The sequence below is a fragment of the Excalfactoria chinensis genome, chromosome 5 (assembly GCF_039878825.1).
Source record: "Excalfactoria chinensis isolate bCotChi1 chromosome 5, bCotChi1.hap2, whole genome shotgun sequence".
Lineage (NCBI taxonomy): Eukaryota > Metazoa > Chordata > Aves > Galliformes > Phasianidae > Excalfactoria > Excalfactoria chinensis.
The window spans coordinates 20,583,265-20,648,887 of NC_092829.1; the positions used below are offsets into that span (position 1 = coordinate 20,583,265).

The following is a 65,623-nucleotide window of genomic DNA, read 5'->3' on the forward strand; positions in this document are numbered from 1 at the left end:
TGTTCATTCTGTTTTACTTCTGGGAAGTGGGTTAAAGTTGAGCTATTGCAGATACTTGGGCCCAAGCCCATCTCTGCGTGTGACAGATGCATCGCTAGTAAATCTCTAATTGCCTGTGGCAAACTGCATCAGGGGTTTTCAGCCTCTTCCACCCACTTGTCAATGTGACTAACAGTTTAATTATCATGCTGCTCACACAGCGCGTGAGCATTCTTCAGCTCCCCTCCTGCTCTGCCAGCGGAGCTGCTGTGCTCCTGCTGTGGGAGGGGAACATTTTACACCGCCACTCGTTTCTCGCAAATTGGTCAGAGATCTGAGAAACAACCCAAGTGTGCAACACCTGTGCTGCCTCCTAACCGGCAAGATCCGTGTGCTTAGCTGTGGAGCAGCTGCTCAGGGACTTCTGACTCAGACTGGTGTGCCAACTGGTTGGCAGGGTCTGTGGGGATTCCTGCCCGTGTGTTTCATAAGGTCCCACTGCGGAGGGATCCTGAGAAAGCAGCGAGGCCTCTCTTAACCTGCTGCACTTATGAAGTTGTCTCAGCGCTTCAGCTGCGCCCTCTGCTGTGCTTTGTCTTGCTGCAGTCTGTCATAGCTCTGCCGGTATGGAACAAAGTCTCTTTGTTCGACTTCCTTAAATCAAACAAAGTTTGGTGGGAAGGAGGGAGCGTAGATCTGAACTGGGCACGTTTCTTAGAGCTGAAAAAAAGCCGAGCATGCAAAGTCCATCGCACTTCAGGTTGTTCCGTCCGCTTCCTTTCCCACACCTGAAACATTTGTATCAGGCCCATCCCCTTGTTCTTTTTGTTTCTACCCCCAGACAATCACCTGTGCTGCTGTGGTGGCTCTGGGAGGCGGCCTGCCTTCCTTGGAGATAGAGAAAAGAACACTCACTGACATTCCCGGGACCTTCCCTTAAGCTGGGAACTGCTGAGCCCAAGGTTTTGCCACAACACAGAATCCCTGTGCATTTGTCCAGTGTTTGCTTCTCAAACTGCTCTGCTCTGAGCTGGAAGCTGTTGGCACTGCGAGAAGCCAGGAGCTCTGTCTCAGCTGCAGCTGAAGTGACAAACTGTCTGCAAAACGGTGGCCGTTGATTACTCCTTATGTTGCAAGTGGTTTGCCTTGTTTTATTTCAGTTTCTTACAATAAAGCATTGAATAACTTCCTCAAAAAAGGCAGGGATAGAGCTACTCTTGCATTGCTCAGCCTCACGTCTGTGGTTTCCTCTCGCTTATTCCTTTTCATAACCGATATGCCTGAATTACTTCTCCCTGAGCTTAAAATCTGATGACACGATGTGATCCTTCCGTAAGTGCACCAGGCAGTCCAGTTGCCTATAAGCACATGCTCTGTTCTCCTGGCTCTCTGGGGCACACTGTCCCCATACCTGCCACACCAATGAGGCATGCAGGAGAAAGGCTGCCTCGGAGTTTTCCTGCTATATCACACTGCAGCTTCAGTTTGGTTTGCTGCAGAGCTGTACCTCGAGGTGTTTGTTCCACCCATACCAGTTGCTCATTCTGCTATACGTGTATTTAACTGGAGTCTCATTGTGTTGTTGTCTTAATTGTAATTAACCACGGGGATGACTCTTCATTTCTTCCTTCTCAGTGTGGGCTGTACTTTCCTTCTGTTAGTAATGCAAACAGTGCACTGCCTTGTCTGCTGAAGCCCCTTAATGACATCCTTGATCTAAGGCTCACATTCACTGCACTTTAGTTTAAACAGCAGTGTACAACCCGAGTCCAAATTCATCCCTGTGCAACATTTAGCAAGAGTCAGAATGGCACATTCCCTCCAGGCCACGTGTCTTTATCTCTTTAATCTCAATTCCATGAGCCTTTGGAGCACTGTTTTTTACCGATTCCTCTATGAGTTTGTCCATATTGCATTTGGAAAGGTACTCTCCTTGCAGCGGAAGGATGGGATCAGGTTGAAGGTTGCCGATGTTTTCTTACAGCAGAGCAGTTACTGCCGTTCTGCCTCTAATGTTCTCTATGAAGTCTGCAGTTTTTCATCTCAGACAGAGAAATGCCACAGATCAGGAGTAGCACCATAAGGGGTTGGTGTTATGTGAGGTGTGAGTCCATCACAGCTGACCCCACCTGCAGGGCAGCTGTGTGGGCTTGGCACACAGTTGCAGTTTATGGCCATGTTCTCCCAGGAACAGTTCTTTTACCTAAACCTGTGCTACGTGTGGTACATGGAAGGGAAAAGCAGCGATGGAATCTGTCTGATGAGAAACAACGCCCTCCTTGGGGACACGGCTCGGGTACTTCACAGAGCGTCTATCAACACGTATCTCGAAAGCTCCCCGAGAAAACAGCCCTGAAGTCTCGGCTTCGATGCAGACGGACGGACCGCTCCACCCGGGAGCCGTTCCATGGGCCGCACGGGCCCAGAGCTGCGCAGTTACTCCCCGCGCGGAACGGGCCCGGCCTGGAGCGCCGCCGGCCCGCGGGACAGAGGCCCGCCCCGGTTCGGCAGCCCCCGCCGGAAGGCCGCAGCCGTCCCGCCGCCACGCTCGCCTCGCGGCTCCGGCTCGGGCCGGCGGGGGCGGGAGCGCGAAGGTCGGCGGGCGGCAGGAAGCGGTTCCGGGTCGGCGGCGGGAGCCAACATGGAGCCCGTCGGACGCGCGGGGCCTCGCTGAGGGAGCGGCCGAGCCGGGCCGCGCGGCGCCGCGCCGCCATGTCGCTGGGCGAGTACGAGCGGCACTGCGACTCCATCAGCTCCGACTTCGGCAACGAGTCCTCGGGCCGGGGCGGCTCCCGCGGCGGCGGCGGCCTGCCCGGCGAGCAGGAGGAGCTGCACTACATCCCCATCCGCATCCTGGGCCGCGGCGCCTTCGGAGAGGCCACCCTGTACCGCCGCACCGAGGTAGGCCGGGCCGGGAGCCCCTCCGCGGCCGCGTCCTCCTCTCCCCGCCGGGCCTTGCGCGGCTCCGCGCCCGGACTCCGAGGGGCCGCCGCTCTTGTACGACACCGTGCGGGTGGGGGATCGATGTGCGACTTTCCCTTTGTTGAACCGGAGCGCGTTCGGTCCGCTGAGACGAAGCAAACCTCGCGTCGTTCCCCGGAAGCCTTGCCGTTCCTTTCCCGAGTGCCCCCGGCTAGAAGAAGGGTTGCGGGGTGCTGTGCCCAGTGACACACGGCACAGCTCGGAGCTCGTTGTTGCAAAGAACCTTTGTCTGAAATCTGTAAAGGCAGGAAAGCCGGTCTGCCGTTCCTGACAGCTTTAATTTCCTGCCGTAAAGGCACGTCGCTCCATTCAGAGTAGCGTGTGTTTAATTAAAAGGTGTTGTTGTGTTTCAGGATGACTCACTGGTGGTGTGGAAGGAGGTGGACCTGACCCGTCTGTCAGAGAAAGAGCGTCGTGATGCTTTGAATGAAATCGTTATCCTTGCTCTGTTGCAGCATGAGAACATCATTGCGTACTACAATCACTTCATGGATAACACCACGTTGCTGATTGAGCTGGAGTACTGTAATGGTGAGATCCCTCCTCCCTCTTACCAAAGCAGGATGCTGCATTGCTGAGTTACCGTCCTACACAGTCTGTGGGGAGCAGTGCTGGGGTGTCCTTTGGGGGCAGAGGAACAGGGATGGATTCTGCTGCCTCCTGAAGAAGAGACTGAAAATCCCTCTGGTTGATTTGTGTCCCTGTAGTCAGTGCAGACAGTTCACTGGGCAGTTTCTTGAGTGCTGAGAGCAGCTGGTGCAATGGGAGAAGTGGGTTACTGGTAGTATGCGCTTCTAACCTGCCTGCTTTTGTTCTTGCAGGAGGACAATAGGAAAAGAGTATGAGGATATTTGGGCCTCTCTGCCAGTACAGTGTGGGGCTGCTTTCAGTCACGTAATCACCAAATGAAGGAGTCTGTTTATGAGTAGATCAGATGGTGGCATTTGCAGCTTGCAGGGTAAACAGCCTTGGCTGGGATGGAGAGGAAGGAGGATTTGAGTTGGGTGTCTGAGTTGCAGCTGCTAGAGGTACTATGTGGCTGGTATTGCTAGAACAGGAGACCGACTGGAGCTGCAGGCTGCTTCTTACGTGGTGGGTGGCAGAGCTCACCTGGTTAGCCGTCCTCTGTGTGTTTAGGGGTTATCAGCTTTGGGGTTCTTTGGTGGTAGAGACTTACTGTGGCATCATCTTTGACAAACAGCTTTTCCCAGGACTGGCTGAGGAAGACAGCAAACCTGCACAGAATGTTTCTGCCAAACATCCTTGCTGGCACATCGGCTAAAGCCGGTTTTGCCTCTTCAAATTCACTGCTTTTCATTCTGCTTGGTGGAGTTCAGTGCAAGAGTAGGGAAACAAGAGTTCCTTGAAGCACAGTTAGCTTTGGGAGTACTCTGTGAGCATTTATCAGCCCCAAATGTCTGCGTGCTTGGAGCCATTACAAATTAATCAGAGGATTATGGAGAGACAGTGGGTTGTACTGAGGTCTGTAGTGTATGTCGGTGATTCTGAACTGCTTGCTTTGCTCTCATACAGTACTAAAGAGATGAGTACATGGCCTGCTCCTTCTTGGAGTACAGCTGGAATAGTTGCTGTGGGACACTTCTCAGAATCCCAAAATATAGCTGAGACCAAAAGCAGAGCTTAGATATCCAAAGTCTCTGCTGTTTAATTAGCACAATATTGGCCCCATTGTACAAGTGAGGAAACTAAGCTGTGCAAAGTTCTGTCTGTGTTCAGCGGTACCATAAGATTTGGAGTTATTGTGAAGATAACATCATTGAATGCACCTGAAACGCATCTGGGAAGAAATTTTCTATGAAAAGAGAGAAAATAGAAGAGAGAGTAGAGTCAAGAAGTTAAAGAGGATCAGATGGAACCACACAAAAAGTAATTTGGTTCTGTTTTGGTACGTGTGCATATTGTTCTTGGTCATCAGAATCAACTGTTTATCTCCCCGTGAAGGATTCTGGTGATGCAGTACTTGGTGAGCTGCGCTTTGGCTCAGAAAAGCTGCCATGAAAAGATGGGAAATATATCAGAAACGGGGAACAGAAAGTGCTAAAAAGCTCTGTAGTCTGAATTGCAGGGAAGGAGGTTCGTGAGAAGTGGCAGTTTAACTTTGGTTAAGTTGTGAACGTGAAGAGCCACTCGTGGATCATTGACATACATGAACATAAGGCTGGAAAAGGAAGCGTGGTGAGAGTGATCATGGCGTGACAGAATGAGAAGAAATTAAGCAAAGAGGGTCCTGACTGGAATAGCAGAAACACCTCCTTGGTTTCTTCTGGGAGTCTGGTCTCTTCAGGGAGGCAGAGCAGCCTTTTTTTTTGGTTGGGAGGGCATCTACAACAGGACAGACTTGGAGAACAAGCAGCGGGAAGCTGTCTTGCACTCCACCCATGGGTATAGAAGGGGGCCTGGTGTTCTGTTACGATTAGGATTTAATATACAATAACTGGGAAACAGAATAGCAGCAGGAGATTTGGTATTTACTGGTAAGGTGCTAATCTGGCAGAGTCTCACTGCCCTCAGCACTCCACGTGATTTCTTTTAGCGCTCCGTTCAGCCCGTGGGTTGCTTTGAAGAGGCTGCGTTTGCTGCTTTCAGGCTCCTGTTGGTTGTGCTACCGTTGTCAGCAGTTTGTGAACCTTTCATCAATGTATTTGACAGCTCAGATGGAGAGGCAGCTCAGATTAAGCGGGGAAAGGCAGTAGCTGGTATTGGCAGAGACTTCTGTGTCTTACAGCACCGGTGTTTCGTTGTTTGTTTTTAAATGTATATATGTATATATTCTGCTGGAAACACGAGACTTAATCTCACATGATTCGGCGTACAGGTTAAATATTTGCATACGCCAAGAAGCCAGAGAAGTTCTTAGATGGAAGAACTTAATTTTGTGCGTGCCTGACCGGTGTAAGTGGAGAGCATGGAGAGGGAGCTGCACGATACACTGGGGCTTTTATGGGATTTGAGCATTCCCAGGAGTAAGGTAGCAGAGTAACTGCTGTCATTAACTAAGATGATCCTCTGTCTTTCTCACTTATTGTTACAGGAGGGAATCTGTACGATAAGATTCTGCGTCAGAAGGACAAGTTATTTGAAGAGGAGGTAATTTGGACTGGTTTTGGGGAGCAGTGGGGCTGGCTTTGTGTTCTGGAGCTTTGCCTGGTGATCTGAGTGTTTGTGCTACCTTTTTTTTCTCCTCCGTATCACTGATGGGATTTTTCTTTGTAAATCTGGCGGCTGACACCCATCCTTTCCCATTGAATGCTGCAGACATTTGTGCACAGTCAGAAACTTGTTATTCTCATTTCTGGCTATGTCTAGACGACATAAGCTTCCTAGTGAGGAATAATGAAAGAGAGCACTCAGTTGACTTTTGTCGTGCCATCATCTTGGCTAAAAGTTCACTTTAAAATCTCTCTTCATACTTTACCTCTTAACCATTTTCTAAGTTCTGTTCTGAGTAATTACTCTGAAGCAATCTCACTGTGGACTTTTTTAATACATATTCAGCTGTTTCTAGCTCATGCTGAGATGATGGATATACTTCTTTCTCTTATACGACGCATTTTAAGGCCTCCTGACTCATGGTGAATATTAAATGATCTCAGTTAAATTCTAGAGAGCTCCGTTGTAGATCTTTCCTATCTTGTCATTAACTGTCTTTGCTAATTCTTTTAACTCATTGAATCCTGTGTTGCCTGTCAGGACAGGCGCTGTGAATGGCACTAGGAAATTCAGAGATTTCTAAAACAGGAATTCCTGAAGGTAACGATGTGCTTTTGTATTGCTGAGAGAGGAATGAGTGTGGTTAAGCCTCCTTGCTGTGACAGGGATATCAAGTTATTTTAATTCTATTTCATGGGTCCTTTTTGGGTTTTTGTTTAGGCCTCACGTAAGACTTCTATTCCTACCTTTACAGATGGTGCTTTGGTATCTCTTCCAAATTGTATCAGCTGTGAGCTGCATTCATCGAGCAGGGATTCTTCACAGGTACGTGCTGTGTGGCACGCAGCTGAGGTAACAAGTGCCACTTGTGGATGTGAGTGCGCAGCTCCTTTGAGTACCCTTTGCTTTTGTGTTTAAAGGAAACCATGAGATCCTCTGTTCAAGGCAAAGCCAATCTACCTAGATGTTAAATATCACTCTGTAAGGGTTTTTTTTATTGGACTAGGAATGGTATTCTAATAAACGTGACGGAAATTTTGTGTCAGAATGTGGAGTAGCTCTCTTGGCTGCACCTTTGAGAACAGAGTTAATTCGTGTAGCAAAGGAGTACATCGGTCCTCTACTGCCACAGCACATAGATGGTGTTTGCTAAAGTGGATAGGAAGAACAGTTACTACTGGCCGAGGGCACTTTACACCTGCTGGACGAGCAATAGCTTCAGATCAATATGCACATCCTTACCCATCTAATTCCTGGAGGCTGACAGCGATAGAGACTCTGTGTTGGCTTTTTGCTGTAAGGTCACTGAGATGAGGATTTGTCCCAGACTTGGCTGAATACCACGTTGTTCATCTGTTATTTAAGAAAGTTAGCAGGTAGTGGTAATTTAGACATTGACTCTAAGATTTTAATGAGAAGCTAAGTTATCTTTTCTGATGCTTATTGTCTGTTTAGGAGGGGTAGATTTCATTGCCTATGTGTGTGTAAGAGTGCCCAATGTGTGGGCAGAGTGAGGAGGTGGTGACATTCCGTAGAGTATAGTGTACACAGACAGTGGTTTCCAGCAAGGTTGGATTGCGTGCTGCACAACGTCCTTCTATAACAAGTAGGGCTGTGTGAGGGTGCTCATATCTTTGAGACAGCATCCTGGCTGCTGCCAGTCTGAATCTCTGGTTAATCAGCAAGTCTTGGTAATGAACAGTTAGTGCCTTATGCTCAACAAAGCAGCGCCTAAGTTTTTTGACCTAAATGATGTTGTGTCTGTGCTGCTTTGCAGTAATTTCCAGCTTTCTGGTGCCCAACTTTGCAGCTGGGGAACGTGTGGCCCAACGCCCATCCATAACAATGAATTGAACAGTTATTGAAATGTTTGCAGTGATTTCCTTCTGCTGCAGACATTGTCAGAGTGACCCAGGACTTTGTGATGCCCCGAGGGGACGAAAGCAAAGTGCTGCTTTACTTGATATTGTCCTGATCTACACTGGGAAGCTAGGTAGGGCAAGGAATGTTACAAAGGTGTAAAGTGGAAGGATGTTATGCTTACATTCTGGAGTAGCATCTGCTTTGCACCCTCTGTTTATATTTGCATGCATACATATTCAAGTATTTTTTTAGTGAGCTCAGAGACTTGGTTTGGATCCACTCATAAAAACAGGGAAAATAGGCTGAGAAGAGACTGAGAGGAGTAAGAGCGAACCATCTTTGCTCCGTGGCTTTTGCAAAGGTGTTTGGAGCCCCAGCTTTTTAGACTGTGATGTGGTTCTGTGGGCATATGATAAAATACGGCTAACTGCTGTTACAGCCCTGGTACCTGGGCTCAGATTGCCTTTGGAGAGCTGTTTGTGTGAGTGTTTGCTCTTAGAGTAGCAGTTACCTTATGGGGAGGGGGAACACGGTAGCGTGTGGGAGACTGTGAAATCTGGAAGTATATTTCAGCCATATTTCTTTTTCTCCTTCTAGAGATATAAAGACATTAAATATCTTTCTAACCAAAGCAAACCTGATTAAACTGGGAGACTATGGGTTGGCAAAGAAGCTGAACTCTGAGTATTCTATGGCTGAGACTGTGAGTATATGTTTTCTTTTGTGCAGAACTGAGGGTTGGAGTTTGTTGTTTCTTGTTTGTTTTTCCATGTAATCTCTGCATGCCTTGCAGAAGATCAGGAATGCTTAACTTATTTTCTGTGTTTTTCCTTCCTCTTTCCACCTAACTCTGATCACTGTGTATTTGCTGATGTGTTGAAGCCTCCAATTATCCTTGTTCCCAGGTTATCTTTTTGAGGTTTAAACTAAAGATAGGTGACACTGTGGGCATAGAATTGCACCAGAGCCAGCATAACTACATTAGAGAGCACTGTTCGTTCTCTAGTACCTATCCGCTTCCGAAGGTGAATCTATGTAACATGAAGGTATTGCTATCTGAGGGCACAGTGAGCACGGTCACATCATTTCTAACTCACTCCCTATGGACTAATTAAAGCCAGTTCAGCAGGTTAAGTTAACCTGGTCATGCTGCTGTGCTAGCAGGACTATTTTGGCTCAGCTGGGTCTGAGATAGCTTGGATCTATTTCCCTGACATTGCACTGTGCCATGGATAGGCCTCTTGTCTCTTTAATATTTAGACTCTGAACTGAATTACAAAGAAGCAAGAGAGGTGCTTCTAATGGTAGATGTTTATTGGTCATGCTGTTGGTGGGTGGGAAAGCTTGTAGAAAAAAGTAATTCTTCCAGAAGGCTGTCAGGTTTGGCTTTGTTCCAGACCCTTCCAGAAAGCAGTTCCACAGCCGTGGTTATGAAATAGGATAAGCTGTATTGCAGGCACCTGAATAGCTCGACTTAGATTTCCCAGCTCTGTTCATTTCTGTGATTGCGCACTAGAGTTGGAAAGGGAAACATTGTCTGGATGTCTCCTATCTGCTAAAGGCCTTTATTGCAGTGTAGGATACAAGCCAACCTGCACATCCCCTTACTAGGCCTTATTATTAGATTTATGTAAGCTATTGGTGCTCTGTTAAGATGTGCAGCTAAATGCTTGCCAACTTCCCTCCAAAATATGAGCGTATTGTGTAGTTGTAAGTGGGACCTCAAGGCTGCTGTATAAAGTCCTTGCTATGCTGGGCTGTAGCAAAACCATTTGTTTTGTCTCATTTTTCATGGCTTACTGACTTTCAGAGAACCTGCAGTGTGTGCTATGAATTTTCCCTCTATTATTGTTGCCCGTGTTGGGTATATTCATCCGTACAACAGCTTTTTTTTCCTCCATCCTGTTTCTGACTTTTGAAAATCTTCTAGTTAAATATTTCCAACCATCTTTCTTTTGTATTTTCTGGCTGTGCTCCAGGCCAGCTGTTCAGTTTGTGGTCTAATGGCTTGACTAGTGGCGGTCTGCAAGTTGTCCCTTGTAAAATGAGTGCAAACCTTGTTATTGTTGGTATTTTTCGTTATCAGATTTGTAACAGGCAAATTATGAACTTGTAAAATAGGTACATCTTGCTTACTAAATGTTTGTCTCTTAATTTGTTACCCTTCCTCCCAATTACCAAGGAAGACATAGAAAAATATGCCTTACATTATCCTTTCCTTGAAAAAGATGCAGTGTCCTAGTTCTTTTTGTGGTATTCCATCTAGCTGAGGTTCTAAGCCTTCCTGTGGTTAGGGCTTGTGCAGCTCTGTAGCCGTCATACCGTGTAAAAAGAAATGGAAGGTAGAATGGAAATGGTCCACCAAATACCTAACAAGCACTTTCAGAATCTACCAGAGTCTAATGAAAGACAGCCTTTGTAGTCCTCGGAGTTTTGTGAGAAAGCTGAAAGGGCAGCTATAAATATTTCCCCTTTTCTTAAATCTCATCTTTTTGTATTATTTCAATGTCTGGTTGCTTGCTAGGAAATGAGCTCAGTTCAGGGAAGCTTAATTCTTACACCTTTTAACCTGCTCTTTGTGTATCTCCTTTTTGTAACTTTGAGCTTTACCGCTATTTCTGTTACAGCTGCAAAGGCATCTCTATTTAAAGTGCTGGGTTCTTAGATTTGAGGCAGGGGGCTTAAATACTGTTCAGGAAAGCCCACTTCTGAAGTGTAAGCCTTTCAGGTAGGATCAGTGCCAGCTTTCTACGTACTGACCCCAAAGTAAACCCTCCTTAATCAGAGACAAAGTAGCCTTTGTCTGGTAGGACCTTGTCATCAGAGTGGCTCCATAGGTGCAGGCTGACATTTCTGTTAGAAGCTTTGCTAGGTCCCTTTTCCATTAATCTCTTGTCAGGGTTTCTGTATAGCTGGTCAGTATGTGAAGCCTAATTACCCCTAAATGCAGTATGTTTAAGAGAGGGGCAAGTCCTTATTGTGTTGCTATGACTGTTGTTGAGAACCGTGTACTACATCAGAAGGTGAGCAGAGGTGTCTAGGATCACGTTAGAAATGCAGGGACAAGCTTGTGGGTGAGGGAGGAAGAAGTGTGCTGCTTGTTCCCATCCCTCCAGCACATGTTGGGGGGGATGTGTAATCTGTATCACTGACGCTGTGTCAGAGCTTTGTTGAATCCTGATGCTCACAAACCTGTGTAAACAGGTGAGATGCAGAGCTTCAGAACAGAGAACTGCTGGTTGTTTCTGATTTTGAAATGTTCTTTTTTTCCTAGCTGGTAGGAACTCCTTACTACATGTCTCCAGAACTCTGCCAGGGTGTGAAATACAACTTCAAATCAGATATTTGGGCTGTGGGCTGTGTCATCTTTGAGCTTCTTACTTTGAAGAGGACCTTTGATGCTACTGTAAGTCTGCAAACCAGGATGGACTGAATTACCGTATTTTTATCACTCTGAGGTACACTCTTGGCTCGTAGCTTTCTTAATTCGTGTTTTTCTTTCACTGCTGTTTGAATCTGCTAATTAAGAAACTAGTGGCCCGGGTGTGCTGATAACAGTCAGAGGAATTGCTTACAAGATTTTCCCATGGGTACTTCCATGGCCTTTGCCAAACCCATTCCTCTATAGCCCTGGGTTTACCAGATGCTGACTGCAGACTGTGTTCTGGTTGTAGGTAAAATGTTCTTTCCTCTGCAAGAGGGAAGTTTGTGATTGTGGTACTTGGGTTTGTTTGTTGTTTTTTTAGCATTACCAGCTGTGAGCAACATTGTGTAGGGACAAAACCTGGCCTTTGGATTTTGCAGGATTTAGTCCTGTTGCCTTTTCCCAAAGATTGGGTGCAAGAGAGGAGTTGTCAAGCTGGCATGGAAATGGTAAAAGGGAGCGTTGCTGGCTGGAACATGCAGTTTCACTGCGTGTGAGATGAGATGGGAAAAGCTGCAAGCTGGAATGGCACAAGATTCTGTAACCCTTAAAAGAATCATGTGAAAATACTGTAATTTCCTGGCTATAGAGTTCACATTAGCTATGCTGCTGTGTGGTGCTTTATTCTGTGTAGGAGCGTGCATACAGAGAGGAGCATGTTCTCCTCTGACTGTTAGAGAATTTGATGACAAGGCAGATGTCACCGAGTCCTAACTATGGGAGGTACCAGCACTGCAGTACTTACTATCAGGTTTCTGGAGCAACTGGAGGCCAGGATGTGTCCTGATGGGAGAATAATGAAGAGAATAATGGAGACCATCACCACCTCTCCCTTTGGCACAGTACACCGTTCAGTTCCCTTACAGCTGGTTTTTGTTTTGTGCCTAGAATCCCCTGAACCTGTGTGTGAAGATTGTTCAGGGAAATCGCGCCATGGAAGTTGATTCCTCTGTCTACTCCTGGGAGCTAATCCAGATGGTGAATTCCTGCCTAGATCAGGTTGGTGAAATACTGAATTTTCAGACGTCCCTGCCCAGCTGTGCAGTTCAGATGCAAAGGGGAATGACGTGCCTGTTTCAGCATGAGGGCAGTAGATGCAAGGTAATCTCTATGAGGCATCACTAAGGCTGGGCTTCTTCCAGTTGTCTCAGGATGCCTTTCAGTTCTGCAGACTCTGGAGGGATGCTGGGTTTGCTGTGATGACAACTATTTTACAGACTCGCAGAAGGAATTATTTTCTCATGCAGTGTTACGGAGGTGGAAGCCTCATCTCCGCACAGTCTGCCTTTCTGACCATGACTGTTGATTTCTACAGGAAATAATTTTTTTGGAAGCAAGGATAGTGTGAATATATTCAGAGTGGGTAGGTCTGTACTGCGTATCCCAAGCATTTATCCCAATTCATTCCAAATATTAATTCCTTTCTCTTTTGGAGGGAGGCAGGGAAGAAGATCCATGCAACCTCGTACCAGTATATCACTGTAGATGATGGGTGTTTCCCAAAGAATGACTTACTGCTCACTTCTTTCAGGATCCAGAGAAGAGACCCACTGCAGATGAGCTGCTTGAACAACCCCTTCTCAGCAAACGGAGGAGGTAATTGGATAGATGGTCTTGCCTGAAAATCTGATCAAGCCAGGTGGTAGAAAGAGCAGGAGGATTTGTGCAGACTACTGGCATTTATAATTGTGAAGCAAAGTCCTTAAGTTAATTTGTCCTGATGTGAGGCTATTTTTGAAGTATACTTCATCATCTTTAGGAGAGAAGCGGTTTTTGCTTTCTTGTTTCTGGTCAGTTGCTCTGCCTGTTGAGGCACGGGTACGGTGAGAAAGATATCTGCATTTCTGGTCTCAGGAGCTGGTATATTGAGAACCTGGAGGCATCTGTCAGTCCTTGGAGGAATGCTAGTATCTGCTTTTCAGATCTCTGAATGAAGTGTTATATTTAGACCCTCGCAGGATCATTGAAAAATGCCTTTCATAATACATATCTCACACAGTGTAGACACATTTTTTTTCCTCTACCTCTTTTTTCCTGAGAGAGTTGTACTGAAAATAGTCTATTTTAACTTAGTTTGGCCCCCAGCCTGCACACACTGTCTTTTTTTAAAGATAGAACAGTATTTTGGACTCTCCGGATCCCACTTTGGTTGCACTGGGGGCAGTAAGTTAAGTCCATTATTATTTATATTGTTTTAATTGGCGATCAATGATGTTTGAGTTTTGTCTTGCTATATGCACCACCATAAATCCCAAACCCTGATAAAATACAGCCCATCAAGGTAATCTTAGTGCAATATGGGTGTTGGTTGGCCAAGTTTTGAAATGTATCTAGTTTGTTCTCAGCACTTCTGGAAGTTTGTTAGCTCTGTGGCACATTACTTCTCCCCTCCTTTGTGCATTGCAGTGAGCTGGTAAACAGCCGCCATGTTTCCTCCAAGAGGGAGCAGCAGTTTATAGGAAAGGAAATCAGTGTATGTGTGTGCTGCTTATCAGTAAATTACTTTGGGAGATGTGGTGTTGTTTCCTAAAATACTTTTTGTCCTTTGGCAGAGAGATGGAAGAGAAAGTCACACTGCTCAATGGGCCAAATAAGCGACCAAGGTAATTATTTTGGCACATGTTTGGAAAGGAAGTCTGGGTAGAACAGCTCACCAGAGAGGAACTTTGCTGAGAGTGTTAGTCTATGACAGCCATTCCTTAAATGCTAGGAATTAGACATGTTTGATACTGAGTTGTCATCCCACATTTTACTCTGCCTTTTACATGCGTGTGTATGGCTGGAACCTTACCTCAGCAGGTCTTTATACAGCAGCATAATCTATCCTGCTCAGGATGTAGTCTTTGCAACCTAAATATCTGAGGCTGTAATGTAGATTTCTGCTTAGGCAGATTTACGTGAGCGGGAGAAATATGACTGTCTGAATGCTGAATTTGAAATGGTTACTTTTCGTAGAAGTGGCTTTATGCAAAAGTTCTGCTTAGTGAAGCAGGTAGCAATACATGCCACACGTATACAGTTTCTGTGACTTGTGTATCTGTTCAGTTACCACGTTTCTTCCTGATAAACTCGAGCACTTTATGTGAGGTTGTTCCAGTTCATGAGTTGTTCACAGACTGTTTGATAATGACCTTCCATTTCACATTCTGCTAGAGAAGTGGTTTGCAGGGAAGAGTTGTATCTCCCCCAAATGGAATGCCTGTAATTCAAATAAAGTGGAGATAGGGGGAATTTAGAAGCTTTTGAGCAAGATTTTGTGACTTCTTTACAAATGAGAACTACTCTGTGGCAATTCATTGAAAGCCCAGCGGTTCTGTTGTTTTTAATGACATCAAATTGGATTGTAGGCTTTCTTTAACGCTTGCTGGAGGCTGTTTTCATTTCTGCTCAGAGATGTATTTGATCCCGAGCCATTCTTTAACAGTTGAGGCCTCACAATGACAGAATGAAGAGAGCAGTTTGTGAAAATACAGACTGTGAATGGTTGTGAAGGACTGCAGCTTGGGCTTGGGGAGACCAGTAGAGGGAGAGCAGTAGGAAAATGCATGATGACAGTGATGTCAAAATGATTAAAAGCATGTGTGTTCTGGGGGGGTCCTTGTGCAGGTCGAGTACCGTGAATGAGGCTCCCATTGCAGTGGTGACTTCACGCACTAGCGAGGTGTATGTCTGGGGGGGCGGGAAGTCCACCCCCCAGAAGCTGGATGCCATCAAAAGTGGCTGCAGTGCACGCCAGGTGTGTGCTGGTAACACTCACTTTGCTGTGGTGACAGTGGAGAAGGAGCTCTACACTTGGGTGGTAAGTGAGAGAAACTGCAGGAAGGGCGGGTGGTGGGAAGGGAAAGTCAGAATCCACCACCAACCAGTTATGAGCGTGTTAAAGCTGGATGGGAAGCAGCCTGGAAATAGGCAAATTTGATTGCAGTGGATGCTGCGGGAGGCCATCTGCTTTGGCACTGACTCAAGTCTCCCAGGACTAGTGTGCTTTTGGGTGAAGTTTTCCATCGTGCTGGGAGGTGAACTGGAGGTTAATTGTGCATCTCAAGATTGTAGGTGGTAGATGTGTAGGCCCAGACATTGAGTCAAATGTCTCTTCTTCCCCTTTCTGGTGACCAGAAGCGCAGTGTAGGATTTGTGGCATACTGTTGTCTTTGATGTCACTTGCTGGATGTTCCTGCCAAAATCCCCATTGAAATATTTGAGTTAGCTATTAGTAATTTAGTTTCAGCTACAATGCAACTCAGAGTTGTTGGGGCTTTTTTTGTTTCATTTCCCCCCCCCTTTTTTTTTTCCTATAGACTATTTGGTGACATTTATGTAATGGTTTTTGTTTTGCAGCCATTAGGGTTTAGAAATGCTGATTAAAAAGCTGAAGGATGAATTGTACTGAAGTGGATTCTGTAGCTTGGCAGGTGAAAAAAGAGCAGGGATTCCTCACCAGTGCTTAAATCCACCAGCTGGTGGCCTGAGACCACATCAGTCATTTGTGCACAACTTTTGAACTGTGCTGATGTTTAAAGTGTTGCCACTTAGGTAGCAATCTCTTTCCTAGAGTATTTATTGCTTTCTCTTGTCCTGTGCAGTCTTCTGTTGTTCCTTGGAGCCACTGTAATTCTTGGCACCGTATCAGGAGTTGCAAATACGTAACCTCACCAGATGTGTTTGGCTTTTTTTCTTGCAGAATATGCAGGGTGGTACCAAGTTGCATGGGCAGCTGGGGCATGGGGATAGAGCATCCTACCGGCAGCCAAAGCATGTGGAGAAGCTTCAGGGAAAAGCCATTCGCCAGGTGTCCTGCGGAGATGATTTCACAGTGTGCATCACAGGTGAGACATGGAAGGGTACTACCATCCCCTCACTTTGCTATGCTCTGGACTTGTTTGCCTTCACAGAAGGTCAGCAGAGTGGCATTATGCAAAAAGGAGAAAGTTCTGCGTGTTCCCTAACTTTCAGTTTTGTGGACCAACCGTTCAGTAGTGGAGATGGTGAAAGTCAGCCTACATGGGAAGATGCTGACTCCCAGGAAATCTGGGTGATTATTGTTTTTCCTAGGGATGCATCTCTTTGTTGATGAAAGTAATGGCTGTGCAGAACTCTTGTGGCTGTGCAGCATCCATACTCTTAACGGTGCATATGTTGTTTCTCACACATCCCTCGTGTTAAAGGCAGAAGAACCTGAATCCAAGGATCTAAATGTGTTTGAAACATTTTTGTTGGATTGTGTGAGGAAAGGGTGCCTCAGTTATGACAGAAGCTTGGAAAAGTACAGGTTTGGCAGGGATGAGCTCCGATGCTCGGCAGTGGAGGACTTAATTTGGGAGTGACAGGGTCAGTTTGTGGGTTTCTATTACAAAATGTGATAGGCTCAACCTAAGATTTTTTTTACACTGGTGGCCTGAAAAAGCTGCATGTTGTGCTGCGGATCATCCATCTTAGTGTAATCAAGAAAGAACTTCATAGCCTCCTGATGACATTATTCTGCACAAAAAATGGCGAGTGATTAGAGAAAAAAGTTGCTTTAGCCATGTCCTAAGAGATGAATGTGCAGCCTAATCAAATCTGTGTGCTAACCAAGCTTCCGTTGCCTCCTTCAGATGAGGGCCAGTTGTATGCATTTGGCTCGGACTATTATGGATGCATTGGCATTGACAAGGCTTATGGCTCTGAAGTACTTGAGCCCCTGCAGCTGGATTTCTTTCTTACCAACCCTGTGGAGCAGGTCTCATGTGGAGATAACCACGTGGCAGTGCTGACCAGGAACAGAGAAGTTTACACGTGGGGCTGTGGAGAGTATGGTAGGTAGTCTCCCTGGAATCTAAAGGCACTGGGGCATTGCTCCAGATGGCGACATGGTGCACATGTTGGGTGAAGGCTGTTTGGCATATGCTGTGGGACATTGTGTCTTCCGGGCTTTCTTTCCTTGTGAGAATGGGAAATGGGACTGAGTCCTTGAGACCTCTCTCTGAGAAGCTCTAGGGCACCACCTGGCTTTCTTATGAATAGGGCAGTCATTCTGTGAATGAGATTTGGTTACTTTGAAGATTGGCAGGCAATCTGTGTAGGGAAGTGGGTTTCTAGTTCTATGAGGAGACTTGGGACTAGGGAGAGACCACAGAATTTCTTAGGGGTGGGCACCTGTGAGGCCCTTTCTGACTGTACTGTTTTCACTGTACAGGGCGCCTGGGTTTGGATTCAGAAGAAGATCACTATACACCTCAGAAGGTAGGACTGTGACCACTTCTTCCCAAAATCCGCGTGGGCCTAACTCCAGATTTGTTGCTGTTTGGAAATGTTAGCTGCCTGAGGCTCGAGCAGGGTTTTTGTTTGGTTTCTGTCTGTTTGTTAAGGTATCATAGAGTTTGCAAGGGTTTTATTTTCATTTACTCACTTCGTTTTGCTTCATTTATCCCTAGAGATCATGGCAAAGGGATGTGCTACTTCCAGACTAGCCAGCATCATGACTTAGAGCTGATCTCCAAGCTGAAACTGGAAATGCTGAACTTAGTATTATAGAAATCATAGGAAATACCAAATTGCATGCCTCAGGTCTGTACAGGAAACTTGCAACACTGCAAACAAATGGGAGTCTTTGAATTTCACTTAATGTGTTAAAGATGAGTTTGAAGTAGAACCCTCTTGAAATGTGGTGCAAGGGATAATTAAAGTAAAATAACCCACTGAGGGTTAGAAACCAGCGAGGGTGTGCCTGGTAGCCAAATTTCTGCACAGTATCATACCCACATAACACAGACTCAGCCTTGCTTGGCTGCCTGATGCTGCAGCTTGTAGATCTCAGCTGACTGGGATGTGTGTCCACCACATTCTGGTTCCTCTGCTGGATCAGAAGTGTCTGCACACAAGATCTAGAATGTTTTGAATTTCTGCACTGCTACCAGAATCTCAGTATGCTACAGACTTTATGGTATTCTTGCATTGTATTCAAATCAACTGAATTAGGTGCTGTTAGTGCCCAGGCTAGCTGAACCGCTGTTTTTTAATCCAGTATGTTTTTCCTATGCTGGCTTCTATGTTGCATTGGTTGGGATTTTGATTTTCTCAGGGTATGTTTCTTCCACATAGGTGGATGTTCCAAAGACTTTGAACATCGTATCTGTTCACTGTGGCTGTGATGGGACCTTCCTGCTCACCCAGACAGGCAAAGTGTTGGCGTGTGGACTCAATGAGTTTAACAAGCTGGGCCTGAATCAGTGCACATCAGGGATAATTAACCACGATGTAAGTACATTTGGGTCCCTGACCTCAGCTTCCAACAGCCAGTAGCACATGCTGGAATCATAGAGTCATAGAATCACAATGTTGGAAAGGACCTACTAGATCATCTAGTCCAACCATCCTCCCATTATTGTTGCTACCACAAGCTGCTAAACCAGATCTTGTAGCTCCTCATCCAGATGCCTCTTGAACACTGCCAGGGACAGAGACTCCACCACTTCCCTGGGCAGCCATTCCAGTGCCTGACCACTCTGAGAGAAAAAAGTTCTTTCTTATGTCCAGTCTGAACCTCTTCTGGTACAACTTGTGGCCATTTCCTTGGGTCCTGTTTGTTGACTGGGAAAAGGCCAAGCCCCTCCTCATCACAACCTCCCTTTAGGAAGTTGTAGAGTGTAATGAGGTGTCTCCCATGAGCCTCCTCTTCTCCAGGCTAAACAAGCCCATCTCCCTGAGCCGCTTCTCATCAGACTTGTGCTCCAGACCTCTCACCAGTTTCATTGCCTTTCTCTGGACATGTTCCAGGGCCTCAATGCCTTTCTTGTAGTGAGGAGCCCAAAACTAAAGAGAGGTCCTGCAACAAGTTTGTTAGATTTATGCTTGTTTGTTAGTTCCAGACTGAAACAGTGGATACTGGTGTTGTGGGGAGGGGCAAATTATTCCTCAGCTTCCTGTCTGCCCAGTGGTCTTGTAAGATCTGAGGTAGTGAAGCACAGTGAACTGCTCCAGTGTAACTGGAAGCTGACAGGAGATTTCCATACCTGTGCTGGGGAACTGTCTAGGTTAACGTGGTCTGCCAAGACCTGCTTGAGTAGGTCTTAGCTGATAAATGTGTGATTCTTCACTCTGTGCTTACCCACGTGTCTTTTCTCAGACATACTGTGAGGTACCCTATGCTACTTCCCTGACTTTGGCCAAGCAGCTCTCCTTCTACAAGATCCGTACCATTTCTCCAGGGAAAACGCACACAGCTTCCATTGATGGTGAGCCACATGTGTTAAGAGACAAATACTACTACTTGCTTCATTCCTTTACATCAGCTTTGCCCTTTCAGCCTGGCTTCCCTTGGTGAAGTGGCGCTATCAGTGCAATGATTGTCAGCCCCTTGACCTTGAAAGTTATGTTCTTGGTATCAGGGCTCACGCGTGCTCCAGGAACCAAGATTTCCCATTCCTCAACTGAGAAACAGCAGCATCAGCTGCCAGAGTCATCTTTATTTTTTCTTGGGTTTTTTTGTTTTTGTTTGAAAAAGAGGTTTTTGAAAAAATTATGGGGAATCCACTATCCTCTGGGACAGTGAAGGAATCATTTGTGACTGATGTCACTTGAGCAAAGCCTAACTCAGCCAGAGGAACTGGGGTGGTGTTTCCAGGCTGAAGCTTTTCCTCTCGAGGCAAGCACTGTTTTCTCCCAGTCTGGCTGGCTTCTCAGCAGAGTCCTTGCTGGTTACGGGCTGGTGCTGCTAGTTGTCTGCATGCATGGCTGCTTCCAGAGTTGGGCCCTCGCTGTGACTGTCTCCTCGTTCCTCCTCTCAGAGCGAGGCCGCCTGCTGACCTTCGGCTCCAACAAGTGCGGACAGCTTGGTGTTGGGGACTATAAGAAGCACCTGGGAATTAACCTGCTGGCAGGCCCCCTGGGGGGTAAGCAGGTGATCAGGGTTTCATGTGGAGATGAATTCACCATAGCTGCTACTGACGGTGAGTGGGTCTCTACGAGGTTGCGGTGGGTTCTTTTGAACTAGATCTGCAGGGTAGTTAACTGGCTCCCACTGTGCATTTCTTAGAGCCCTCCCACAGCACTGCTCTGAGATTTAAAAATAAACAAATAAATAAAGTCATCCTAGGCTGGGATTCTGCCCCAGCTGCACTGTTGGTGTAGCAACAAGCATTTTCTGCCCCTTGGGCTGCAGTGCTGGCTTGCAGGATGCCTAGTAGGTTTATTGCTTTGTCCTCCCATTGGCAAAATGGAGCTGGCTGATCAAATACTTCAGGACAGCAGTCACAGAAGAGAGGCTGTGATCCCTATAACAATTACTGGCTGACAGGGAGCAAGCAAATTGAGTCTCTTGAATTTCTCTTTTCCTCAGACAACCATATCTTTGCCTGGGGTAATGGTGGGAATGGGCGTCTGGCAATGACACCGACTGAGAGAGCACATGGTTCTGATATTTGTACCTCATGGCCTCGGCCAATATTTGGATCTTTACATCATGTTCCAGACCTGTCGTGCCGTGGCTGGCATACCATCATTGTTGTTGGTAAGTGAAGTTTAGGATTGAATGTTGAGATCTTGATTATGATGATGTATTACTTGCTGGGAACAAGGCTGTAAATCCTGTCTGGGAGCAGGCCGAGTGGCTCTGGGGAATGTGGGAAGCTGCTCTGAGCTCTAGGCTTTGCAGCACTGCCATTGTGCGCTGTTTGCGGGAGTTCCTTTGCTTTATATCTTTCTAATCAAAACGATGTTTTTTCTCCTTTCAGAAAAGGTGTTGAATTCTAAAACTATCCGCTCAAACAGCAGTGGCCTCTCCATTGGTACTGGTGAGTAACTTGCCTGAGGAGCTGTTCTAAGTTTGGCTGTTCGTTTGACTGTGCAGTTTGGTTCTGCAGCACAGTTTCTCTGGGTTTGAAAAGCTTTGCACAAGAACTCAAAGGGAAGAAATGCAGTTGGCTGCAGTACCTGGGAGGGAATGCACCAGGCTGGAGGGATGCAGAGAACTGAAACAGAGGGGAAGCACAGATGCAGCAAGGCCTTTGGAGTTGAGAATCTTCATTTTGACAAGAAAGAGCTGAGAAGAATTTTCTGAAGGGGGCTGGTGGGGGAAAGGGGAGTTATGAGGCAGCAGCTGGAGAGATGAAGTCCAGTTTCTTGGACCTGTGGGAGAGGCCACAATGCTGCAGAAGACTACTGTGCTGTTGTGGGAAGGCCTGCAGGGAGTGTTAGGAGATAAGCAGCTGTCAAGGAAGTTGCCACCAGCATGTGCTTTCACCACCGTGGGTACACAGCCCCAGTTTTTCTGCTCCAGACGGGGTTTGGTGACAGGAATAGCAGAGGTGGGAAAGCGTGAACTTGTCGTTTTGTGTGCTAGTGACTCAGAGCTGCACCACCGGAGGAGGAGAGGAAGAGGAAAATGAGCGGGAAGCGGAAACTCCTGATCCCAGTGGAGGCTTTCGGGGAACCATGGAAGCAGATCGTGGCATGGGGGGCTGGATCAGTACCACAGAAGCCAAGGGAGGTGACAGTGCTGACATCAGCTCCTGCCCTGGCTGGCTGAGGAAGGTAATGTGGTATTTTAGAAATGCCCTAAAATGGGGCTTAAGGCTGAAGAAAGGCAAGCGGTTCTACTTCTGCCTCTAAGGGATGCTTGGGAAGGTTCTCAGATCTGTGGTGTGCAGGGGGGCCTGTTAGGTCTAGCTGTCTTTTTTTTTGTTTTTTTTACCACAAGAGGGTGCTGATGCACTGATAGAGGAGATTAGGTCAGCTTTGGGATGGCAGACACCTAACAGTACTGCTTTGGTGTTTCCAGGAGCTAGAGAATGCTGAATTCATCCCCATGCCTGACAGCCCTTTTCCTATGAGCATGGCATCCTCAGAGCCTGAGAAGGAGACTCTGCCTTACCAGGAACTTCAAGGACTCAAAGTGGCCCCCGAGGAACCTACTGGGTTCAACAAGCCCAAAACAGAGCCCTGGGTAATGTTATTCAGGTCTTTCATAGTGAATGCTCAGCCAGAAGCTCTTGGGACCATAAATGGTGATGTTTGAATTATGAGGAGAGCTGGGAAGAGTGTTGGACTGCCTTCATTCATCTGGATGAGGAAAAGAGGGTTGTTGAGAAGAGAGAATGCTGCAAAGAGAACATTTTATACAGGAATCTAAAATGTGAAGCTGGGACTTGGCCAAATAGAAAATAATGAGATCAGTTATATGGAAAAATGTGGTTAATTTAATAGAAAGGGGGAAAAAAAAAGGAGAAACCTGGAGCCCAGGAGCCTAGCAGAAAGAAGGAACTTAGAAAGCAGAAATTGCTGTGATATGTAGGAAGTGGGACTGATGTAGGAAATTGCTGTTAGACTGCCTCATTCCAGGAGTTTTCTGCCCCTAGAGGAGGTGCAGGTCCCAGGCTTAGTGAAGTGGGTTAGACCAGATTAATTTTGGCAAGGACAGGATCAGCTTTCCCAAAGGATATTAGTGACTTTTGTACAGAAGACATAACTATTAGTAGCTTGGTGACCTGGCTGTTACAAGTATGGGAGGTCAGCAACTCAAATGAGGTGACACTTCCTCTTCTTGTGGCATACAGAACTGGCCTAGAGGTTCCTTCCCTTCCATCCAAACTCAGCTTGACCTCTCTTTCTTTCTCTGCAGCCTCCTTGCCTGAGTCCAGACTTGCCATGCAGTGAAGGTAAGGCTGTGCCTCCTGTTGTGGGCTGCATGTGCAGTGCTCTTCAAGCAGAGGTGGAGCACCTCCGAAGCCTGGTCTTACAGTGTCTGGATGACCAGAAGAAACTGCAGCAGGAAACCCTTCGTCTGAGAGCCCAGCTCCAGAGGTTCTGCAGTGGAACAGGGGGAACACAGCAGGTGAGGACCCATCACCTGAGTGCATATCCATGCTCAGGAATTAGTACCCTGATCCTAGTCCTATGCAGGCGGCAGAGAAGGAAGCAGCTTTTAACAGCCCCCTCCATAAGAGCAGAAGTGTGTTGCCTGATTCTTGGTTGAGCTGCTGATTCAGGCTCTGCTAGTAACAATGGGAAAGAAGCCAAGAAGCCGGTTTCCACTGGGGACAGCCCAGATCTTGAGGGACCTGGGATTTCCCTTTATTTCTCCTGGTTAGAAGAGATCAGCAATCAGATATTGTGGAGGGTCCCAAATGGATGTGGAGAATAGGAATCATGCCTTGTGCAGCTTCTAGCTTCTTTGCAGCTAGTCCTAGAGCTGTTAAGAGGGTTGCTGTGTGTTTTGGCAGGTGGAGGTTCATTCCAAAGGAACCCAGACAGCCAAAGAGGAGATGGAAGTGGATCCAAAACCTGACTTGGATTCAGATTCTTGGTGTCTCCTGGGAACGGACTCGTGCCGCTCCAGCCTCTAGTCTCCTGAGCCCACTGGGATCCATCTAACTTCACAGCACACTAACTGAATGCAGAGAGCGGCTTTCCTGGCTTCAGGTCACTCACAGACAAGGAGCGAGGCCGGAGGCTCCAGAGCAGCATTCATGTACGTTTGATATGAACTAGGAGTGATTTTGAGAGGGGAAGGGCCTCTGAGCTCCAGGCCAGCTCAGTGATTGAAGCAGCAGCAGCTCCTTTTTGTACCTTATCTGTCAGTTCTGCACATGAAGCAGTATGGCCCCATTATGGTGACAGCTCCGGTAGCAGCTTGTGGCCCTTTCATCGTTTCACTGCTTCCTGGGAGCTGCCTTTGGGACCCCAGTATTCATCGCTGCATCTCTAAGAGGAAGAGATGTGTTTTGTACTGAAGCTGGCTGAACCCTAACACTCACCACCTTCACTTCAGAGGGGTGAAGGGCTAGGATCCTGTCCCTGCCACACAGTAAGGCCCAGCCAGTGAGGCTGCTCCCTCTGCTCAGGGGCTGAGGGAGCAGAGAACATCTCATTCTGGAGGCAGTGGAGATTTTCCTGTTAAGAGAGAGAATGGCAGACAGCATGTCCCCGGTCCTGAGGCGCAGCTTCTGGCCATATGGCTGTGTCCAGTGGCCTGTACAGAGAGTTTAAAGGCCTTATTCTGGGTGCCTAGAGCACTCCAACTTCCAGGCAGTGCACAGAGATAAGTGAATCGGGTGCAGTTTCTGACAGCTGTAGCAGGGACTGATTGAGATGGGATCTCTGGTACTTGGTTTTAGACCACCTGCTTCCCAACCAGATGCTGAGCGTCTGGTCCTCAGACTAAGTCATGCGTTTCTTGCTCCAGCTGTCAATTTGGTTTGGGTGCCAGAGCTTCTGGTTTCCTGGCATAAGCCTGTAGCTGCTCCCTGCTTGGCTTCTGTTCTGCTTAGCCCCTGGTGTGGGTGTGGGAAGAATCGGTATTTTTCCACTCAATGTTGTGATGAAGCTGGAATGCATTTTCCTACCCAGAATAGGTCATTAATGCTGCGGTCACAGGATGCAGCCTTCCCCCATGACCACGAATGATCAAGTCTCTGTCTGGAATTCACCTTCTTTCTAGAAGCGAGAGGTTTTCCCAAAGTAAATTGGAGATGGGAAGAGGCACGGTCTGATGCTCAGGGTTTCCTCATTTCCCATTAAATAATGAAGTAAATTTTATTTCCCACAAAATTTTGAGCAAACTGGTTTTGAACTAAGCTTTAGGGAGTGGTAGGATGACTGGGAGAAGCCAGCCTCCCCCCACCTTATGTGAAGCCTCCAAGGGATCCTGAGTCCCTCTCACCTTTGCTGTGAGAGTGGAGTTAGGATTTCAGTAAACAGTCCCCATCAAAGACATGTCACTAGAATTGGCTTAGGTCAAATGGAGTTGGTTATCCTATCACCTCTTTTAGATGTCTTTCTTTGAGAGACTGTCCTTTGGGTGCCAGCATTCCCCTTTGTGTCTAGAGGTGGATGCCAAACTGTTCTCCTCGCGGTTCATTCTTCTTAAATACTTACTGGTTCCTCTTGCATTTTGGAGCTGAACTGAGTGCAGTCCCTACAGTGCAGTGTCCGGGAAAAGGATAGTACCCACGTGCCTGTCCATCCCTAATGAAGGAAGGGCAGGAGGACAGCCCTCCTGGGAGGTGGCATCGAGTGCTTTGGTATGGCCACGTTTCTTGGTTGCCCTTGTGATTCTGCCCTCCTTTCCCCTCGTGTGTGTTGGAGCCAGTCCTCAGGTTAGGGGCCCGGCTTGAGGATTGTTGTTGCATTTGGAAATGATCAAGTTGGTCATGTTGCAGCAGTGCCTTTGAGGAGCAAAGAGTTGAGCCTGAGCCATGTCCAACCAACAAGCACCAAGCTGATGGGAGTCGCTCTTCTGCAGTGCACTGCTATCCTCATTTCTCAATGCTCTGCAGTTGGGAAGCTAGGTGCACAGACTGGATTCCCCTTGGATCTAGTGGAGAATTAGGGTCCTGACATAGAGTGCCCTGTGCTCCACAATCTCAAATGTGCCTTAGAGGATTCACGCTATCCAGGTTGTGCCTGTTACAGACCACAGATTTCACACCAGCCAGCTATGCAACCAAAAAAGCAGTTTAAAGCCAGCAGCACCTTAGTCATGGGCTGAAATTGGAAGGGCAAGTGGGCAGAAGTGCCTCTGAGCAGTTTCAAATCCTTTTGACTTCTCCCCTTCTTGCAGTGCTAGCTTCGTATGTGTCAGTCTCCTGCTAGTATTGCTACTGAGTTGTTATAGTGGAACACAACTTTTGCCTGCTCTGACACTCTGGCTGAAAACTAGTTTGTCGTTGTCTTTTTTTGAAAGGTTAAAGGGTGGAGTGGTTTGGAGTTTCTGTTTAAATAAATGTTTAAACTCATTTGCTTGTGTTCTGACTTCTTTTTGCAGAAGAGTAGGGGGAAACACGCATACATCATCAGAGGCATCATGTTGTTCGATAGGTTTTTTTCTTCTATGTTCTGGAAAGGGGACCCGAGGGCTTTACAGGTTCCTTGCTGTGGGAAAAAGTGTCATGTTTTCTGATTCTTAGGAGGAAAAAAAAGAAAAAAGGCCCTTTTATTGCTGTATCTCCTAGTGACGTCAGGGGCCCTTTGTGTGTGTGGTTTTTCAACAGTTTTAATGCCAAGTGGGAAATGAGTAACAGGAAGAGAAAGGTTCACAGGGAAGAAGCACCTGTTTCTCTTGAACAGCTTTTACTTAGCATTAAGGTCTATGGAGGTGAAAACCTGACCAGTATCAGCTCAGCAAACTGCTCCTGCACGATGTACTTAATGCCTGTCACCTCTAAGCATTTTATTGGGGATTTCTGTAAATTGTGAAATGCCTGAAGGCAGAGCTGGGGCAGAAACTTCACGTTCAGTCGAGAATCAGAAAGTGAAAATGCAGCATGTCTCTGAGAGTGGGATCGTACCATGGTAGAGGAAGCTGAGCCAGATGGAGTAACATAGCTTGGGTAACCCCAACTGTGACAGCAAAAAAGCAGGGTAAATCTCTGTTGTCTTACTTTTACCTGAGAAATTAGCTCAGCAAAACAGGGTGAAGCGCTTAAGGCCAGCTCTGAAACAAACATAATGAAGGAAGTCTGGTGATTTATTTTCAATAGCTACTTTTGCTTAATCTACAGTTTCAATTCCAGCATTAGTTTCTTGCCTGTTACTTAAGGAAAGTCCCCAGTTGATTTACTTTACAGTATCAAAAGCTATCTTATCTGCCCCAGTGACCATTTGTTGACTTTTAGGATCCACTAAGCAATAAGAAAAAACATACTGCGAGGAAAATGGAATCAATACTGCAAGCCAGGCAGTGGTACTGAATTTCTTAACTACTCTTTAATGCAGTAGCATTTTCAATAATTCAAGACTGTGGGAATACAGCTTTCAGTTTGTTCCTTTCTTACCCCTTTTCTTGTCACCTCTTGCTATCCTCTATGTTATTAAGTTCTATGTCCCTATGTTATTAAGTTCTGAAGTTAAAGCACTGGTCCTATTTTCCAGTCAGTTTGGATACAGTGAGGTCTTTTCCCTTGTTTTGAGTCTGTTTTTCTCTCTTCTCTGGGTTTGCACATTCTTATATGTACCTGGCTGACAGTGCAGTACTGACCCTTTCTGGGACCTTCGTGTTTTTCTAGGGTGTGCCACGGGATTGGGATCTCTGCCCACTGTCTATAGGTCAGAAGCACTCCAACTTCTGTCAGGAGTCTGGTCCACCCATTGCAAGTCGGGGTGTTTCTTCAGATTCAGGTTTTTACTAATCCAGTTCAGTCTGGTTGCTTTTTATCTGTTCTTGTTGTTTTTTTTCCCCTCGGGCTCCTGTGAGGAGCTGGCGCTGCATCGCTGAAGGATTTGCAAAAGGAGCTGCTGGAACTTTTTTTGTTCCTTGTTTGCTTCCTGTTGCAACTTTCTCATACAAAGTAGTCGTTCTTACTTTGAGAACAAAAAACACTCTGTGACCATTTAAAACAACTTTTTACAAAACAGCAATAGTCTAATATTAGACTAGTCTGAAAATCAGAATCTGAAAAAAAGACAAATATGCAGCAACTGGAGCAATTTGGAGCAGATGCCTTTCTGTAAGTCTGTAGGACATCTATTCCCCCCAAAGACCCTTTAACTGTGTGACAAACGAAGCCCCCCAGCATAAGGCCAAAATAACCAACAACTCCCTTGCACCTTGCCCAGGAAGGGGCATATTTTTGTTACCATCACCTACAATTGCAGCATACCAAATGAAAACAAAATAGATGACTTAAAGAAGGGTTAAAGCCCTGTTTCAGAGGTCCCTATTACCTTGACCTGCAAGTAAACTCCATCTTTTTGATACTAAATCTAGTTGTTGATTTACCTGTTACGCTGCCCGTTGTGAAGTTCCTTAGTGTACTGCTTGGTTATTTTATTACTGTATTGGTTTCTAGCTGTAGCTGTTCTTGAATGTTTTAGGTGGAAAGTAATTAGAAGCTATGTTAGGAATCAAGGGGAGGTGGCTGTGGAAATTCCTTCTCGGCTCCTGAAAGTCATGCACTGAAGTACAGAACTATTGCTGGCTGTTATTTGCACTTTTTATCACGAGCCTGAAGATGGAAATGAAGAACTGTGACACAGCATTTGTTTCTGACTCCTGCAGTGCAGCCCGCTCCGTGATCTTCTCAAAGTCCATCCTGAAACAACGTAGGTTCCTTGCCTCTGCTAACCTAGTTGGAAGATTTTTCCATGACCTCACCCTGATTAGAAAACTAATTTCCAGTCTAAGCTTATTCATGGCCTATTTTTTGATCTTGTGTGGCATTATTCTTTAATTGAATGTTTTTTCTTTTCCTCTCTCCCAAGTCTGAGTACCCAGTTATTGTACATAGTAAGTAATCACTTTGACATGGTTGTTCTGCTGCCTGAAGGGCCTGGCCAGTACAGAGCATCTCTGCTGTCCTACGTGTGTGAACTGACAAACAGACCTGCGCAGTACGTGCTGCTACTGCTAGTTCTTCTACCCCCCGTGAATTTCTAAGCTGAGGTTCATGTGTTGAGGAAGTATTTAACAATATAGCTTCCAATTCTCCTAATTAAATAACATCATCATTTTTTATGCACGGATTTCTAAATGGTAGTATGTTACACTCTTCTGCTGGTAGGAAATGGTCCCAGGATTGTCATTAATGTTCCAGAAAATCATCTGAGTATAACCCTTGGGCTGATGCAGAACAAGTGCAGAATAAGCCTGCCTTTGCAGCTTTCAGTATTTAACTGAAAGCACAGCAACAAGTGAGAAAAAAGCAAGATAAACAATCAAGAAGTAGCTCTGGATCCTATTGTCAATCATAGACAGAGGAGGGTGAGCAGCAGTCTGTATGCTGCTTTCCAAAAGCCCTAAATGCTAGGATAGTACGCCTCCCAGCTCTTGTGGGTAATTAAAATAGAAGGACTATGGCAGCCAGAGCCACTGTCATGTATTAAACTTTCAGAAGTGAATACCTGCATTTAGAGAGCAACACAGTATACAAAAGGCAAATGCTTTCTTTGGCCCAACTGTTTGTCTCATGCACAGCACTCCTTTTTGCCAGCTGAGCTAAAGGAGAGCAGTTATCTCCTCATCAGAGAAACTATTTTCAATTAAAAAAGGTTAGGTCTCTGCAGCCTACGAGAAAAGAACAATTCTTAAGGACCTTTCTGATGGCTGGTTTGCTCCTTTGCTTCATGCTGTCAGCCTGTAGTAACAACCTTCCTTCCCTGCTCAGCAGACTGAACAGTGACGTCCTTACAGTGTAGACTGGGTCTTCCTGTTAAGCTCACCTGCTGGGAGACGGCAGCCCCTCAGAAGGGCATCACAATCCAGCACACAGATTTAAGCACAGAAACTTTTATATTCTGCTTATATGTCCTGAACTGTTTGCTTACTGTAAATCTTGCTCAACACTCACAGCCAGTGTTGAGAACAAAGAAAGCTGCCTTATCAGCGTTTCCTCTGTGGGGGGAACGAGGGTCTATTCTTGATGTTTTTGCATTTGGGAATGTGTGTCTCAGCTACTTGGGGTGCAAAGCGGCGCCTGCAGTAGGGGCAGGCGGTGTAGTCTGGATTTTCAATGGGAGGGAGTGGAGGCAGGTCAGACACCTTCCCTCCCTTGGACAGTACTTGTTGCACCTGTCGGGCGTGGCGCAGGGTCTGGATGAAAGCCTCGTGGTTCTGCCTCCAGTTGTTCCTTCTGGTTGGCTTATTCTGCAGAAGGGAAATGCAGCCAGAGCTGCAGGCACCGCTGTCAGCCTCCATCCTCAGCCTTGCTCTCAGGGTCCAATTCTAGACACCTCTCCCTGAGCACTCTCTGTTGATGTAAAACCCCCCAGGGAAGCTGAATCCCACCAAGCACCAAGGAGGGTTTGATGGAGTTACTGATACAAACATCACTGCTCAGAAAGGACCTTGAGAATGAACAGAGAAGCAGGCAGTAGTACCAAGGAAATCATTGAATGGCTCAGGTTAGAAGGGACCTTAAAGATAATTGAGCTCTAACTCCCATGCCATGTGCAAGGCTGCCAACCACTAGACTGAGAGAGATGCTGCAGCTCCTCTGAAGGAACAGATGTGCATGTTTCCACTGCCCTCAGATTGCTAATCCATTTTACTACCTACTTTTTCAGTCAGTTCCCCACAGCCCTCCACTGTCACGGTTCTTTACCACAGCACACCCAGTCTGCCCTGATGAGCATCCTGACTACAGCAAGGAGCGAGTTCTCTCCAGGTGTACCCCCATGACGCATTACAAAGACAAGTCAGTCAGAAATGACACCTCCTCATCCCCAACCCAATCAGATTTTACGTGGATCCACCTATTCATTTTAGCACATGCCTTCCAGAGGCAGTGGCTGGGTTGTGTTCCTCAGCCCTGTGTACTCATGAGGGTGCTCATGTCTAAGAACTAGATCCCAGGGAGAGAGGAAAGTGAGCAGTGTGTGTGAACTAGGAAGGCTAAGGGACTGCAAGTTACCTGAGGTCTCTCTGAGCCTTCCACTGCTGAAACTCTTCCAGGTCTGTGCCCCTGGCTCTGGCCTTCCTGGAGTCAAATGTTTTCCTCTTGGAGCCTTGGCTCTTGCTGCAGATACTCATGTGTTTCTTGAGCCTGGTGCAGAGAAACTTGCGGCCACAGAAGGTGCACTGTCCAAGCTCCCCCTGCTCTGTGGAGCTGACAGCCTGCATGGAAGGTATCTCTGCAGGCAGACGGTCACCACAGTCTGAGAGAGCAGAGGAAGAAGGGCCATGTTTTAAGGCCAGCTCTGAGGACGAGGCTAAACCCTGCACTGGTACGCCATCTCGAATTTTGTTGTTGCTGGCCACCAACCGTTCCTTCTTCAGTTTCCCCATAGCCAGCTCTTGGGGAGGGAGAGTGGTGTCAGTCTTTGGGACAGTGGCCTCTGCAGTCTGCACCCCACTAAAGTCCCCATCACCCATCCTGATGGGGAATCTTATATTTTCCTCTCCAGGGTGCCTCATGGCCTTTCGCCTGCGAGTCCTCTCCACTGCTCTGGCTCTTCTCTCCTCTGCCTCCATCAGCTCCTTCTCTCTTTGAATCCTCCTAAGCTCCTCCTTTGTTCTCCTCAGCTTCTCTCTGAGGAGAGCCTCTTTCTTTCGGATTTCCTCTTCTAGGATCTGTCCATCTGCCTCCAGTTTTAGGATATAAGCCAGATCTCTCCTGTATAGAGAGGAATCTGATAGTTTAGTCTCTGCTGTCCAAGGAGGGGGCACTGCAGCTAGCTGAGGCTTCCCTGGCAGATGCCTTCCTTTGCTCTTTGAGCTAGTCCTACTATTTAGAGCTTCCTCCATGTGTGGGGAACTCCCGAACTGTCCTGTGTTTACTGCAGGAAGGCTCCCAGTATTGTGGTGAAAAATTGGTTTCAGAGGACAGGAACGATCCACCCCTTCTTTCCGTTTGGCTACTGATTTAGAGGGCAGAGTCTTAACCTGGCTGGCAAGATACTTGTTTTGCATCCCAGCTGAGCTAGAGGCTCCATGCTGAGAGCTGTGCTTATTGCTTTCGGCAGAAAGAGAACATGAATAGCTTCGGCTCTTTCGGGCACAGGGATTCTTCAGGCTTTCCTCTTTGTCTGATAGGAAGTCATGCTGACAACTGTCCTTTAGGTGTTCCGGAGGGGACTGATGTACTGAGACTTCAGAATCAATACTGCCTGTCACTGGGAGTTTAGTAGCTGCTACCACAGAATCCACATACGGAAACGAAGCCAGCTGCAGCTCAGCCATTCAGTGCCTGGGAAAGAGCCTGAGGTTAGAAGCAAAATCACTATAGACCAGATTTCATAGAATCATAGAATCCTTAGAGTTGGGAGGGACCTTCAAAGGTCATCTAGTCCAGATCCCCTGCAACAAACAGGGACATGCACAGCTACATCAGGTTGCCCAGGGCCTGATCCAGCCCCTTCTTGAAAATCTCCAGGAATGGGTCATCAACCACATCTCTGGGCAACCTGTCCCAGTGCCTCACCCCTCGCTGTAAAATATTATTTCCTGATATCCAACCTAAGAGTTCCCAACCTAAGGGTACCCTTTTAGCTTGAAGCCATCTCCCCTTGCTTAGTCACCACAGACCCTGCTAAAGAGTCCGTCCCCTTCTTTCCTGCCCTTTAGATACTGACAGTTCGCCTCAGATCCTTCCCTTCTCCAGGCTGAGCAGCCCTAGCTCTTTCAGTCTGTAAAACGCCCTCCCAGCAGCCTACACCTGTAAGTTCGAATACTGGCACAGCTTTCCTAACTTCTCTGGGTTCTTTCTGAGCTCTGTCTCCTCACTGTAGCAGCAGAAACGAACCTCATCGCTAAGAAAGCGACTATACCCTCAGGCAGCGCTTCCCGAGGCCCGCCCCTGCAACCTGGGCACCGCCCGCCAGAAGGCGGCCCATTCAGCTCCCTCGGCCCCGCATGCCGGCGCCGGCTGCCCACGCAGAGCCTCCCTGAGGGGAACACAGCTCCAAGGCCCCCGAACCGCCGCCCCCACGGATCGCACACGGAACTGGAGGCCCTGCGGGCCCGGCACGGCGGTGCGGGAGGCGCCCCCACCGTTACCTGCAGAGTCGCCCGCGGCGCTCCCGCCGAGCTGCTTCGCCTCTCGCCTCGCTCATCTGCGTTGCGGCCCCGGGAGCGGCCGTGCCGAGCTGAGGGCACGGACCCTGTGCCCGGCCCCGCCTGCAGGCCCAGCGGAGCAGCGCCGAGCTCCCGCCGCCCCGCTCTGTGTTGACGGCTGTTGCCTGGAGACCGGCGCGCGGGTGCCACTTCCTGTGCCGCTCTCTCCGGTGAGCCCCGTCTCTATGGATCCTCAGCCGCGCATCGGTCGCGCTCTGTGGAAGAGGCGCTCGAGGGGTGGGGGGACGCTCTGCTCCTCGGAAGACTTCTTCTCTATGGCTGAATGGAGGCCGCGGGGCAGCGGCAGGTAGGTGCCGTGTATTATTAGTCACCAAGCGGTCAGGAACGCCCCGCCCTCCCTGCGGAGCTCGCTCCTCATTGGTCGTTGAGTGGCAGCGAAGTCCCGCCCCCAGCCGCGCTGCGCGTGCGCCTTGGGGTCGGGGGTTGGCGGCCGTGTCCGTTGGAGGCAGCGGTGGCCATGGCGGGCAGCGAGGGCTTGGTGTCCGTGGATTACGAGGTGTCGGGCAGGGTGCAGGGCGTCTTCTTCCGCAAGTACACCCAGGTGCGCTGCGGAGTGCCGGGATGGGGCATTCCTGGGTCGGTCCGGGCCAGCCGGTGCGGTGCGGGGTTTGCAGGCGTCGCGCTGCCCGCAGCTGTAGCGGTCCGGCTCACTCTTTGCGTTGTCTCCTCAGAGCGAGGCCAAGCGGCTGGGGCTGGTCGGCTGGGTGCAGAACACGAGCCGCGGCACCGTGCAGGGACAGGCGCAGGGCCCGGCCGACAGGGTGCGGGAGCTGCAGGAGTGGCTGCGGAAGGTCGGGAGCCCGCAGTCCCGCATCAGCCGGGCCGAGTTCACCAACGAGAAGGAGATCGCGGCGCTGGAGCACACCGACTTCCTCATCCGAAAGTGACCCTGACCGGAACGCGGCCGACATGGGGCGCGGGCTGCCCTCGCCCGACATCCATCCTCACCTCCCGGCCCTCGGGCAGCCGACATCCAGCTCTAGAGAGCTTTCCGTCCTTACGTTTCTAACTCATCCAGCTCTAGAGAGCTTTCCGTCCTTACGTTTCTAACTCATCGCTTCGCCGTGCTGTCGCGTAGCGCTGACAGACCCGTGTCACTTGGACAGGCGGGGTCCGCACCGATGTGCTGCCCGAGGGCGGGGCGGGCTGTGAGCGGCGGCGCTGAGCGCTGCGTGCGGCTGCTGTAACGCCCGTGTAAGCTGTAAGTAGTGCTGCAAGGGAGATGGTTGTGACCTCGGTGTCTCCGGAGCACTTCGTTTTGTTCGTTACTCGCACAGAGGTTTATTTTTGTTAGAATAAAGGTACTCGGAGTTTGCTTGAGCTCAGTGTGTCTGTCTGGGCGCGGCGGCACCCTGTCAGGGCCGCTCTCCCCGCGCCTCCCCTGTCCGCCCGGGAGCGGGGCGGAAACTACAGCTCCCATCACGCACCGCCCGCCCGGAGCCAAGCTTCCGGGTCGCGAGCCGCGGCCCGGACTCAGGCGCGTGCGCATTGTGCTCCCCGCCCGGCTGCCTCTGCGCTGCTCCGCGGCGGCGGGCGCGTGCCGGGTCCGGCGGCGGTTGCGCTCGAGCCGCGGCCGTTAGGAGGCCGCCCGCCCCGCCCCGCCCCGCCCCCATCCGCGCGAGCCGAGGTGCCGGCGGGGCGGGGAGCTCGCGCCATCAGGGCCTGCTGGGTGCCGGTGGGCTCGCTCCTTGGTCTTCCTTCGCTATTGTAACGGGAGGAGAAAGAGGTAAAAGTGAGGGGACGGCAGCTCTCAGCACAGCCCTTCGGTGATGCTTGTTACCTGTTTGCGAATCTAACCGGAGCAGAGGCCCTGCGCTTGCAGGCCGTGTGCGTTTGGCCTCACCCCGATCGGATTTCCCTTGAGTCACGCTGTGTTTGGGAAGCAGGTGTGCCGTTGGGTGCACGGACTCGGCTTCTGGCCGCGTGCTTTGGAGGCACCATCTGATGTGTAGTCGGAGGCTGGGCCGTGGAATAGCAGGAGAAAAAAACCAAGCCTTCAGTAATTTATTCATTTTTCCTTTTTTCCCCGTTTTTTTTCCCTTTCCCTGCCTGCGCTGCTGTTATCAAGAACACAAAGCTGTGATCTCCCTGCGGTTTGCCCAGTTTCTCTCCTACCTGCTCTTGACATGATCAAGCACTTGGCAGAGGATGTGCAAGCCAGGCTACGCTCTGGAGTGACGGTCAGCTCGCTGGCGCAGTGTGTTGAGGAGCTCGTCCTCAACAGCATCGATGCCAAAGCAACGTGTGTAGCTGTTAGGGTAGATTTGGAAGCTTTTAAGATCCAGGTGGTGGATAATGGCTCTGGCATGGGGAGAGAGGACTTGAGTAAAATGGGAAAGCGGTACTTCACTAGTAAGTGCAGCTCAGTGGCAGACTTAGAGAAGCTGACTTTCTACGGCTTCAGAGGGGAGGCTCTGGCAAGCATAGCAAACATGGCCAGTGTTGTGGAAGTTTCATCTAAGAGCAGCAAGACAGCAAAAACTTTTGTGAAACTGTTTCACAATGGGCATGCGCTGGAAGTCTGTGAAGCTGAATTGAACAGACCAAGTGGTGGAACGACAGTGACCGTGTGTAATCTGTTCCATCAGTTACCAGTGAGGAGGAGGTGTATGGATCCTGTGCTGGAGTTTGAGAGGGTGAGACAGAAAGTAGAGGCTATCTCGTTGATGCATCCCTCTGTCTCACTTTCTTTAAGGAATGATATTTCTTGTTCTATGGTGCTTCAGCTCCCTAAGACAAGAGATATTTACTCTCGTTTTTGTCAAATATTCGGACTGAACAGATCTCAGAAGTTAAGAGAAATAAAGCATAAGTCTGGGGGATTTGAGATACGTGGCTACATCAGTTCCGAAGGACATTACAATAAGAACATGCAATTCTTGTATGTGAATAGAAGGCTTGTTTTAAAGACAAGACTACATAAACTGATTGACTTTTTATTAAGAAAAGAAAGTGTCATTTGTAAGGCAAAAAGCGTCCCTGTGAGCAGACAGGGTTCCTCAAGTCCTGGTCGCCCCCGCTGTGGCCCAGAGTTACATGGGATCTTTGTTCTCAATGTGACCTGTGCGTACAGTGACTATGATGTATCTCTGGAACCTGCAAAAACTCTGATTGAGTTCCAGAACTGGGATGTTCTTCTAGCTTGTGTAGAGGAAGGAGTGAAAGCGTTTTTGAAACGAGAACATTTATTTGTTGAACCTTGTTGTGAAGACATCAAAGAGTTTAATGAGGATAATAATTTTTGTTTGGATAATGCTCCAGTTACGAAATCCATCCTCCTTGAGGATAAGAGCATCCAAGAAAACTTTAAGAAAGCGTGTGATGAAATTATAGATTCCTATGAAGTGTATAAATTGCAATCAAAAGATGTCAAAAGAAAATCCACGGTGGGAAAAAATTATTCACAACCTCCAGAGTCAAACAGAAATACACAGGAAACTGAAATTTCCTCAAATCAGAAGATCGCTGAACTCGCTGGGCAACGGAGAAACAAAGAAGCAGAGATTCCACTGCCCAAGAAAGATGGCACCACTTCTAATTTCATTGTGTCTGATATGTCGGAACAGGAGCCAAAAGACACAAACAGTTCCCAAGAAGCATGCGATACTCATCTCAACTCTTCAGAAAATCTCCATTCCTCTTTCACAGAAGGGGCCAGATCAGAAATAATAAATATAGACAGTTGTGACTTACGGTGCTGTGCTGAGAATTGTGCAAAAGATGTAGGAAACCAGCAAGACCAAGTTGTGCAGAAAAGCAGTACAGTTTGTGTCTCAAATAATGGTTTTACTCGGTGGCCATCTGAGAGAGAAGACCCTACTGAAACTGCGGGGGAATCTGAGACTGTCTGTGGAAGTTCACTGATAAGACTACATAATGTGAGAGAAGGCGACAGGGAAAGAAGTGAAGTGATAGATAGTGCTGGAAGAGGGGCTGTTAGTTCAGTACCAGAAAAAGTGCGTTCTCACTTGGGCCTCAAAATACGTGTCATGCAAAATGAGCCACCCCGTGAGCATAAACAAACAGAAACAAATCTTGCATTAAACATGCACTGCAGAGCTGGCTCTGTCAATGCCAAGCATACTTCCAGGCACAAAGTGAGTTTGCCAATTCAGGCTTTAAATGCTAAGTATATTTCCATAAATGTGAATAAAGAATATATACCTTTCTGCAGCAGAGAAGTAGGCAATGCCGATGGAAGTGAGCAGTCAGAGAATATAAGCTTGCCGAGTCAAGCACGTGATGGGAGAGACACATCCACTGCCACCAGTAAAAGACATTATGAAATAACACGTGTATCAGACTTGCCACTGGCAACATCTTCGGGTATTTCTAACAGTAAAGCTGTAGAAAGCCCTAGAAGACAAATAGCTGAGCCAAGATCACAGCCTTGCAAGAAGCTGAGCCTGGCTACACAGATGGGTTCATTAGAGAAGTTCAGGAGATATTATGGGCGTGTCAAGTGTACACTGCCAACACCATTACCAGAGCAGAGTGAATTTCGTGTCCCAGTTTCTAATGCACAAGCTAACTGTGACTTTTCAAGGAGTCAGAATAACAGCTGTGATCGCTTGAGCATTTGTGAGACTCCAACTTTGGATTCTAATAATAATAGCCATGTTTTGAGATCTTCGGATGAAGTTCTACTGTGTAGTGGAGAAACTTCACTGGACAAACGAGCCCTTTGCCACAGTCCTTTGACATTGTCTGATTACTCAGAGGTTAGTAAACAAACCACAAGTAGTCAAAGGTCTCCAGGATCCCTATCATCCAAACTGTGCCAAATGAGAAGTGATCACCAAGCAGTACAACAGCTGGGTGAACAACTCCAAACAGATTCAAGTAGAAAAGATAACCACTCTTTTGATCTTGAATCTTCAAATAATGATCTTTTATATAACCCTTGTCAAAGGTATAAAGCCTCAGTGGAAGAAACGAAGGAAGGTCACAGCATTTCTAAGGGGGATGCTTGCCCACCATCAGATGATCTGAGAGCAGAGTCCATGAAATGTACTGTTAGCCTTTCACCACTCAGCAGCACTGAAGGAGAATGCACAGTTTCTGCAAGCAGTGTTTTACCATTTCCAGCAAAAAAAGATGGCGCTGACGTCACCTGTGAAGACGAAAGTATGTTAAAGGAATCATCAAAACAAAACGTGAAAGATGCTGACGCTCACTGCGTGGTCTTCCCAAGTAACTTGGCACTGTCTGCAGACAATGGAAATGTGGGTGATCCCAGGGATGATTTGTGTAGTTCAGACTGGCTGCAAGATTTTGATGCTTTGTTGGGTAAGACAGTCTACATCAATAAGGCAACAGGACTGAGCACCTACAACACTCCTCCGGAAGAGTTTCCAGCTGCCTGCATTAAAGATTTAACAACAATGGCTGTGAACGTTGTCTCAGAGAATGGTAAGATGATTTGTTGTTGTTATAAAAATGGGACGAGGAAAACAGTATTTGTTCTGCTAGGTGCGTGGAATATTTTGCTGGCTGCACCTGACACTCACACTGAAAAATCCACTGCCTTATATGTAGCAGCTGTTTGGAAAACAGAATGTGTTGGTGACTATGGAGACAAAACAAACACGTTAATGTTAAGATGTTAAAAGATGGTTTTTAATAAAATAGTGAAAAGAAATGTCAGCACTTAGTTTTCGCTAAGCATCATGACATCTACTGTAATCACAGTCATATCTCATTGCTGTCATATACAAAGGCTGCTCTGAAACTAATTCCTCCTATTTTATTATGCTGGCTCGTGACATCAGAGTTGGATGTTGATGGTAGGGCAGAAGAGGTTGAACCTTTCCCCAATATCCCATTACATGTTGTTGCTGTACAACAGATGGCAGCAAAGGGGCAGTCTGATAAAATGGTTTCTGACATGGGAGTGCATGTGAAGCTAAGGGAACTGAATTCCTCCATGTGAAAAAAGTTGTACACATTGAAATTCACTGATTCTTGCTGAATGTTTATAGAGACCAAACAGTGAGTGTGAGCACAGTGAAATAGTGGTTGTTGCCTTTCAGCAGTGGTAACAGCAATAGTGTGTCCCCTCCACTGGTGCAGTTTTACAAGTATGGCATGCAGGCTCTTGTTCATTGCTGGCAAAAGTGCATAGGCAATGGAAGTGACTATATTGAAAAACAGTGTTTTGTAGCTGACTTTGAATTTCAAAGCCACTGACATATTAAGAATAGTGTATTGAACACAAGTTTAGGGAAATTACACTGTTTGATAGCAGACGGAAAGACATAGGAATAATTCATATCCACTTGCAGAGGATCCATATCCTTTGCAGAGGAAAAGGACCAGAGAGTGTTGTTTGACACTTGGCTGAACATGAGCCAGCAGCATGGCCAGGTGGCCAAGAAGGCTAATGGCGTCCTGGCTTGAATTAGAAATACAGTAGGCAGCAAGAAGAGAGAGGTGATTGTCCTCCTGTACTCTGGTGAGGCTGCAGCTTGATTATTATATTCAGTTTTGGGCCCCTTACTACAAGACTTTGAGGCCCCGGAGCACATTCAGGGAAGGGCAACAAAGCTGGTGAGGGGACCAGAGCACAGGCATTATGAGGAGCAGCTGAGGGAGATGGGATTGTTTAGTCTGTAGAAGAGGAAGCTTGATGGGGACCTTATCACTTTCTACAATTCTCTGAAAACAGACTGTGGTGAGGTGGGGGTTGGCCTCTTCTCCCAAGTAACTAGCAATAGGGTGAGAGGGAATGGCCTCAAGATGCACCAGGGGAGGCTCAGGTTGGATATTAGGAAAAGCTTCTCCAAAAGACCAGCCCTGGAATGGGCTGGTCAGGGAAGTGTTGAGGTCACCATACCTGGAGGTGTGCAAGAAATGTGTAGATGTGGTACCGAGGAACATGGATTAGTGGGCAGCATTGATGGTAAGGTGGGTGGTTGGACTAGATTATCTTAGAGGTCTTTTCTAACCTTAATGTTTCTTATATCCTCCATCTCAGCAGTGGCTGTCTGCCATTTTGCCTAGTCATAGGCCATGCACTCCATGTGCCCAAGAGAAATGTAAGATTGTGTAGGTTAGACTTAGGCATCTCTGAACTTAGTAAGCTGACCATTACAGGAAAATTTATCAAGTCTTTTTTCATAATCAGATGACTTTCAGAGCAATCTAATGTTCTGCATCAACATGATAATGTAATTGAGTATTCAAGTATTCTAAATGTATATGGTTTGCATGTGTAGAGAAGTTATTCTTGGCACCTTTTCTGATGTTACCTGTCAGATTAATAGTTCTATTAATATCTCTACGAGCTCTGAATTCTCACTGGCTTTTGGACAAGAAAATCCTAACTTCATGAGCAATGTATGTCCTGAGCAAGGATTTTCCCTGCAACGAGGAGGGAAATGCTTTCTTTGTTTATGACATATATAAAACATTGGACTCCTGTTCATATAAATGATAGACGGTCCTGTGAGCTTGAGAGATAATATCTCTGAGACAATAGCTCTAAAAGTTCTATCAAAGTCTAAATGAGATGGTATTCTTAATTTTATCCCAGTTCACCAGGAATCGCATAAAGGCATCTTGCCCTGTGTGAGGTAAGGGAGTGTGCGGCTGAGTTTTGTGACAGTTGGATGCCGAGTTGCCTTCCTGTGCTGAACTGCCAGTTTGGATTCTTGAGAGGATTCTCAGTCCGCAGGGCAGAACCATCCACAGGCTTCTATGGGATAAAGTCAGGAGTCGATGGACTGGCCACAGGACCTCATAGAACCTTTTCTTACTGAGCTTATCAGCACACATTTGTTTTTTTTGTTTGGTTTTTTTTTTAGCTTTATCACTCTGCCATATTTCCTGAATGCACACCCTTAATTTCTTAGTAGAAAGGAACTTTATTAATTCATTATTATTTCACAAAGAATAGAAATCTGAATTGTACCAAAGGAAGGGTGAAATGTTTACCACTGTGCTGGAAATCTGAGCCACTTAATAATCTTGATAACAGTGCAGGTTTGTAGTATCATTAAATCATTTCTGGGCGGGTAGGAACATGTTGTTAGACTAATAGCTCACGTGGTCTTACTGGCTTGTAGTTTTCAGTCTTACAAGGTGCTGATAACTGCTGGTAGCTACTGATGGTGGTAATGGATTGACAGCTCTGCCACACCTGAAAAGAGGGAAGTCGAAAATGTTTTGATTGTCTGTATGCCATCTCTTTCCTCTTATGGTAAACACTTCTGACTGCATTAATTCTTTAAGTAATTTTTATGTGATTAAAATCATAGCCAGTTTTTAAGAATGACAGTCTTGCAGAAGCCACGTTTCCAGCTGCAAGTGTATCTGATAATTCTCAGTTTTTACATATGAGATGCTGTTTCTTAATGCTAAATTGCCAAATCAACGTAAGAGTCTAATTTGCCCAGGGCTAAGCATACATTCATTTATGAGAATATAATTGTATAACCTTTCATAATTTTGCACACTGATGTATCTGCAGAAGTACATTTATGTTGTTTTTAGGGTTTCAGTTCAGGTGCCATCCCTTTAGAAGTGAGATTTTGCTACCCTTCCTTCCTAGACCTCGAAAAGAGAAGACTCTAGCAAGCCAGGATCAGAGAGGTAGGGCCAGCTTTCCAGGACACAGTGTACTGTTGTAAAAACAAGTCAAAGAATTCTCCCAGGTGTCCCAACAGGAACCCAGAATTACTCAAGGTCTGCTAACAATGGGACTGTGTGAGTCACCTCAGATCTAGAACTGGAAAAAAACCTCTTTGAGGGTTGAAGGTAGGTTAGGGGGTACTTATTTACAGATTAAATACCCAGCTCTTTGTTGAATGATGCCAGTAGCTTAAAGAATAATTACCTAGTCCCTTCTTTGTACTCATTCCAACCTTGGAATGTGAAAAATAGCTTCAATCCACACATTCTTTTTGTGGTAGAATGGATGAAATCACCTTTTTGGTATGTGGCTTTGTCCAGAAGCAGTGGGTAGCTAAATAGGTCCTTCATTTGTTTTTGTTTCTTTTCCCTCCTGGTTTCCAAGGCCTGTAGAATTGTGCTGCAACATGCTCAGGAAGCTGCACAGGGTCTCTTCTAGATAAAGCAAACAATAGAGAAGCCCACTCTCATGCTCCATTATTTATCTGTACACTCACCTGTTTTACTAAAGGAAAAAAAATGTAATTATACTTGTGTGAGGTAGAGGTACCCAATGTACCTTCTGCTGACAGCTTACGGTAGTCCCTGTATTATCTGTATGCTCTTTCCCAGGTGGTGAAGGCGGGTCTCTGCAGTCGATGCTTTCAGAATGGGATAATCCTGTTTTTGTTCGCTGCCCAGAGGTAAGCATTATCTTGCATCTCATGCTAACACAGGAGTTATTTTATCTGATATGGGGACCAAAACTGCAAGTATTGTAACTGTTCTGTATAATTTATTTGGTTATATTTTAGACCACAGACCTTGCAATTATGTTTTACAGGTGGTTTATACATAAGTCATTTTTATGCATGTATTCAAAGTTGGAGAGGCAGGTATTGGGCTAATCTTTTACCTTCCGTCATTTCATAAGTAAGACATTCTTGTAAGCTGTTGTCTTCTTTACAGAGATGTTTGTCTTAAAATAAAGAAGTTTGATGGCAAAATGGTAATATATTGTCTGTCCTCTTTGTGGAAAGAGTAAAACAACTCATCTTTCTTCTCTGGGCTGCAAACGTTTATCTTACTGTAGTTGTTTTTGTAGCCTAGCAGGACTATAGCATGTGAGAGGGAAACAATGTTGGAACTTTTAGAAAGACTTCCTTTGTTGTCATGAGGCAGCATTATCTTTAATCATCGTGTTGTAAGTGTGTAAACTTACGTATGTAGCCATTTCCACCTGCACACAATGGAGATGGAGTCACAAACCACCTGCTGGTGAATTTTTGAAAAGGAACAGTTCTGTTCATTTGTTACAGTGACAGATTCTGAGTCATTTCAGGGTGATGTGTATTTGTAACTCAGTCCGCTGGGAGCTTACCTAGGCTGGTAGTCAACATCAGGTTTTCTGATAGGTACTCACAATTAGCTGAATGCACTGAAGTTAGCAGGTAATATCTAGATGGGAAAGTAAGTGGGGATGGAAACAGAGTGATTGCCAGACTATATCTCTAACGAGTGCTATGTTTGAGTGGAAAGCTTGGTTTGTCAAAATATGAAGAACTATTTCCAGAATGTTTTTTCCCAAATCTGACTTTTTTCTTTTTTTTCCCCCCATGTTCATCATAGGTAGCTTGAGCCTATAAACTATTCATGTCATTCACTTTTTTTTTTTTTACAGGTAGCTGTTGATGTGACCAGCGGTCAAGCTGAGAATCTTGCTGTGAAAATTCATAATATTTTGTATCCTTATCGTTTTACCAAAGACATGGTTCACTCAATGCAGGTACAATACGATCTATTGCTAGTTTTCATGCTGTAATTCCCGCTCAGCCATTGGGATTTTCTGATGTCTCTGCCTTGTAGGAGAGAGGTATCCAGGGAAATAGATCATATCCTTAGTTTTCACAAACACAATCAGAAATCTTGGTGTATAATACTATCAGACACGTGTCAAGCCAGATCTTAATATCTGGATAATCATCTATCTACAAAATGACTAAAATTCCTTGGTTGCATGGTCAAATCAAGAGGCAGCCTCGTTGCTGCTGCTTTGAAACACTGTTAACTAAATAATATTTCAACAGGTGGCTTTTTATATTTCTCATAAATATTTGCTAGTTCATATTCTCCTGAAGTCTATCTCCTGTCTCCTATGGTTCTATATTTATTGACTTTAGAAATTTAATTCTTAAGCAGAGTGGTTTCAAAAGCAAATCCTAGATTTCCTGGAAAGACTTGAAATTTCCTTTTAAGATTTATATCTTTTCTGAAAAGTGATTCTTAAAAATAACATTGTAACATGAAGTCTAGCTATTTTAATGCTCTTTCATTGTATATTTGGATAGTTAAGTTAAAAGCTCATGTGAATGTATGGCTTTAGCTTACATTCTTAGCACTTATAGGTATCTCAAAGTGAATTATCTCCCTCTCTTACATATTAAAGACTAACGGGTTTCAAACTGGCATTATTCTCATGCGATCAGGTTGCTGACTTTGAGACTGCAGTTTCTGACTGGGTGGGACGTGGTAATATTAAGGTCAGGGTGGAGAAGGATGGAAATGATTCTCCCTTCTTTACATTGCATGTGCAGGAATAACAAGAGAAATAAAGTTATTACAGGAAACAAATTATGTTTCAAAAAGACAGGAGAAGAAAGCTGTAAAACAGAAGGAAAAAGAAAAAAATTATTAATGTCTAGTATTCCTTCAAAGAAATCTATTTGATCTAAGGATCATCTATTCATTTTTGTCTAGAAGGTGGACAGTACATGTGTTCTAAGACTGTTCACAGTGAGCTCTGTACTTGTGACTCAGGGAGACTCCTTCCTTATTTTGCGTCTGTTAATTTAAATATAAAAATTAGATCCTGGAAGCACTGATGCTTTGCTGCTCAGTATTCCATCTGTAGATCTGGTTGATGTATGCTGCTTGGGAGAAAGTTGGAATCAACTTTCAAAAGCGAGTTAGGCATAAGAAAAAGAGAGAAGAAATTGCTTCCTGGTTACTACCGCAAATGAGAAGCACAAATCCTTAAACACAGTTCAAATTATAAAAGTTTGTTTATATTCTGCCAGCTGTGAACAGCTTTGATTCCCAGCTCCAGGCTTCTACACCACCATCTTATCCATTCTGTGAATTTCCACCTTAGTAGTTCTTATGCTTGTAACTTTCTTTCAAAAGACAGATTCAGAATTATTTTGTTGGATATTTTGCAACTTTCTTATTTATTCCAGACTAAACTTTCGTGACCAATCATGGTTGTTTGACCTTCTTTTAGTGTTGTCTCCTAGCCTAAGTAATTGCTGTCTTTTCCATATTTAGCCCCTCACTGCATTATAAAGAATACTTATGTAATTTCATAGTGTTGGTTTTTCTAGGCCAAATTCTTTCAGCCTTTTTGGGATTAGAAAATATGTATATCTAGTCCTCCTTCTAATATCTCTTCCTTTTACCACTGGATAATGATTGTTCTGAGTATCTTTCAGGTTCTTCAGCAAGTGGACAATAAATTTATTGCTTGTGTAATCAACACTAGGAATGAAATGGATAAAAAGAAAGGTAAGAGCTGCTATAGATATTAAGGTAGCTTTCAAGTGCACTTAAACTGCAGAGAGAACACAGACCTGCTTTTATTGTTTCTTGCTTTGGGATGATACTGTGAGTAGAGGAAAATGTTAGACTTCACATGAAATTTCTTGGATCTTTTTCTCTTTATTTTGGATGTCGTTGAATGTTCCTATTGCCTTCAGATTAGTATTATAAAAATAGATTATACTCAAATTACCAACATCTTTCAGACTGTGTTCACAGTGTCTGGATATATTCATTGCTGCAGCTTACTGAAGCTGTGTAGAAAAGGCTTTCAAAATCATTAATTTTCGTGACCTTTTAAAGACAGCATTAAACAGAACTATTCTTGGTGACCTCAGCTTTTATTCTGATTTTAAATGAAGACTCCTATACACAAGATTTTGTGATTGCCCTTAATTTAAATTACTCATTTGGATCGTTTCAATTCTGTAGTGACTTTGTTCTGCCAATGGTCTTCCCCTCACTTCACACCTATAAAACCTACCGGTACTGATCTTGTAAATGTGGCCTCTAGGGAACTGTCATTCTTCTTTCCAATCCATATGGTCATTGAGTACAAAGTTACCTATTTTAAATCTTGTGGTACATTTTTTAGGGGGAAACCTTTTGGTTTTGGTGGACCAACATGCAGCTCATGAACGAATTCGCCTGGAGCAGCTTATTGCAGGTGAGAATGCAGATGGTTTCAGGAAAGAAAGCACAGAAATGTGTAAACAAGAGCTGTCTTAAAGGGAAAGCTCATGACATTGTCATAAGGATAAATCAGGGCCGTATCGAGCCAATAGAATATTGATTTGTCATCTTGACCCTGATCTTTAGCAGAGTGCGGCCATTCAGTGTTTGTAGGAGTCATAGTATTGGCAGCTGAAAATAGAAAATATGCACCCTACCTACAGAGACTTATCAAATTAAAATAGGCCTGATGTAATGAAAGAGTAGGAAGGCAGATAGGAAAAACAATGAACAGGAAATAGAAAAACATCAATAAGCGCATGTGATTATGCTGTGAAGAATAAGACATGGTGTGCAGACTAAAGAGCATAGTTTGTTTGGTTCCTTTGTAGCTGAATACTGCACTTGAAGCCTAAAATTTTTACATTCTGAAACTGTTTGCAAAGGGATAATGGTCTTTTCTGTAAGCCCATTAGCCATTGGTTTCAGCGTTAAAAGGTACGACTATCCATCAAGTACTTAAGAATCACTGACTTTCTCTTTCATTGAGAAATACTGTGCAGTTCCTGCAGAGAGGTTTCCAGGAAATCTGCTCCTTTTGGTGAGGTACTGAAAAAAGTTGAAGACTGAAGGGAGAGATGCTTAATGAATAGTATTTTAATGCCATTTATGAGAGATTTTTTCTGTGGAAAAATCGCTGTGTGTGAGTTGGACTAAATATATCAGTAGGTTTTTCTTGCTATTTAGGGTGACTCTTTTTTGGAACCGGTGGGAAAAAAACAAAGTGGCATTAACCAGCTTCTCCCTCGGGACTAGATGTCTAGTGTGTGACATTCCCAGTCCTCCACAAGTTTCAGGAGAAGGCATTTTGTGGTCATTTTTAATCCAAACAGAGGATTACATGCCAAACCATAGGGTCATTGAGGGCAATGTCTGCATAAGTATTCAAAGAGGCATATTTCTAAATGTTTCATTCACAGATTCCTATGAGAAGGAGGCTACAGCATGCGGCAAGAAGAAATTACTGTCCTCCTCCGTCTCTCCCCCTTTAGAGATTGAAGTTACAGAAGAGCAAAGAAGAATTCTATGGTTAGTAATGCCCAGTAGTGCTAAACTTTGGATATTGATTTGGATATAACAATATATTGCTAGGTTACTACATCTGTTGATTGTTTCCTGAGCGGAAACCAGTTGTCTGTATCTATACTGTGGAAAATAGATGTGCTTCTTGGGCACATCATTACATCTCAAGACAAAACCCCATGGTGTGCCATCCCTGTGCCACTGCAGTATTCTGTGCTTTCCCTGGCAAACCAAACTGTGATGTATGAGCCAGAGGAGTGTCCCAGAAGTCTCCAGCAGATCCTGCTGTATGTGCTGGAGTGCAGTGCCCATTGTATAGATACAGGAACTGATTTAATAGACTCTGGAGAGGAGAGGGATGGGCTATGGAAAGCTTGTATTGTGAATCCTTCAAAAATGCATTCCTTAATTCTAGATGTCTGCCAAGACTAACTAATGAGCACTGTTTCCCAAATGTTTCAGAATGGTGTACTAGTTACCATTAGGAAATTTAACTTTTGTATTGCAAGAGTTTAGAACTAGATAGAAATGTATTGCTGGCCTGTTATACACATACTGAACACTAATTAATCCTTCTTATTTCCTCAAGATATTCCTGCCTGCCCCTTGCCACATGCATTTGTGTTTGTTTCTTTTTCCATGCTGTACTTCATGTTCAGTTGAAGTTCTCTGCTAACTTCCACAGGTCTCCTTCACTGTTATTCTCCAGTTTGCCTTGTTTGTGACTCCTGTGGCAAACTCAACAGCTTTTAAATCACTCTTTACTAAAATTGCTGCCTATGTTAGGGATACGCTTGTTTGGTGGAATGTCCTTTTTGGGTGTATTCCAATCATAACAGTATCAGTGGTATATGTCTGCTAAGTCGTTTGTGTAACAATGGCAAATACCAGAAATTGTAAAGGAAAGTGTAAAACACCATTACATACCACCTGCTGTATGAAAAATGTGAGAACATAACCACGGCTGCTCATAATTCAACAATATTTGGATGTCTTTGTTTCTATCCTTTCGTTATATTCTTGCCAATATCACAATATTTTTAGTGCCTCTAGGTCAACTCTGAATTATTTTTACACTAATCTTTGAATATCTTTATATCTATCCTGATGGCCAAAACCGAATACAATATACCAAATGACAGCATCCCACTGATTTCTGCAGCAGCTTTGCAATAGTTCCCCTGTCTTCTGTCTGTTACATTCACACTTGGTATTTTGTCTGTTGATTTTGGCTACTGCTGATAGCCCAAACTGTTTGCTCTGCTTGCTCATTGAACTGTCATGACAGTGAAATACAGAGGGGGTTTTTGAATTTTTGCTTTTTAACATAGAAATCACCAAAGTGTGCACATACATCGAACTATTTGATGATTGCTGACAGTTTCTTCAATTTTTGATGACAAGATCTCATCTGACTGAGAGCTCCAGTTTTTTGTGTATTTTTCCATCCATAGGGTGACACGTGTCAGATTAATTAAGGTTGTTCTTTCCTTGGCTCTCTTTGCCTTACTTAAGAGGACATGAGTTCTTTAAACCAGCATAAATCTCTTAAAATATTTTTCTGTCATAAGCATTTGCTCCTATGTGTCAGTTGAAATCAACTGTTTTTTAGGCTAGACTTAAAGCAGTCTTTGTAGTGCATAACTTTGATGTTTGGAGGATGTGTAGTGTTGCTATTTGTGTCATAAGTTGGCATTTTTTCCTTGAATTGAACATCTTGTGCATCTTTAGAAAACAAAAATTTATACATTTGAATGCAAAGCTCTCTGCATAGTACAGAAATATTGTATCTTGTGGCTGAGGAACATACAATGTGCATAGTAGATTGGAGTGAAAAACATAGTACAATGCAAAGTAAAAGAGCAAAATTAACTGGAATTTCAAATATGGTTTTCAAGATTAGAAACTTTTAGGAAGAAAAGTGGAGACTACACAAATATCCACTTAAGCTGCGAAGAAGTAGCTGCTTCTGCTTTATTTCTGTTTGGGGTGTTGTTTTGTTTCATTATGTTTTTTCTTCAGGTGCTGCTACAAAAATTTGAAGGATCTGGGCCTTGAATTATCATTTCCTGAGACCAACAACTCCTTGATTCTAGTGAAGAAAGTGCCACTGTGTTTTACAGAAAGAGAGGCCAATGAACTACGACGGAAAAGACAAGCTGTCACTAAAAGCATTGTGGAGGTCAGCTGTGGATATGGATCAAAGCAATTTGTGATACTGGCTTTTTTTCTGTGTTAATGACCCAAAGTATAGCATATCTTTTTTTATAAGGGACAAAAGTCTCTTGGCCAATGTAGGCACCATCTCTTTTAGCAGCTGAACAATCCTATGGTTGAAATCCCTGAACTATAACAGAAATGACAGAAATCTGTTTCAGAACTGAAGTAGTGGAAAAGCAAAGAAACACAGTAGGTAGTTCAGATGTTTAATCGATTTTCTGCTCATTCTCCCTGAATGCTTGAATGAACAGTAAAACAATTCATACTGCTGGTACAGAAATATTACTTGTTAGGATTTAAAGTTCTAATGAAATCTCTGCACAGGCAGTTCAGCTTTCTAAAAGCTGTTGTTGAAGAACAAAAAAAAGCTGTTTGGAGAAGAAATCACTGAATGGATTACTTGCAGTTTCCATTGTAAACAATTCTTTACAATCATAAGTGCATCAGGGGCTCTCCTTAAAAACTGTTTCTGGAGTATTGTGTTCAGCCAGTAGGCTGAGCCATTGTGAATCAGCCTAGCCTTGCCACTTATCTTTTTCAATGTGAAAAGATGATCCAATTGCTTTTTCTCTTCCAATTCTGCTAGAAGCAGGGAAAAGTCAAAGTGCACTCTCCAGTGTGCCAAGAGTGCTGGTAGCAGTGGAGAAAGGTTTTAAAAGATAGGCATACATCTGAATAGTACCTAGCTGGAGATCAGGTCTGTCCCTCGCTAGCAGTCTTTCATAGGTGAAGCTTCAAGATCTCATGAGCGTTTTATGATACTTTTTGTTTTAACAAGGACTGGTATCACCTCTATGTGATTAAGAATTTCTTTTATCTTAAGACATCAGAAACGAAATCCACACTGGACTGTTATTTCAAGAAGCGTACAAGCAGCTGCATCATTTTTTCTGGGGTGTATCTGGAACTTACATATTAAATTATACTCAGATGTGGAGAAGAGGGATATGGGCAGTGGAAGTCAGAAATACCAACTTACTGTCTCACCTTTTTCTTTTCAGGAGCTTATTCAAGAACAAGTTGAGGTGAGTAACTATCAGCTTCCGAAGTTGACTGGAATAATGCAAAGCTTATTGAAAGAACCAGGGGGAATAAGCACGTTAAGCACCAAACATGAAATGTAGATTTAGGTCATTTGAAGCTCATTGTTGTTACAGTTCTCCTTATTCTTCATCTTAAATGGAATGTAAGATGATGTTCTCTTACTAATTTTAGCTAGTGCAGACCGCAGGCAGAGCACGAGGGACACTGCCTCTGACATTTCTGAAGGTGTTAGCTTCCCAAGCCTGCCACGGTAGGGCAACTGTACTTTTCTTTTATTCTTCCATTTATTTTTTAGCCTTGCTGTTTCCTTATGACATAATTCCTGGCGTAGTGGTTTCAGAATGTGTTTGCAGAAATTGCAGGGTTACAGACTGTTTCATAGCCCATTTTCATGGTGTGTCATTGCATTCTAAAGAAGTCTTACAGCTGAAAGGCAGGACAGAGATTGCAGATAGCCTTGTGAGGCTGTGGATGCTAAAGATAACACAGTTCTTTTAACATTCTACTTTAATTTCCTCTGGATGCCATTAAGTGCCCATTTGCAAGAAAGGACTTTGTGGTAGGGCTGGCGTTTGCTTTTGGAATTAATACCTGTCCGTGGCAAGTGTATAAAACTCATATCAGTTCTATAGAATTGATAAAGGCCATCGTCTGGTTTTACTATCTTTTGACACATGAGCTGATTGCATCTTCAGCCCTTAAAAATAAAGTCTATTCTTACAACACTGTCTGAAAAGCCAGAATCTAATAATCGTGCAATCCATCTGAATCGGATTAGATTAAACAGTTTAGGCTTCGGGTAGCTGATCATTAAGCAGCAGCATGGTTAACTGAGCTAAGCCTTAAGCCAGCTTTTGCTGTTAGTCTGTCTTCCCTGAGAGCTGCCTTTCTTTGTAAGTAGTAGCTGTGGAGGGAGGTCTGTTGGGTGGTTTGAATTCTCTCTGGCAGCATGTGCAATAATTTTATGTCCTTCCAGGAGCTATTAAGTTTAATGACAGTTTGACTTCAGAGGAGAGCTGTCGGCTCATGGAAGCTTTGTCATCTTGCCAGCTGCCCTTCCAATGTGCTCACGGAAGACCTTCTATGATGCCCCTTGCAGATATTGACCATCTACAGCAGGAAACACAGGTACTGTGTGGGGTACTGAAAGACAGCACCATGCTCTGGATTACCAGAGGCATATCATGTATGCATGTTAGAAATAGAAGCACCACTGCTGCATCTTGAACTTTTATGTAGCTGTTATTAGTAAAATAAAACCTGAGAGAATTAAGCCTCTGTTCTGCAAAACCTTTGGCAAAGATCTTACCATGTTCCATTTGAATGGTTGCGCTGACTTGAATGGAGTCAACTAGTATTTTAAGTTAAGCGTGTATTTAAAGTGGTTACGGTTTATGAGTGTAAAACTTTGAAAACATGTAAATGCAGATATTCTGCCAGGAGCAATGATGCTAAAGATTAAACACCTACTTCCCCAAAGTTGAAGATGCCATAAAATGGAGGAAAAGAAAGCAAAGACATAGCAACATGAAAGTAAAATAAAATCCTAACTCCTTCCCTTTTGCAAATAATATCCTATAATAAGTTATTAAATTAGCTGCTGTTGGAAGTCATGTTGTTCTTTGAATTAGATGTGAAAAAAAGTAGGAATGTTTCTATTAGAGAAAAGAATATGGAGGCACTGAAGTTAGTTTACTTGTGACTTACAGCTTCTTAATTTTTCTCCCTCCAGCCTAAACCTAACTTGGCTAGACTGCGGAAGATGGTGCGAGCGTGGCAACTGTTTGGAAACAAAGACCCTAACCAAAAAAGGTAAGACTGCAAACTGCAGACTCCGTAAGTGTTGGCACAAACAGCATCTTGTGTGGAGCAATGTTCTCAATCCAGCCCAGTAACCAAAGTTTTGCCCTGAGCACTGACGTAAGTAGAAGAGACCAGCCAGAAGAGCATGGCAGAAGCCCACTCCTGGAGCTTGGAGAAGCATCTTTAGCACTAAGGAACTTTGTTGTAAACCTGAGTCATATGTTAGTGTTTGACTATCGATGTCAAGAAGTTGCATCCAGTCAGTTACTGCAAGCTTAGCAGAATTCCATGTGATACAGAGACTTTTAATTAATGTATTTTAGAGTGTTTGAAATGGAGGAGGTATTTATTAATAAAATTAATTAAACTTTCCTTAGGTTTCTGACAGTGGTTGGAATGAGGACTGACCAGCTTCCTAGTAAAAACAGGTTTGACATAGGCCTAGGTAGGCCTATGTCTTTTTAACACTGACACACCCAGCTGTTTTCTCCCATCTCCCCACAGTCTGCATTCTTGAGTGATTTCTAAATCCTAGCATAGGCCCTGCTTTCTCAGTGTACAGAAACAAACAGCTTACTGCATTTCTTACAATAGGCAGATGTTTTTTTCACAGGTTCCAGTTCTATTTTGTATCACATTCTAAGCTAGACAGGAGTTGATTATTTTAAAACAGTAAAAGATGTATTTTTCTTTAATCACTGGTATCTTTGTTCTGTATAAAAAAGCAACTTAAAAACAGATCAGATATTGACATCTGCTGTTTCAAAAACAAAACAAGGAGTAGGAGCTTCTTTCCTTTGGTGCCTCACTGTGGTGTGTATTACATTAGCATACATTGATAAAAGGGACTAAGAAGTGAACCGCCTTGTGGGACTTTCTAAGACGTTCTATGCTGCCCCTCACAAACAGCATGAAGTTTCAGAATGAGGCGAGATGTTCACCCAAGAAGAATAATTACTCACCCAGCAGTAAAGGAGAGGGAAGACCTCTGATCCAGAGGCGAAGCAACTTGCTGACATGGCTTTTGAAGTCTGCCTTTCATCAGGAATGGAATCTCTGTTCCAGCGTTTTCCAAAAAGCTGGTTTGCATTTCAGTAGCTTAACAAAATTTGTCCAAAAGTTCTACCAAAAGTTCAGTTTTGAAGCACGTGGTCACTGGCAATTACATTTTTAGGTGAAAGCACACCTTAATCTTCCTACTGCAACACAAGTACAGGCAGCTCACTGCACTCATAAAACCCCGATTATTTAAGAAAACTAATTCTGCATGGAAAATGATTAACACTGAGAGCAGTTTAAACAGCCTTTATTGCAGCACACTTTGAAGTAACAGCGCAGCTGCCCCAGAAAATGTTGTTTTGCTGTTTCAAGATTGGTTAGCAGCTTCATGTGGCTTGTAACAAAGCAGAAGGTTCGGGCCAAGTACAAGAACTGTCTTCTGCTTTTTGGTAGGAAAGATTGCACTGAGCATATTCCTTACCAGTTCCCAACAGCAACCCACCTTTGCAACATGTGCTTTAATTAGCTGCTGTATCTTTCTAAGGAGAAAGACAGGACAAGTCTGGACAGTAATATGCTTCTCGGTGTTAGAGTTCATAGTCATCTGGATGGTAGAGCTCACTCATGAGGCGGTAGATGTAAGAAGGTGCATTACCCCCAATGTTAGAAATGAAGAGAGTAATGAGCTCTGGAGGGACATAGTCAAACACTGGGCAGTGAATGTTGATCTTTGCCAGGATCTCCCCTGAAAAATGAAGAGCAGCAGTATTCAGACATCAGCAAACCAATGAAAGAATATTTATCCTTCTGCACACCTTCCTGAGTTCCTGGAGAAACTGGTTGGGCCCATGACATCCTGAAGTCCTTACTGGGATATCCTGAGTCCTTTTGAACTTCCTCACCAATGCCTTTGAATTATAAGTATACAACAATCTTGGACTGGAGCAACATCCTCTGCTCTTTTGATGCTTTCTACTCATAGTAGTCCCAAATCCTCTCTGATGCAGATTTACTAATTCATCGCAAGCCTGCTAATTTGGAATTGAAATATAAGAATCCCGGTGCTTCCAAAGTTACCACCTAAACAAAAGCTCAGAAGGCCAAAACAAAAACCTGAGCCAAACTTAATACATGACACAGAAATGTGTCATTTGAAGTAACGTTCCTACCTGAAAGGGGGAGACTGAGCAGCCACCTTTCTAAAGAGGACGCTGCTGTGGAAAACTCACTGCAGAGATACCTGATCTGATTGTTAGTTAACAACTAACTGCTAGTGAGTTTCAAGAAGTTATGTGAGCTGTGGGAAGAAAAGCAAGCTGCCCTCATTGTTGGGCATCTGTTGTGTCCCACAGGAAACTGCCACCTGTATGACACCGTTATCACAATCCTACAATAAAGTGCTGAACAGTGCAGACCAGATGCAAAACTAAAAAGATGAACAGTGCTCCAAAAAAACTTTTCTGTATTCTCTGTGGTAAAAAAAATACATCTAAAACAGGATGGTTCCCAGCATGTTTTTCCCCCCCTTAAGAGAGTAGGAAACAATTTGGGGTCTTACATTTACATTTTGTACCGAATATTAAAAAACAAAACAAAACCAACAAATGAATATAAAACAACCATTGCCTGGACTAGCTTGACCGGTACCTTCTGTGAATGGCAGCACTTCCTGTGGTGACACAAACTTGTGGAATGAATCTTCTTCGTTAGGGAACTGAATGAGACAAGAATACAAGAAGGTCAAGGAAATAAAGAGCATCTCATTATCCTAGTGCAAACATCCCAAATGATAGAAGGAACTAAAGCAGTGGAAGAAGACTTGCCAGGGAACAATAAAGCTCTTCACAACAATCACATAATACCCGTGCCCAGTACTTCAGTAGCATCTACAGTGAAAGGTTTTTCCTCAGAGCTTCTAGAACCTCCTGTGGCCTGTCTGCCCTTTTGCAAAGCCTAGGGAACCAGAGCAGAGATGTGACTTCTCAGTCTGCAATTTAATCTGACAACACTGAAAATACTGAGCATAGGAAATAGTAGAGAGCATCTCCATCTACCACTTCTGTAGGCACAAAGGCTCTGTCACTACTAAAAATATATACAGAAGAAAAAGAATGATGATGTCACTCTCTAGTAGCATTGGCTCACCCAGCTAGTAGCAACCTTATACTCTGTGCACCTATTACTCAGCAGATTTTGCAAAGAACTGAGCATTGCAGGGAGAGCTTTGAGACCTTGACCTGTGCCAGATTTAGGTGAAGATCTCCTATATGAAATAACAGTACTACATGGGGGAGATGACTCATCTACTAATCCTACCTTGGGCCAAGTGGTGCTGTCCACCCTAAGTTTTCACAAGCAAAGTATTACCCCGTTATCTCTCTTTAAAGAAGATGCAGAACTGAAGAGGTGCTGTGCTTACCTGGGGTGAGAGCTTGAACATGGGAGCACACACAATGAGCGGAGTGGAGTGGTGTTTAGCTGCTAGTGCCAGAGTGTGAGTGCCACTCACAGCAATCAGCGCACCGTTAGCCAGGATTGTCTTTGTACCAATGATAACCTTAAAAGACAAATGAGCATTAGAGAGCATGCACCACAGCAAACTGAGGAAGCTGAGCTTCCAGGCTCACACCCTTCTGGATAAGAGGGAGTTTGTCAGAGCAGCCAGCAAGCAGCTGGAGTTGCAGGGCATCTGGATGCCTGATCTATTCCATGTAGCACTGGCTCTGCACCAATATGTTCCTCTCCCAACAAAAGCACGACTCCAGCACAGTAATGCCAGCACAGAGAACTTCAAGGACAAACATATGTTCTGCAGAGACTACCACGCAGAAGCTGCATTGTGTTCCCTATTCTGCCTACAAGCCTACAAAGTAAGCTTGCACTGGTGATCTGATTGCTCTCCCGGCTTGGATTCTTGCAACTGTTCTGACAGTCATCACAATTATGAGGGATTGCATACCATCTCCTCCTTATCTGTTAAGAGGGATTATTACAATTTTGAGTGTCGCTGAAGAAAGACATAAATCACAGATAGGATCTGTAACTGATTTGGGAGGCCGAAGCACCAAACCTGCCATGAACACCCACCAGTAGCAAAGCCCTCCTTACCTTGTTGACTCGAGACATGACAGCAAAAATAGCGGCATCACTCATGACTGTAGTTTCAATGTTCTCTTTAGATAGTCGGACAGCCATTTCATGACCCTGAAAAGAGGGACAATATAATTTGTGTCCCTGAAACTCAGCTCCTGCACTGCAGTTATAGAGACATTAGCACTGTCTGAACTGCAAAAACATCAAGCAGTGGACCACAAATACAGCCCTCTGACTGAGGGACAGAGAGTAGAACAATGAGCTGTCTTTAATCTTTCAACTGCAGAAGCATTCCTATAACATTCCCCTTGCAGATGTTCTGCTGACAGCTTGTCTCCAGATACAAGAACATGTGTGACAGCACGGCCTGGGCCTTACCTGACAGAAAGGTGCACACTCTGCCACAATGACCTGGAACTTCCGTTTGCGGGCAGCTTCCTTCAGGAAGGCCTCAACAGTGCGCGAGTAGCCGATGGTCATGATCACCTCATTGGAATGGATGTGCTCCAGTGCCTGCATGGCAATGTTATCGGTGGTGCCCTCTGTAACAGAACGAAGCTATGAGTGGAAGAGAAGCCAGGAAGAGCAACATCTGCACAGCTTGCTCCAGTAGCATATTTTACTGAAGTGACACTACAAATTCTGGTAGAGCAGAAGCAGCTTTTTTCCCCATTCTTTTCACCAGCAAAGAGGAAGCAAGAAGCCGGCCCTTGAAACGCACTGTGCTCCTAAGAGAAATAGCCATAATGAAAACTCCATCCTTAGGGAAGTGGGCTGGGCCAGCACCAGACAAGCACCGTGCCCACATGATGGAAGTTCCAGTTTTACAGTCCAGCAGCACTACAACCATGTAGAAAGGAGACATGGGGCAACCTAGGCTTCAGGAGGGGCACTACATGTCTGTTCTGTTACAAGGTTGTAGGACAAGAAAAACATATCACAGTACTTTGGGCAGAGGGGTGAAATAATGCTCATATGGATTACATCCAACCTTGGCAGACTGCTGATACTCTACTTCACAGGGCTCAATTTAAGACTTCCCAGAAGACAAACAGCATGGGCAGACACCCTTGTTTCTGATGCTTCTTTGAACCAAGAAAAGCACAGCCTGCTCCTGTTACACACACTCCTTCAGATTAAACCACCCAGTTCTTCACTGTCATCTTTCCAGGTAACAGCAACAGGAAGCATCAGCCCCATCCCATAAAGATCTCTGTTCATGAGCCATTTCAGACCCACTCGTACCTAGCTCTATTAGCAGCTCATTGATAGCTTCAATAACATTTGCTCTGAGGGAAGGGTAGGGAGTGCTGAAATCCTCGCTCAGTCCTCCAGAAGTCAGAAGTTTGTGCAGGGAATCTTGCTGATCACTTTCCTCGCTGCGCCCATGAAGTCTGCAGAGAAAAAGAGCCCTTCAGCCTCAGGAGAGCACGCAGGTGCAAAGCATAACACAAAGCAGCTCCTGAACTAGCATCCTCACAGCACAGCACGTGGGTGTGAATGGAGAGGAAGGAAAACAGCATGCAGGGGTCATGTCACACCAAAGAGCTTCCCCAGTCATCTCTGGCAGAACCTGAAGCTCTGCCAGTGAGCGCTTCCCAAAGCTGCATCCAAGTGCAGCAGGTGGAGCTCACAGCTACTGCTACAGTGGAAAAGTAGCCAGGTCAGAACCGACTGCTCTGAGGAGGGGAGTTTATGTGTCCACTAGGGGAAATGCCGTCAGCTACTTTGAAAACTGCAGATCCATTGGTACTGGTGCCTTTCCCTCTACCATTAAGCTTATTGAATCCCTCTGTAGAAGATGCTGAAACTGGATGATAGAAATCAAAAAGATCTCACAAAAGCAAAAGCACTGCAGGAACCCGCTCTGGGTTCTTGGAGGGGCAGAGAGAGCACAGGTGGCACCTCACCGGCCATACTCCTCCCGAATGACCTTCAGCACACGCCGCACCATGTTGCCCACAGTGGTCTCAGATGGCTGCACTGCTGTCATCCGCCGGCCCTCCGTCCGGATCAGATCCATCAGCTCTCCTGAAAGAAGGGACAGCCTCAGTTATAAAATGCCTGCAGCATCCATGCGTCAGACCTGCTCATCCACCCCAGAACAGCCCTGCGCCCCAACGCTGGCACCGGTAACACAACGCCAAGGTAAAGCACAGATGCGTGCAAAAAGCAATGCCACAGTTTGCTCCATAGGACTTTTGGGTAACGTGAATCACCTGCATACAGTGCAGACTTGGAACTTACAAAAGATCATAGGTAGTGAGTATAGAGAAGGGAAACTCATCTGCAGGTGAGATGGTCGGCATTCTGAATGCCATTACTGAGCTCTTATAAAGACCTTCATGTGTACCCCATGCACAGGACGGCACACTCAGAGGATGCCGAAATGAACTATCTAAAGGTGGGAGCCACATCCCCAGGGGCTTTTGCTCAGGACTGCACACAGAAGCAGCTCCTGCCGACAAAAGAAGTTAGGCTGAGCCCGCCCCCGGCCCGCGGCACAGCTCTGGCGGCCTCGAAGTCTGCGAGGAGCGCGGGCAGACGGCAACGGAAAGACGCGGGCGCTTCAGGCGGTTCAGGGCAGCTCGGGCCCCGCCAGCCGCGCACGGCGCCCCGCCCCCACAGCTCTCGGGGCTCCCCGCCGCCGCCCTTCCCCCGCCAGGCCGCAGCCCGGCCCTCACCGGCCCATCCCCACCGCCCGTGCGCGATGATCTTCCGCAGCAGCGACAGCGTCTGCCGCGCCGTGTCCTCGGAGCGCGGCCTCTGCCCGCCGCCCCGCAGCCGCGACACGAAGGCCTCGATCTGCTCCGACAGCTCCGAGCCGCGCTCCGCCGCTCCCGGCATGGCTGCGGCCGCGACACCGCCGCACGGCCGGGACGGCGCTTCCGCTTCCGCTCCTCTCCCGCCCCATTGGCGGACAACCCGGCGCCGCTCCCACCCCGCAGCGGCGCGGCCAATGAGAGGCGCGGGGCCGGGGCCGGCGTTGCCGCCGTTACCCGGGAGACGGACGGGCACCCGGAGCCGGGCGGCGGGGACAGCCCGCCAGCGCGCGGCGTTGACTTTGGAGCGGGGAGCCAAAGCAAACCGGGCTGGCGGGGCGCAGCTCTCGGCGGCCCGGCCCTTCCCGCTGGCAGCGCCTGGATAAGGCAGGAATGCGGCTCCGTCTTGTCCGCTTCCCGCCGCGCCGTCGGGCTAAGGAACCGGAGCGGGCCGCCAGCCGGACACCGGCAGCGCCTCGGGGACGTACCGCGGGCGCTCGTGCCCAGCGCCCGGCCTGCTCCGCGGTCCCCGCAGCTCCTGCTGCCGGAGGCCGGGCAGACCCCCTGAGCGCCGGGCGGTTACACGGCCGGGTCTGTACTGGAGCGGTCCGCAGCCTTGACGCGGCAGGGAGCGGCTCCCCGTTGCCCCTCCGCGCAGCCGCACTACAGCCGGGCTGCGAGCCGTGACTGCCGCCGGGCGCCGGCATGCGGACGGCGCTCCCACGCACGCACCCTGGGAGCGGGCACGCGGGGAACGGGCCAGAAAGATTCATTGCGTTGGAGCTTTCCCTTGTTTGTTTACTTTCCTGGCTCATAAACAGCAGCTCTCCGAGATTAGGCAGGAGGGAGCAAGAGGAAGGGAAACCAGCCCGGGGGTTATGACCTCCGTGTGGACGCCGGGCTGTTTACATTCCCTGCTCCGGTCCCAGGAGCTGCTGCAGGGCAGTTTCTTCTCAGCCCTCGCCAGGCTGCAGGGTTTGCGAGCTCCACGCTCACGCTGCCCGTTCCCCGCGGCACGTCCCGCCGGGCATCGCCACCACAGCCAGCCAGGACAGCTGCCAGCCCCGTGTCCCTCGGGGGGCAGAGTTCTGCTTTCGGCCGCTGCTCTGTATTTCATGAATGAAAGCCTCTGAATGGGGATTTGGGAGCGGTTAGCCTGCGGCCGTGGTAGCTGAGCTGAGCCAGAAGCTCCTTTCTCTGGAGAACTGAAAGGCACGCACCGGGCTCCGGCTGCTTGGCAGGATTGCAGCTGAGAGACATCTGGTTGTCATGGGTCAGCAGCTGCCACCAGGCTCCAGTGCGTTGGTCTGAGCACCCAGAAGGAGGGAGGGGAAGCGGGGAGGCACTGGGGAAGCATGGGACATGTGGAGAGGCAGCTGGAGAGCTCTTGGTGTCCTGGTATATCCAGTAACATCTTGCTGTGTAGCGGGCCATGGAGGTGGGGAGCTCCTTGGTGGGTCCTTGGCAGCAATCCAGAGCGGGAGCTAAACTCTGCAACCCCTCTCTTGTGCCACAGCCAGCTGCCTCCTGCATGTCACGCCTCCTGCATGTCTCACCCTCTCCCCTCCCCTGGCACACCCAGGTGCCCTAGGAAGACTTGGCTGCAGCGGCTTCCCAGCTGCCGCGTGAGCAATGCTGTGAGGGAAGGAGCTGAGGAGGGGACGAGCTGGCTGGCAGAGCCAGGCGGTTGCACATATTTTCTACCCCTGAGGAGGAGCTGAGGCAATTGGACGATGCCCTGAGACGTAGGATTTGAATTTGGGGTGGACCTATATGGGAGCTGAGAGTTGGGCTCGGTGATCCACATGGGTCCTTTCTAACTCAGGGTATTCGGGATTCTTACTTAGGGGTGGCGACTGGAGACACTGCTTTCGTTCTGCCTGATGAATTCTGCATTTGTCTTTCCCTGGGGGCCAAATGCAATCCCCTGAGTGCTGGTGCGAGGGAGGAGAAGGCAGCACAGAGGCTGGGTAGAGTCTGGGAGCACTGGAACATCGTGTGCTAGGAGGCTGTTTGGATTAGAAACTCTCTGCGGATCAAGTGGGCTGGATGAAATGCCAGGGAGGGGAATTGGAGTTTGCTGAACTCTAGTAATTGGACTCGTCTGTAACACCCGGATAAGAAAAGTGAGCTGCTCACGCTCAGCACAGATGAAGGGAAGGAGCCAGCATGTGGGAGCCAGCAGACGCAGCCCAGTAGGAATAACAAGGCTGCGCAGCAGTGATTGTACAGGCTGGATAGGTGACATGCAGAAAAGGAGCATAGGGTGACTGCTGGGTGCTGAAGGTTCTTCCGGGCACAAGTGGCAGAGGAGCAGTTCAGGACTGCACGACACGTGGTGGCACGGGGAACACAAAGCACAGCCTGAGGAGATGGGTTCCCCAGAGAGTCTCTGATCCATGCTGAAAGCAACCGCCCCAGCCAGCAGCTTTGACAGCTGCAGTAGCAGACGTGGCTGTGCAGCCATAGAGGCAGAGCTGTAATGAAACAGGAGTGATTCTATTGAAGAGCTGGGGGAACCCGAACCGGTGCTTTCTGCATGTTACTGGGAAGAAATTGTGTCACGTAGTAAGCAGAGGAACTGGAAATGATAGGCTGAATCAAGTGCTGAGCACATGGTGAATGCTTCAGCTTCCAGGAAAAGAAGACAAAACCCCCCAAACAAATAGCTGATGATCAAAAGCAGGTATGTGAACAGCTGGGAAACACAGCTCTGTGTGTCTGGAGAAGCACGAAGACATGGCCTGAGTCATCAGCAGTGTTAACATGCTTGAGATTCATGGCTGACTCCACAGGTACCAGGAGGTGTTCTGCTGCCCTTTGCAGATGAGCCTGGCAAAAACTGCTCCGTGAAGCGGTCATCTATAGGGAAGTGTGACTGGAGTGGACAGCAAGAAACAGGCGGGGTCTGCTGGGGTGCTCTGAGGGTGGGCTAACAGGACCAGCTCAGTGCCTCAGGTTAGCAAAGGGCTGGGTGCAGGTCGCTGCTCAGCAGCTCGCATGCATATGCACCAGCTTCTGCCTGGCAAGGAGCTGGAGGCCCACCCTCACGTCAGCATGGTGCCCACAGGCAGGCCCAGCAGCACTGACACAGTCCTTGATCCCTCAGGGAAACAAGTAGGCGGTTCTGAATCCGGCCCCGGGATCATCTCTTCTGCCAGCACATCTGCCATTTGCCCCCCTCCTTTTCAGAGCCTTAAAATAGAGGCCAAGGCTGGGAAGTCGCAGGGTTTTTCTAGACTTTGTTGTGGAAGCGGCCCACGCTCGTGCCCCCAGTGAGCTGTGCAGGCTGGGCTGTGACCCCGGGGTCAAGAGAGAGAGGCACGGGAAGCTGGTACTGCAGTGCCTGTTCAGGGCAGGGGGCCCCGCTCACCAGCTAGTTACTCTGCCATCATTCCAGGTCCCTGCTTGGGATGCCAGCAGCTGGAGGCTCTGGGTTCAAAGGCCAGGCTGGCCAGGAAGAGTGAGGGAAGTGTGGGAAGCCGGCTGTCATGCAGGAAAACAAGCTCGAGAGAGGGCTGATAGAGCATGCTACAGGGATGGTCAGAGGATGCCAGCCCCAGCAACACAACCAGCTCGTCGGGCCTTTGTAGCCAGAAAAGACATCAGTGTTGCTCGGCGCTAAAGAGAGCAGGTCAGCAAACTGGCTGGCACCGTGCGGGTGGTGGCCGGGTCCCATCCGTGCTCAGAGGGCACACAGCAGGCTGGCCGGGCCGGGGAGGAAGCGGTGCCGGGGTTTGCCGACGTGCATCCCTCCAGGATGAGCTCAGGGGACTCCCCGAGTAAACCTGGCATCGCCACCGCTGCTCCAGGAAGCCGGGCCCTTCGGGGGAGACAAAGCGCGTCCGAGCAGCTTTGCGGTCACCGAGGGTCCGTGACACCAGCAGTCTGGGCTGCTTCCTGGTCACCGGCCAGCTCTGCGCAGTTCCTCCGCTCACGCGCTCCTGGCGCTGCAGCTGGATGCCGGGCTCGCTTTACTCATTGTCTGCCGCGGGTGATGCGAGCTACTCAGCGGCTGCCAGGATTCAGGGAGAGATGAGCCACCCCTCCACCCACGCTCTGGGAAGGGCTCGGGGACGAAGCCCTGCCGATACACACGTTCGCTCCTGTTGGGGTGAGCCGAGTGCAGAGCCCGCACACGCCATCCCCGCGATCCGTGATGTGCCGGTGCTGCGAGCAGAGGCTGGGAGCTGCCGCCCGCTCTGCACAATAGCAAGCTCGCTGCTCCCCCTCTCCTTGTGTGTTTGCCTTCCAAAGCCAGACAGGGGCTTGCCGTCACTATTATTTTGCTTTGTGTCAATATTATGACAGCTAAAAGCAGGAGAACTGCATCCACATGATAAGCAGCCAGAAGCTCTGGACTGGGCGTGGATCACATTCGTTTGGCAGAAGAGGATGCCTGGCAGCCCCTGCCCGCAGCCGGCTGTGCTGGGAGGTGGCGAGCGGTGGTGAGCAGCAAGGCCAGCTCCTCCCCGTTAGGCTCCCACCACCTTCATCCCAGGGCTGATGAAGCCTGCGTGGTGTGTCCTGAGAGGAGATGTTCCCAGAAAGAGCTTTGTTCTTTAGTGGAAAGTCACCTCCAGCCCTCATTCAGCCCCGTTCTCCTGGGGAGCTGCTCCCAGACAGCAGTGGGGTGTGCAGGACGGGGGCTGCGTGTGGGTTCTCAGCAGCCTGGCACAGGGAAGGGGCTGCTGCCTGGGCACAGTGACCACAGGCTCCGTGGAGGCTCGGTCTGGGAAGCTGCTGAGGCAGCACTTACCTGTAGGCACCCACGTATGCTTGGTGCTGCGGTTCAGCTCCCTAAGCCTCACCCTGCTCCTGCAAACACCGTGTCCCAGCGCGTCCCCACCAGCCGGCCAACACGATGTGCTCTCCGTGACTTCTCCACCGGCTGCCACACGCTGCCCCGGTGCTGCCACATCACGGCCAGGCTGGGAGATGGCCAGCTGGCATTAACCCTCCCTGTTGCCAGCGTCGCCTTGCCCACAGCTTCGCCTCTGTGGGAATGGGGCTTGGCCTCAGTGCCAAATGAGGCCCACACTTGGTGCAAGCTGCCCAGCTGAGCAGTGCCTGCCCAGCGGCTCAGGGCCCTGGGACTCGGGTCTTGCTGTGTCAGATTGCTGCTCGCTGATGGCATCTCCCCTTAAACGTCCAGTGGGATATTGGCAGGGTGTGGCTGCACTGCTGGGATTGCCCTCGTGGGACACGTGCTCTGGGGCAGCCCTGGTTTCCCTATAGGCAGCCCAGAGCCCAGCGCCACAGGCAGTGTGCGTGCTGAGCCCCGCTGTTCTGCCAGCACAGGGCAGCCGTCAGGTGTCTGCGGCCTCACCAGCCCTACAGAGGCCACGGGTCCCTGGGGAGGCCAGGTCCATCCCGAGGAACCAAAATAAATAGCAGAGTTCCTGCCACGTGCAGCCGGGGCTGACTAAGGGCAGCCGCTTCCGCCTGCTTTGGGCTGCAACAACAGCCGCAGTGTTCGGGGTGCACAGCACGGCCCATTTCCCCCTATTGTCAGCCTGCTGCTCGACACACACATCCCCTGCACACCTGGGCCGGGAGGAGAAACCCTAGGGCTGCCTGTGGCCAGGCACGGGAGGCCAGGCCTGGCCGAGCTCTGGGGAGTGCTGTGGGGCCAGGTGACCGCAGGCCTGTTCCCTCGGGAGAAATGGTGGCAATGCTGGGGTACTCTGGGATGAGGCCCAGGAGTGCAGCGTGTCACATCCCTGTGATGTGTGGCCATGGGGGTCCCACTGTGGTGGGGTTCAGTGCTGCCGGCTGAGGCTGTTGGGCACTGTGCTGTGCAGAGCTCTGGTCTGACCCACAGCGGGGCCAGAAATAGTTGTAGCACAAAAATATGGAGCTGAGGTTTCCAGGGTGTTTTCTGAGGGCTCAGTAGGTGACGCAGGAGGGCTGGGAGACAGTCAGCTTCACAGGGATGTTTGTTTGGGCTGTTTTCACCTGAGATGCCAAAGGTGAGATTTTACAGGGGCAAAGACTCCCATGGGGGATGTTGATCCCAGCACAGGGCTGTGACAAGGAAGACAGCGCAGTGGGGTGAAGCTCTGCTAACAGAGCAGGGAGGTGGCTCGGGTGTGCTGTGACTTATTGGAGACGAAGATCTTAGCCTGTGGCTGCCACATCTGTCCTGTCAGGAAACATCTCCTGAGCCCCCAGCCAGTCGCCGAGCCCTGATCCCAAGGTCTGTGGATCTGGAGCCCCAGGGAGGTCGTGTGGCAGATACGAAGGTGTAGTTATAGCACTGTCCCCAAGCCCTGTCCTGTGGCAGGGCCCTGCTGGATGCTTCCTGCTTGCAGGAGGATGTTGCTGGTCACAGGTTACTGGCGTCCAAATGTTGTTTTCCCAGTCCTGTCTCTGCTCCGTGCTGCCCAGAAAGGGGATGCTCATCCCAGGAATGTAAACTCTGCCCGAGGCCTCAGAGGAAATAGCTTCAGGACAGGAACAGCATTGCCCTCACAGCGAAGGGCCGCTCCGTCCCCCTCTCCAGCCACACGGCCCCAGGGAGAGCCCTTTGCTCCAGCGCCGGTGAGGCCTTGTGTCTGAGGGGTGGCCCCAGGAGACCTTCCCGCAAGGACGGGCAGCCCCGGAGGCCCCGCGTGGTGACAGCCTCTGCAATAACACCACTCTGCCCTCCAGACAGGAGCTCTGCACATGGCAGGGGGAAGCACTTCCTTTGCCCCCACCCCAAAGCCATCCGTGGGGCAGTGGTGTGCCCAGAGGTGCCTTAGGGCTGCGGAGGGAAGCACAGGCGGAGGGCACCGCGCAGCGATGGCTCCTATAAGGGCATGGGAGCCCCAGCAGGCGCTGAGCACCTCAGTGGTG

At 47.2% G+C, this 65,623-nt stretch overlaps 5 protein-coding genes across 7 annotated transcripts; 3 read left to right on the forward strand and 2 right to left on the reverse strand.

The window, feature by feature from the left end:
• Nucleotides 1-2,588: 2,588 nt before the first annotated feature.
• Nucleotides 2,589-26,125, forward strand: NEK9 (NIMA related kinase 9). The gene is made up of 22 exons (XM_072337245.1): nt 2,589-2,880; nt 3,315-3,492; nt 6,014-6,069; nt 6,887-6,957; nt 8,593-8,698; nt 11,270-11,401; nt 12,308-12,418; nt 12,951-13,015; nt 13,972-14,022; nt 15,026-15,218; nt 16,101-16,245; nt 17,014-17,214; nt 17,595-17,641; nt 18,500-18,655; nt 19,524-19,632; nt 20,185-20,346; nt 20,736-20,906; nt 21,130-21,189; nt 21,738-21,928; nt 22,176-22,340; nt 23,016-23,228; nt 23,617-26,125. The coding sequence occupies exons 1-22, from the start codon at nt 2,692-2,694 to the stop codon at nt 23,737-23,739; spliced, it is 2,895 nt and encodes a 964-aa protein (XP_072193346.1). The 5' UTR covers nt 2,589-2,691; the 3' UTR covers nt 23,740-26,125.
• Nucleotides 26,126-26,277: 152 nt separating this feature from the next.
• ZC2HC1C (zinc finger C2HC-type containing 1C) lies at nt 26,278-33,188 on the reverse strand. Its single transcript, XM_072337246.1, has 3 exons — nt 32,826-33,188; nt 30,742-32,016; nt 26,278-30,000 (listed from the first exon to the last, which is right to left on the reverse strand). The coding sequence occupies exons 2-3, from the start codon at nt 32,007-32,009 to the stop codon at nt 29,712-29,714; spliced, it is 1,557 nt and encodes a 518-aa protein (XP_072193347.1). The 5' UTR covers nt 32,010-32,016; nt 32,826-33,188; the 3' UTR covers nt 26,278-29,711.
• A 96-nt stretch (nt 33,189-33,284) lies between these two features.
• ACYP1 (acylphosphatase 1) lies at nt 33,285-34,223 on the forward strand. The gene is made up of 2 exons (XM_072337249.1): nt 33,285-33,444; nt 33,575-34,223. The coding sequence occupies exons 1-2, from the start codon at nt 33,361-33,363 to the stop codon at nt 33,788-33,790; spliced, it is 300 nt and encodes a 99-aa protein (XP_072193350.1). The 5' UTR covers nt 33,285-33,360; the 3' UTR covers nt 33,791-34,223.
• Nucleotides 34,224-34,501: 278 nt separating this feature from the next.
• Nucleotides 34,502-52,622, forward strand: MLH3 (mutL homolog 3). Of its 2 annotated transcripts, none has more exons than XM_072337244.1 (11): nt 34,502-38,315; nt 42,147-42,217; nt 43,195-43,299; nt 45,002-45,074; nt 45,703-45,774; nt 46,760-46,868; nt 48,885-49,044; nt 50,084-50,107; nt 50,298-50,376; nt 51,177-51,254; nt 51,859-52,622. In XM_072337244.1, the coding sequence occupies exons 1-10, from the start codon at nt 35,030-35,032 to the stop codon at nt 51,230-51,232; spliced, it is 4,035 nt and encodes a 1,344-aa protein (XP_072193345.1). In that variant the 5' UTR covers nt 34,502-35,029; the 3' UTR covers nt 51,233-51,254; nt 51,859-52,622. The 2 variants fall into 2 exon arrangements, with proteins under 2 accessions (XP_072193345.1, XP_072193344.1); XM_072337243.1 differs by having other exon boundaries at nt 51,103-51,254; nt 51,859-52,615.
• Nucleotides 52,623-53,224: 602 nt separating this feature from the next.
• EIF2B2 (eukaryotic translation initiation factor 2B subunit beta) lies at nt 53,225-58,923 on the reverse strand. Of its 2 annotated transcripts, none has more exons than XM_072337248.1 (8): nt 58,706-58,923; nt 57,932-58,052; nt 57,267-57,415; nt 56,400-56,563; nt 56,037-56,132; nt 55,348-55,485; nt 54,576-54,642; nt 53,225-53,673 (listed from the first exon to the last, which is right to left on the reverse strand). In XM_072337248.1, the coding sequence occupies exons 1-8, from the start codon at nt 58,866-58,868 to the stop codon at nt 53,516-53,518; spliced, it is 1,056 nt and encodes a 351-aa protein (XP_072193349.1). In that variant the 5' UTR covers nt 58,869-58,923; the 3' UTR covers nt 53,225-53,515. The 2 variants fall into 2 exon arrangements, with proteins under 2 accessions (XP_072193349.1, XP_072193348.1); XM_072337247.1 differs by having other exon boundaries at nt 54,555-54,642.
• Nucleotides 58,924-65,623: the final 6,700 nt, after the last annotated feature.

Excerpts from the sequence above, each read along its gene's own strand:
- NEK9 (XM_072337245.1), top strand. The coding sequence starts at position 2,692 with ATGTCGCTGGGCGAGTACGAGCGGCACTGCGACTCCATCAGCTCCGAC. Across the intron at positions 6,070-6,886 it reads ACAAGTTATTTGAAGAGGAG|ATGGTGCTTTGGTATCTCTT; the intron begins GTAATTTGGACT and ends CTACCTTTACAG. Across the intron at positions 12,419-12,950 it reads TGAATTCCTGCCTAGATCAG|GATCCAGAGAAGAGACCCAC; the intron begins GTTGGTGAAATA and ends CACTTCTTTCAG.
- ACYP1 (XM_072337249.1), top strand. The coding sequence starts at position 33,361 with ATGGCGGGCAGCGAGGGCTTGGTGTCCGTGGATTACGAGGTGTCGGGC. Across the intron at positions 33,445-33,574 it reads TCTTCCGCAAGTACACCCAG|AGCGAGGCCAAGCGGCTGGG; the intron begins GTGCGCTGCGGA and ends TTGTCTCCTCAG.
- MLH3 (XM_072337243.1), top strand. The coding sequence starts at position 35,030 with ATGATCAAGCACTTGGCAGAGGATGTGCAAGCCAGGCTACGCTCTGGA. Across the intron at positions 43,300-45,001 it reads ACATGGTTCACTCAATGCAG|GTTCTTCAGCAAGTGGACAA; the intron begins GTACAATACGAT and ends AGTATCTTTCAG. Across the intron at positions 45,775-46,759 it reads CCTGGAGCAGCTTATTGCAG|ATTCCTATGAGAAGGAGGCT; the intron begins GTGAGAATGCAG and ends TTTCATTCACAG.
- ZC2HC1C (XM_072337246.1), bottom strand. The coding sequence starts at position 32,009 with ATGGCTGAGCTGCAGCTGGCTTCGTTTCCGTATGTGGATTCTGTGGTA. Across the intron at positions 30,001-30,741 it reads AAGGCTCAGAGAGACCTCAG|CTCTGGCTGCATTTCCCTTC; the intron begins GTAACTTGCAGT and ends CGGTGCCTGCAG.
- EIF2B2 (XM_072337247.1), bottom strand. The coding sequence starts at position 58,868 with ATGCCGGGAGCGGCGGAGCGCGGCTCGGAGCTGTCGGAGCAGATCGAG. Across the intron at positions 54,643-55,347 it reads TGTTCAAGCTCTCACCCCAG|TTCCCTAACGAAGAAGATTC; the intron begins GTAAGCACAGCA and ends TGTCTCATTCAG. Across the intron at positions 53,674-54,554 it reads TACCGGTCAAGCTAGTCCAG|GGGAGATCCTGGCAAAGATC; the intron begins GCAATGGTTGTT and ends TTCATTTTTCAG.